The 72,089-nt window shown below is 39.9% G+C and overlaps 1 protein-coding gene and 1 non-coding gene across 2 annotated transcripts; both read right to left on the reverse strand.

Moving 5' to 3' along the window:
* Nucleotides 1-26,641: 26,641 nt before the first annotated feature.
* Nucleotides 26,642-26,749, reverse strand: LOC148544875 (small nucleolar RNA R71). Its single transcript, XR_015900566.1, has one exon. It is a non-coding gene; the product is annotated as a small nucleolar RNA R71 (small nucleolar RNA).
* Nucleotides 26,750-44,699: 17,950 nt separating this feature from the next.
* Nucleotides 44,700-51,146, reverse strand: LOC148544876 (uncharacterized). The gene is made up of 3 exons (XM_088499004.1): nt 50,761-51,146; nt 50,374-50,585; nt 44,700-44,878 (listed from the first exon to the last, which is right to left on the reverse strand). The coding sequence occupies exons 1-3, from the start codon at nt 51,144-51,146 to the stop codon at nt 44,700-44,702; spliced, it is 777 nt and encodes a 258-aa protein (XP_088355130.1).
* Between the last annotated feature and the right edge of the window lie 20,943 nt (nt 51,147-72,089).

Consider the following 72,089-nt stretch of genomic DNA (forward strand, 5'->3'; position numbering starts at 1 on the left):
TGCTACCTCCAATGGCTCCGGATGATCAAGTGCCAAGCCATGGGTTGAAAATGGAGTTGAAGCCTGGTGCACGAAAATTACTTCACACTATGTAATTCCGCATAACTAACCAGCAAGTGCACTGGGTCGTCCAAGTAATACCTTACGTGAGTAAGGGTCGATCCCACGGAGATTGTTGGCTTGAAGCAAGCTATGGTTATTTTGTTATTCTTAGTCAGGATATCAATTATAATTATCAGTTTGAATTACAAAAAAATAAAAGAGTATGAAATAAATACTTATTATGCAGTAATGGAGAATATGTTGGGGTTTTGGAGATGCTTTGTCTTCTGAATTTCAGCTTTTCTCTTGTATTCCTCTTCCCTCATGCATGCAAAAGTGCAAAGTTCCTTCCATGGCAAGCTGTGTGTTGGTGGATCACCGTTGTCAATGGCTACCATCCGTCCTCTCGGTGAAAAGGGTCCACGTGCGCTGTCACTACACGGCTAATCATCTGTCGGTTCCCACTCATGCTGGAATAGGATCCATTGATCCTTTTGCGTCTATCACTACGCCCAACACTCGCGAGTTTGAAGCTCGTCACAGCCATCCAATCCCAGAATCCTACTCAGAATACCACAGACAAGGTTTAGACTTTTCGGATTCTCATGAATGCCGCCATCAATCTAACTTATACCACAAAGATTCTGATTAAGGAGTCTATGCGATACTCATTCAATCTGATGTAGAACGGAGGTGGTTGTCAGACACACGTTCATGGATTGAGGAAGGTGATGAGTGTCACGGATCATCACCTTCTCTATAATTAAGTGCGAATGAATATCTTAGATAGGAACACGCATATTTGAATGGAAAATAGAAATACTTGCATTAATTCATCGAGACGCTGCAGAGCTCCTCACCCCCAACAATGGGGTTTAGAGACTCATGCTGCCAAAAGGTACAAATTTCAGATCTAAAATGTCATGAGATACAAAATAAATCTCTAAAAGTTGTTTAAATACTAAACTAGTAACCTAGGTTTACAGAAAATGAGTAAACTATGATAGATAGTGCAGAAATCCACTTCTGGGGCCCACTTGGTGTGTGCTGGGGCTGAGACTTAAGCTTCTCATGTGACTGGGCTGTTTTGGGCGTTCAACGCCAGGTTGTAACCTGTTGTTGGCGTTGAACTCCAACTTGTAACCTGTTTCTGGCGCTGGACGCCAGACTACAACATGGAACTGTCGTTGAACGCCTGTTTACGTCATCTATCCTTGAGCAAAGTATGGACTATTATATATTTCTGGAAAGCCCTAGATGTCTACTTTCCAACGCAATTGGAAGCGCGCCAATTGGACTGTTGTAGCTCCAGAAAATCCATTCCGAGTGTTGAGAGGTCAGAATCCAACAACATCAGCAGTCCTTTTTCAGCCCGAATCAGATTTTTGCTCAGCTCCCTCAATTTTAGCCAGAAAATACCTGAAATTACAGAAAAATACAAAAACTCATAGTAAAGTCCAGAAATATGAATTTTGCCTAAAAACTAATGAAAGTATACTAAAAACTAACCAAATCATACTAAAAACTATATGAAATTAACCCCAAAAAGCATATAAAATATCCGCTCATCAAAGCCCCTTCCACCCCACCTCAAGTATGCTTATCTTGAGGATAATCAGAAGCTCCCAGTCATTATTGCAAAGGAACTTACTTCCCAACAAGAGGAGCAATTGCTTAGTGTGCTTAGAAGACACAAGAAAGCTATTGGGTGGAGTTTGGCAGACATAGTAGGCATCAGCCCTCAAGTCTGTGAGCACCGGATACTTCTAGAGGAGGGAGCAAGGCCTATCCATCAACATCAAAGGCGGTTGAACCCTACCATTTTAGAAGTTGTCACGAAGGAAGTGACCAGACTCCTTGAAGCCGACATCATCTATCCAATCTCGGATAGTGAATGGGTTAGCCCAGTACAGGTAGTTCCAAAGAAGTCTGGCGTCACAAAAGTGAAGAATGAGCATGGGGAACTCATGGCTACAAGAGTGCAAAACTCCTGGAGGGTGTGCATTGACTATAGGCGTCTGAACCAGGCTACTCACAAGGATCACTACCCGCTACCTTTCATCGACAAATGCTTGATCGCCTGTCAGGTAAATCACACTACTATTTTTTAGATGGTTATACTGGAAATTTTCAAATTCATATAGCTCCAGAAGATCAGGAGAAAACTACTTTTACATGCCCCTTTGGAATGTATGCATATAAGAGAATGCCTTTTGGCTTATGTAATGCACCGGCTACATTTCAAAGATGCATGATAAGTATTTTCTCAGATCTTCTTGAGAACTATATGGAAGTTTTTATGGATGACTTTAGTGTTTATGGTGATTCATTTGACCTTTGTTTGGATAGTTTAGCTAGAGTATTAGAAAGGTGTGTTAGTTCAAACCTTGTACTTAATTTTGAAAAATGTCATTTTATGGTAAAACAAGGTATTGTTCTAGGACATGTTGTTTCTAATACTGGTATATCTGTTGATCCTGCAAAGGTAGATGTTATTTCTGGTTTACCTTACCCCTCCTCTGTGAGGGAAGTCCGTTCGTTTCTTGGTCATGTAGGTTTCTACCGACGATTCATCAAGGACTTCAGTAAGGTTGCACTGCCTTTGTCCCGACTGCTGCAAAAGGACGTTGAGTTCGAGCCGAGTGAAGGCTTGACTTGAGTCGGCCATTTGAGATAATGTGTGACACATCCAACTATATGGTAGGAGCGGCACTAGCTTAGCGCGAAGGTAAGGACCCTTATATAATTGCTTATGCTTCTAAGACTTTAGACGGTGCTCAGTCTAATTATACTACCACTGAAAAAGAGCTTTTGGCCATTTTTTTTGCTTTGGATAAATTCTGAGCTTATTTACTTGGTACTAAGGTGGTAGTATATTCAGACCATGCAGCTCTAAAATATCTGTTAGCTAAAGAAGAGTCCAAACCAAGGTTAATCTGTTGGATATTGTTGCTGCAAGAATTTGACTTAGAGATCAAAGAAAGGAGTGGCTCCCAAAATTTAGTGGCGGACCACTTGAGTCGCCTAGAGCATATTGAAAGTGGCTCCACTCCTATCAATGATGCTTTTCCACTTGATAGCTTGCAAGCAATATCTGAGGTGGTCTCTTGGTATGCACCTATAGCTAATTATTTGGTTAGTCGTACCTTTCCTCCTAATTTTACTAAGCATCAAAAGGACAAGCATAAAAGCGAGTCCAAATATTATATATGGGATGACCCATATTTATGGAGATATAGTGCTGACCAAATAATTAGAAGGTGTGTGCCACAATCAGAATTTCAGTAAATTTTAGAGGCCTGCCACTTTTCTAAGAGTGGTGGACACTTTGGTCCTCAAAGAACTACTAGAAAAATTTTAGACTGTGGATTCTGGTGGCCCACACTTTTTAAGGATGCAACTACTTTCTGTGAATCTTGCCCCCATGCCAACGGTTTGGGAATATATCCAAGAGGGATGAGATGCCCCAACAACTTATGTTGTTCTATGAAATTTTTTATGTTTGGGATATTGACTTCATGGGTCCATTTCCAAACTCTAATGGTTTCTTATACATATTGTTAGCTGTTGATTATGTTTCTAAATGGGTGGAAGCAATTCCTACCCGTATTGATGATGCTAACGATGTTGTCTCTTTTGTTCAAAATAATATTATCTGTCGCTTTGGATCACCACGAGCAATCGTGAGTGTTCAAGGCACTCATTTTTGTAACAGGAGAATGACAAGTATGCTGAAGAAACATGGAATTATTCACAAGGTAGCGACGGCTTACCATCCCCAAACTAATGGGCAAGCCGAGGTGTCTAACAGAGAGATAAAGCACATATTGAAGAAGATTGTCAAGCCTCATAGAAGAGACTAGAGTACCAGGCTTGCAGATGCACTTTGGGCTTATCGGACAGCTTACAAGACGCCCATCGAAATGAGTCCATTCTGCCTAGTTTATGGAAAGGCTTGTCACCTCCCAGTGGAGGTGGAGCACAAAGCTTTATGGGCGGTGAGGGAATGCAACTTAGGACTGGGGGGAGCCGGGGCTGAACGGAAGTTGCAACTACAGGAACTAGAGTGCCTTCGACTAGAAGTGTACGAGAACTCGAGGCTCTAAAAGGAGAGGGTGAAGGCTGTGCATGACAAGAACATCAAGAGAAGAGAGTTTAGACCTGGGGAGTTAGTCTTCCTCTACAACTCAAGGTTGAGACTCATGCCAGGCAAGTTAAGATCAAGGTGGGAAGGACCCTATAGAGTGGAAAAGGTGGAGGCATATGGAGTCTTCCACCTGAGTCACCCTTCAAGCCACACTTTCTTCAAGGTCAACGGCCGCCGCTTGAAGCTATATCATGGTAAGAAGATGAAGAACAACAAGGAGCTGGAGATATTCCTCTTAGTGGATCCAGCAACAGAAGAAGACTGAGCTAGTGGACCGTCCAAATTAAGGACGTTAAAGAAAAGTGCTAGGTGAGAGAAAACCCACCATGGTATGATCTTTCCATTTTATTATTAGTTCTATTTTATTTTATCAGTGTTAAATTCTGTATAAGTACTTCAATTTTTACAGAAAAAAAGGCCTACCATGCATGCGCGAGCCTGACGCGCACGCATGAGATCGCGGACATGCATCATACTGAAAGGATGCCTGAATGACGCGTCCGCACGGCCAACCAGAAAGTTGTGCTAAGGCTGTGCGGAAAGGAGGCCAAGGGCGCGAGCGTAAGTCATGCGTACGCGTAACCCACGCGTACGCGTAACCACACATACGCATAACCCACGCGTACGCGTCGACGCCCAAACTCAAATCATGCTGAACTTGTGCTGGAACCATGCCACAACATGACCTAGACAGAAAGTTGTGCCAGGTTTGTGCTGGAGGGGTGCTGGGCGCATACTACTGCCCACGCGTACACGTCACGTAACGCGTACGTGTCGCCCCACCCCCAAAGATAATGCTAAAGTGGTGCTGGACCTGTGCTTCCTGCATGGCTTGAATAGAGAGTCACGCCGAGTCCATGTGGGTACCGTGCAAAATGCGCGGATCAAACCCACCCGTACGCATGCCTGCGCGTGCGCGTCGCCTTCAATTTTTGCAACCCATGCGTGCGTGTAGGTGACGTTTACGCATCGATATGCATTTTTGAATACTAATCACGCAGACTGATGAACGGATATTTTATACGATTTTTGGGGTTAATTTCATATAGTTTTTAGTATGTTTTAGTTAGTTTTTAGTTTATTTTCATTAGTTTCTAGGCAAAATTCATATTTCTGGACTTTACTATGAGTTTGTGTATTTTTCTGTAATTTCAGGTATTTTTTGGCTGAAATATAGGGAGCTGAGCAAAAATCTGATTCAGGCTAAAAAAGGACTGCTGATGCTGTTGGATTCTAACCTCTCTACACTCGGAATGGAATTTCTGGAGCTACAGAAGTCCAAATGGCGCGCTTCTAATTGCGTTGGAAAGTAGACATCCAGGGATTTTCAGCAATATATAATAGTCCATGCTTTGCTCAAGGATAGACGACGTAAACTGGCATTCAACGCCAGTTCCATGTTGCTGTCTGGCGTCCAGCGCCAGAAACAAGTTACAAGTTGGAGTTCAACGCCAGAAAAGGATCCAAAGCTGGTGTTGAACGCCCAAAACAGCCCTATGCACGTGATTAGCTTAAGTCTCAGCCCCAGCACACACCAAGTGGGCCCCAGAAGTGGATTTCTGCACCATCTATCATAGTTTGTTCATTTTCTGTAAACCTAGGTTACTGGTTTAGTATTTAAACAACTTTTAGAGGTTTATTTCGCATCTCAGGACATTTTAGATCTGAACTTTGTACCTTTTGACAGCATGAGTCTCTAAACTCGATTGTTGGGGGTGAGGAGCTCTGCTGTGTCTCGATGAATTAATGCAAGTATTTTTGTTTTCCATTCAAACATGCGTGTTCCTATCTAAGATATCCATTCGTACTTCAATATGAATATGATGAACGTGACAATCATCATCATTCCTCCACGAACGCGTGCCTGACAACTACTTACGTTCCACCGTAGAATAAATGAATATCTCTTAGATCTCTTAATCAGAATTTTCGTGGTATAAGCTAGATGATGGCAGCATTCAAGAGAATCCGGAAAGTCTAAACCTTGTCTGTGGTATTCCGAGTAGGATTCAGGGATTGAATGACTGTGACGAGCTTCAAACTCGCGAGTGCTGGGCGTAGTGACAGACGCAAAAGGATAGTAAATCCTATTCCGGTACGATTGAGAACCTGCAGATGATTAGCCATACTGTGACAGCGAAAGGTTCTGTTGTTTAACTCTAGGCTCAGGCTATTCCCCGGGAAACTGAAGTCCCGGTGGAGGGGACCATATGTGATTACAAGTGTATCACCATATGGTTATGTGGAGCTTCAAGATATTGATTCTGACAAGAAGTTCATTGTTAATGGACAGAGAATCAAGCACTATCTTGAAGGTAATGTTGAGCAAGAGTGCTCAAGGCTGAAGCTAGATTAAAAGCTCAGCAAGGTCCAGCTAAAGACAATAAAGAAGCGCTTGCTGGGAGGCAACCCAGCCATGGGGCATCACTTCCTCTAAGCATTTTGCCCTATTCTTGATTTTATTTGTTTATATAAAATTCACTGATACTAAGGTAAAGAGTCAATTGTATAAGTTCACAGGGTTACAGAAGGATTCTGCACACAAAACAGAGAAAAAGAGCTCACTGGCAAGAAAACGCCAGTAAGGATAGCCATCTGGACGTTAAACGCCAGACAGAAGCATCTTCTGGGCGTTGAACGCCAGAAAGAAGCTCCTTCTGGGCGTTTAACGCCAGATTTACAGCATCCTGGGCATTCGGAAGAACGCCCAGTGACAAAGGAGTTCCTGGCGTTTAATGCCAGAAAGAAGCAACAGCTGGGCGTTGAACGCCCAGGAGAGGCAGCATTTGGGCGTTGAACGCCCAAAACATGCAGCGTTTGGGCGTTCAGACGCCAGGATGGTGAGGAGGAGGTGAATTCGTTTTTACTTCATATTTTTCATTCTAAATTTAATTTTCATGTTTCAATTCATGATTTCTTGCATAAACATGTTAAGAACCCTGATTTCTAAAATCCCTAATTTCTAAAAACCCTATTTTAAAAAATATCAAATATATCTTAATCCATAAGCACAAATCCTTTTTTTTTATCCAATTCAACCCTTTTTCAAAATTTTTAAAACAAATCTATCTCTTTTCATTCAAAAATCTTTTCAACTAATCAATATCTTTTTCAAATTTCCATACTATCTTTTTCAAAAATCTAAATCTATCTTTTTCAAATATCTTTCATATCTTTTCAATCTTAAATCATATCTTCTATCTTATCTTTCTTTGTATTTTCGAAATAACCCACCCCCTCTCCCTTTAAATATGGGTTCGGCCTCCCTTCCCTCTCATCCACCATCCTACACTAGCTCTCCTTCTATCCCTCTCCTTTCTTTTCTTTTGCTTGAGGACAAGCAAACCTTTAAGTTTGGTGTGTTTATCCGTGATCACTAAACCATACCCACTAAGATCATGGCTCCTAAAGGAAAACAACCCACTCCAAGAGGCAAGAAAGAGAGTGTTCCAAAACCACTTTGGAATCAAGGAAAGTTCTTAACTAAAGAACATTTAGACCATTATTACAAAATAATGGGTCTAAGATCAGTGATCCCGGAAGTTAGATTCGATCTGAAAGATGACGAATATCCGGAGATCCAGGAGTAAATCCGAATCAGGAACTGGGAGATCCTAGCCAATCCTGAAACAAAAGTGGGAAGGAATATGGTCCAGGAGTTCTATGCTAATATGTGGCATACAGACAGGCAAAGACTATCTGGATCTGCTATCTATGACTATCGGACCTTGGTCAGAGGAAAGATTGTTCATACCCACCCTGACAAGATCAGGGAGATCTTAAAGCTACCTCAGCTGAAAGATGATCCAGACTCCTTCAATAGGAGAATGATGAGAACAGACAAGGGCCTGGATAAGATTCTAGAGGATATATGTATCCCTGGAGCCAGGTGGACCACCAGCACGAAGGGTGTCCCAAATCAACTCAAAAGAGAAGATCTCAAACCAGTCGCCAGAGGATGGCTGGACTTCATTGGGCATTCTCTGCTGCCCACTAGCAACCATTCTGAAGTCACTATTAGAAGAGCAGTGATGATCCATTGCATCATGATGGGAAAAGAAGTGGAAGTTCATCAACTGATTTCAACTGAATTCTACAAAATTACAAACAAAAATTCCAAAGATGCCAGGTTGGCTTATCCAAGCTTGATTTCTATGCTCTGCAAGGACGCTGGAGTAAGGATGGGAATAACTGAGTATATCTCAGTTGAGCGGCCAATCACCAAAGCATCAATGGAAAAACAACAATCATAGGATGACCCCATCAAGAAGAGAACACAGGAAATTCTCCCAGAAATCCCTCAATCTGAATACTGGGAGTATCTTGAAACATCTATTACCAAGATGCAAGAAGCTATGGAACAAATACAGAAACAACAGAAGGAACAAAGTAGTATTCTTTGCTATTTGCTTAAAGAACAGGAGGAGCAAGGGCGTGATTTAAGGGAATTGAAGCGCCAGAAATTATCTCTTGAAGGACCAAGCACCCCGCAGATTAGAGGAACATCCACTTCCCAGAACAAAGGTTGTTAAATTCCAATCTTAGCCTTAACTCTGTGATAACTGTTTTTATTTTAGTTTTACCTTAGGAGTCATATAGTAGTAATTAGTATCTATATTTTTTATTTTATCCCCAATTAAGCTATAATTTAATTTTATCATCATCATTAAACATGAATAAAATAGAAGAATTTCTTTAGAATAAGAGGCAATATTTTTTTCGAGTTTTTAATAAGATAAATTCTAATTGTTTACATGTGGTGGCAATGCTTTCTGTCTTCTGAATGAATGCTTGAATAGTGCATATGTCTTTTGAATTTGATGTTTAAGACTGTTAAATATGTTGGCTCTTGAAAGAATGATGAACATGAGACATGTTATTGATAATCTGAAAAATCATAAAAATGATTCTTGAAGCAAGAAAAAGCAGCAAAGAACAAAGCTTGCAGAAAAAAAATATAGAGAAAGAAAAAGAGAAAGCAAGCAGAAAAAGCCAAAGCTCTTAAAACCAAAAGGCAAGAGCAAAAAGCCAATAACCCTTAAAACTAAAAGGCAAGGGTAAATAAAAAGGATCCCAAGGCTTTGAGAATCAGTGGATAGGAGGGCCTACAGGAATAAAATCCTGGCCTAAGCGGCTAAACCAAGCTGTCCCTAACCATGTGCTTATGGCGTGAAGGTGTCAAGTGAAAACTTGAGACTGAGCAGTTAAAGTCAAGGTCCAAAGCAAAAGAAGAGTGTGCTTAAGAACCCTGGACACCTCTAATTGGGGACTTTAGCAAAGCTGAGTCACAATCTAAAAAGGTTCACCCAATTATGTGTCTGTGGCATTTATGTATCCGGTGGCAATATTGGAAAACAAAGTACTTAGGGCCACGGCCAAGACTCATAAAGTAGCTGTGTTCAAGAATCATCATACTGAAATAGGAGAATCAATAACACTATCTGAATTCTAAGTTCCTATAGATGCCAATCACTCTGAGCTTCAATGGATAAAGTGAGGTGCCAAAACTGTTCGGAAGCAAAAAGCTACTAGTCCCGCTCATCTAATTAGAATCTGAGCTTCACTCAAAAACTTTGAGACATTATTGCTTCTTGACTTATTAATATTCTATTTTATTTATCTAGTTGCTTGGGGACAAGCAACAGTTTAAGTTTGGTGTTGTGATGAGCGGATATTTTATACGCTTTTTGGGGTTAATTTCATATAGTTTTTAGTATGTTTTAGTTAGTTTTTAGTTTATTTTCATTAGTTTCTAGGCAAAATTTATATTTCTGGACTTTACTATGAGTTTGTGTTTTTTTCTGTAATTTCAGGTATTTTCTGGCTGAAATTGAGGGAGTTGAGCAAAAATTTGATTCAGGCTGAAAAAGGACTGCTGATGCTGTTGGATTGTGACCTCTCTGCACTCGGAATGGAGTTTCTAGAGCTATAGAAGTCCAAATGGCGCGCTTCCAATTGCGTTGGAAAGTAAACATCCAGGGCTTTCCAGAAATATATAATAGTCCATACTTTGCTCAAGGATAGAGAACGTAAACTGGCGTTCAACGCCAGTTCTATGTTGCTGTCTGGCGTCCAGCGCCAGAAACAAGTTACAAGTTGGAGTTCAACGCCAGAAAAGGATCCAAAGCTGGCGTTGAACGCCCAAAACAGCCCTATGCACGTGATTAGCTTAAGTCTCAGCCCCAGCACACACCAAGTGGGCCCCATAAGTGGATTTCTGCACCATCTATCATAGTTTGTTCATTTCTGTAAACCTAGGTTACTGGTTTAGTATTTAAACAACTTTTAGAGGTTTATTTCGCATCTCAAGACATTTTAGATCTGAACTTTGTACCTTTTGACGGCATGAGTCTCTAAACTCCATTGTTGGGGGTGAGGAGCTCTGCTGTGTCTCGATGAATTAATGCAAGTATTTCTGTTTTCCATTCAAACATGCGTGTTCCTATCTAAGATATCCATTCGCACTTCAATATGAATGTGATGAACGTGACAATCATCATCATTCCTCCACGAACGTGTGCCTGAAAACCACTTACGTTCCACCGTAGAATGAATGAATATCTCTTAGATCTCTTAATCAGAATCTTCGTGGTATAAGCTAGATGATGGCAGCATTCAAGAGAATCCGGAAAGTCTAAACCTTTGATGAGATATTTTGGAGGAAAAATAATTTTCTCCCAAAACACACAAATCTAATCGGCAAGTGCACCGGGTCGCATCAAGTAATAAAAACTCACGGGAGTGAGGTCGATCCCACAGGGATTGAAGGATTGAGCAATTTTAGCTTAGTGGTTAATTTAGTCAAGCGAATCAAGGTTTGGTTGAGTGTTTTGTGATTTTGCAGAAATTAAAGTGCATGGAATTAAAGAGAACATGAAATAAATTGCTGAATCTTAAAGAACAAGAAATTAAATAACAGAAACTTAGAATGCAGGAAATGTAAATTGCGGAATCTTAAAGTGCAAGAAATGTAAACAGCTGGAATTGTAAAGGGAATTGGGGAATGGATTTGCAGAATTTAAACAAGGAAAAGTTGAATTGCATTAAACAGAAGAGGGAAAGGGAATCGGGATTGAAACGGATCTTGAAGCAGTAAAGTAAATGAACATTAAAAGGAAGAAACAGAATGTAAATTGGAGATTTGGATCTCAGGACCCAGAGACTAGAAAACTAAGTCTAGATCTCAATGCCTTCCTAGATCCAACAAGAAAAATTGCAAGGAAATTGTAAATTGCAAGGAAATGAGATGAAGAGCAATTAACAGAAAATTAAATTCAATTAACAGTAAAGAAACAGAGAGATCCAAGATTGAGATTGAAACAGAATTTCTTCAATTCTCCAATCCAAGATCCAAGACAAGTGTAATTGAAATTGAAAGCAATAAAACTAAGAGGAAGAGAAGTGAATTCTCCTTCCCCAAGACAAAGAAATTAAAGTTCACTCAATAACAAAAGCTCTCCGAAAACTATTATGAAAATTCCAAAAGAAAAGCTCTCCGAAAAACTTGAATTCTATCCTATTTATACACTTTCTTCCAATGATCTTCAAGCCTTGAGTTGGGCCTTTGCTCTTGGTGGAATTGGGTTGAAAGAGGCCTTGGTTGATTGCTCTTGAAGTTTGAAAAAGAACCAAAGTGAACTAATTGAACCGGGTTTGAGTTTTGCAAAAGTTGGACCAAAAGTTTGAGCCAAAGTTAGGGGTCTAACTTTGGCTCCAACTTTTCATATCAGCTAGCACATTTTGCTGATATCAACGTTGGTGCCAACGTTAGGGGTCTAACTTTGACCCTAACGTTGGCCTTGCCTAGTGTGCTTGTGGCGCCAACGTTAGCCACCAAGTTAGGGGGCTAACGTTGGCGCAAACTTTTGCTCCTTCCCTATTGAATTTTCATGTGCCAACGTTAGCCTCCAAGTTAGGGGGCTAACGTTGGCGCAAACGTTGGATGGCCAGGGAGGAATTCATGTGCCAACGTTAGCCTCAAAGTTAGGGGGCTAACGTTGGCACAAACTTTTGGTGCCCAGGGGAGAAATTCATGTGCCAACGTTAGCCTCAAAGTTAGGGGGCTAACGTTGGCGCAAACTTTTGGAGCCCAGGGGAGAATTTTCAAGTTCCAACGTTAGCCTCCAAGTTAGGGGGCTAACGTTGGGGCTAACTTTTCAACCAAAAGTTTGTGCAAAAGTTTGATGCTAACTTTAGGTCCAGCTTCTTGCTTCATGGTTCAATTTCACTTATTCCATTGTCCTCTCTTCACTCCTAGCCATTCCTTCTTGCTTCAACCTTTCTCCAAGCTTTCTTCACCTATCATTAATCAACCAAACTCATCAAAGCTATGCTCAAAATCATGAGATATTCATTCTTTCATAATATGCAACAAATATAGCATAAAAACTCATGAAATGGCATGAATTCATATATGGTTGGTTCAATCAAGGGAAACATGAAAATCTACTCAATTAGCTTGCTTGTAGCTCAAGAAAGTGCATAATTCTAATGAAAACAAAAGAAAAAGACTAGTTAAAATAGGCTAGGATGATTTGTCATCACAACACCAAACTTAAAGCTTGCTTGTCCCCAAGCAAGAAAAGATTTATTGAGAAGAAAGAATGAAATGGAAGAGGATGTTCATGCTAGCAGAGTATTATTGATAGTTCATGGGGTTTTGTGTGGATATGCAAATACTCACTTCTTATTGACTCCTAGGCCTAGAAAGTCTCCTTCAAGCTTCAAGTGACATACTGCTATGACCTCTCATTATTCCTTTATCCTTGGCTATTACTTTGTTCATAAGCTTTATTTGAGTGTCATGTGTAGCAAGTTCATTTTCTTTTCTTTATACTTGACACATTATTCACCATAGACACTTGGCTCACATTCCTTCTTAAAACATTGATGCCCAGCACCTCTTTGGGTTACTAAATGCCTTGTAGTTAGGTTGCTCTTGATAGTGGACTTTCAGCTGATGATCCCGGATTAGTTAACCCAAGTCACCGAGTGTTGAGGCACTCCTAAGAGCTTACTAATCCAAGCAGATCCTAGTACAAAGACATCACAGGCATATATTTCAAAGTTCAAGCTATTGGTGTCCAGCTTTGTTTCTTTTTGTTTTTCTTTTGTTCTGCCACTTTTTGGCTATCTTTTTTCTTTCCTTCTTTTTGTTTTTCTTTCTAACCAAGGAATTTAATTCAATTGAGATTCATAGACAGTAGGCCACTCTTTACTTAGAAGGAGATATCCTGGCTCTTTATTCATTAAAAGTGAGCTATTATACAATCACACACATACCACCACTTACTTTTATTCCACTTCTATCTAACAGAAACCATTTTACTTCACATTCAAACTGTTCTTTTATTGAATTAAAAGATGCAGGGGACAACACATGCTTCTTGTCAAGTGAAAGTAAACACACAAGCAAACACAAAAACTAGCCTACTTATTTTGAAAGAAACAAACATAATGCAAAGACTTTTAATTAAAAAGGACTACTTAGAAATGCAAAGACAACTTAGAACAGATAGAATGCATGCTTTTTTCTTTGAACAAGGAGCAAGTCCACCTTTCATTTGTCATGCCTTTTCTTTCTCCTTTCATATACTTGGCTGCTAGTGTTCCCACCATCCTTGTTTGGTGCCTGTTGATCTTGCCAAAAGCCAGCCTTATTCATAGCCTCCTCCACTCTATCTTCAAGTCTCATAGCCCTGCTTACTTCTACCTCACTTCTCATTTTGAAGAATTCATCAAAAGTTGGGAACGCCGGATCCATGTTGTGCAAATGTTCTCCAATATAGTTCAGTTTGATTTGGCTATTGACGTTGTAATCGGCTTGTACTTCATACCTTGCATCTTGGAGTGTTGTGAACTCCTTGAAAGCCTTCAAACTTTCAGCTTGCATTTGTTCCAACTTCCCAAAAGATTCATGAGATTGAAAGGCATGTTCTTCTTGCATCACAAGGAATCTTGACTCGAATTCACTTTGTTTGCTCATTATTCTTAGCTCTCTTTCTTCTTGTGCTTGTTGGTTCTTCATGTACAGAGAATGGTATTCCTCTTGCCTTTCTTGGATTCTCGTGTACTGTTGAGACAATCTTCCTATTGCTTCTTGCATTTGAGTCATATCCATATTACCATGTGGGAAAAAGTGTGGCTGTTCCTCCTCCTCTTGTGGCTCTTCTTCTATGTGTGGCTCATCTTCTTCCATTGGCTCTTCTCTTTCCCTTCCTCCATGTGGTCTTCGGCCTTGATGTGCTTTGTCAAGATGCTCCAAACATGCAAAATGGGATTATTTGTAACATTGGTTTAGTGTGCTTGAAGGCACACCAAACTTAAAATAGTGCATGCAGTCAATGGACATGTTCATGAAAAGAGAAAAGAATTCATGCTCAATTGATCATAACTTATTGAATTTAAAATGACATGAATCTTAAAGCATGGGTTGCCTCCCATGGAGCGCTCTTTTATTGTCATTAGCTTGACATTGAGGCTTTCTTTTATGGTGGTTGGTGCTTGTAGGGCCTCAATTTGTCTCCTCTGACCGTGATCCTCTTCTTTGTTTTCTGGTGTTCAATTTCAGCATGCTCTAATGATAGTATGTTGCTGACAGTGTAGTAATCCTCGGTTTGTTGATTTGCCCCCAGCTGTTGATATATCAGTTGCACTTTGTCACCTTTGGAAAGCCCCTCTGTTGGAATCTTTCTGTTCTTCCAACCCCTTTTTGCTTTGTTTCTGCGTTTCATCTTTCCTTTTGTTGTTCTTTCTTTTCTGGCCGTAGGTTTTCCTTGGGGACCTCTCTTTTCAGTGGCTAATACTCTAACATCCTCTTGGGCTTTTTCATCAGTCTGCACACTCCTTAGCATTGGGATGTTGCTGTGACTTTCCTGGTCATTTTTCATATAGTCTTTCTTTTCCATGCTAAATTGTGCCTCTGGCAACACCTTCAGAGTGATGCTCTGGTCATGCATCCTGAGAGTTAATTCCCCTTCCTCTACGTCTATGATAGCTCTAGCAGTGGCCAAGAATGGCCTTCCCAGTATAACAGAGTCACCATCATCATTGTTTGATTCTAGAACCACAAAATCAGCAGGGTATATAAAACTGCCCACCTTGACCAAAATATTTTCAATTACACCCCTGGGGTATACCATTGACTTGTCTACCAGCTCCAGAGACATTTGTACTGGTTTGACCTCCTCTATATGCAGCTTTTTCACCAAGGAGGATGATATTAAGTTAATACTTGCTCCGAGATTGCACATTGCTTTAGTGATTGTCAATTCCCCAATGGTGCAAGGCAACAGGAAGCTTCCTGGGTCCTCAAGCTTGGGAGGAAGCCCCTTTTGAATCAAGGCCCTGCATTCCTCAGCAATCATTATGGTTTCTTTCTCATCCCAGCTTCTTTTCTTGTTGATAAGATCCTTCAGAAACTTGGAATATAGAGGCATTTGCTTAAGTGCTTCAGCCAAGGGAATATTGATTTCCAGCTTCTTAAAAATCTCAAGGAATTTGTGAAAATGCTGGTCTTTAACCTCTTTGTTAAACCTCTGGGGATATGGCAGTGGAGGTGTGATGCTTTTTCCTATTTGCTGCTGCCCCTGAGCTACTTCCTTTGAGCTATGTGGCTGGTTGTCCTTCTCTTTGAGTTTCTCAGTGCCTTTGTTTGGCATCACAACTTGCTTCTTAGCCTCATCTGCCTTTGTTTGCTTCTCATCCTCCGTTGGTTCTTTGATGTTCTCTGCTTGCTTCCTTGTAGTGTCATTGTTGCTTATCAATGTTCTCCCACTCCTTAATTGTATTGCCTTGCATTCCTCCTTGGGATTTGGAATTATGTCACTGGGCAGTGAGTTTGAAGGTCTCTCAACAGATACTTGCTTGGAGAGTTGCCCCATCTGTCTCTCTAGGCTCTTCAGGGAAGCTTCCTGATTCTTGGTTACCATTTCTTGGTGTTTCAACATTTTGTCTATCATGGCCTCCAAGTGAGTGATTCTTTGGGCTTCAGGTGATACTTGAGGTGGGTTATGAGATGTGGGTGGTGGATGGTAGGCATTTTGGTTGGTGGGTTGGTTATTAGATTGGTATTGGTTGAGGTTGGGGTAGTTGTTTTGAGGTTTTCTGTAGGGGTTTTGGTTAGTTTGCTGCTGGTTGTGGTTTTGGTTGCTTCTTGGGTTGTGTTGGTTTGAGTTCCTCTGCCATGGTTGTTGGTTTTGGGTATGGTTATCTCCCCATCTGAGGTTTGGGTGGTTTTTCCAGGATGGATTGTATGTATCACCATACACTTCATTTGGTCCTTGGTTGTGCATATAATGTACTTGCTCTTGTTGTTGTTCTTCTTGAGTTTCTTCACTCTGTCCCCATGTGGTTGATGGTTGGCTGGTGTTAACTGCTGCAACTTGGAGGCTATTAATCCTCTTGGCCATTTGCTCAAATTGTTGTTGAATTTGCTGCTGCATCATCTTGTTTTGAGCCAGGATTGAATCCACTCCTTCTAGCTCCATTACTCCTCTCCTTTGTGATGGTTGGCGGCCTCTTTGATGAGCAAAGAAATATTGGTTGTTGGACACCATATCAATGAGTTCTTGAGCTTCTTCTACAGTTTTCATGAGTTGCAAGGAACCTCCAGCTGAATGATCCAAAGCTTCCTGGGATTTCAGTGTTAAGCCTTCATAGAAGTTTTGAAGCTTCTCCCACTCATTAAACATGGCAGGGGGACATTTCCTGATCAGAGCCTTGTACCTCTCCCATGCCTCATAGATGGGTTCGGCCTCCATTTGTGTAAATGTTTGTACCTCAGCCTTTAACCTTATAATCCTCTGAGGTGGATAAAATTTGGCAAGAAACTTAGTTACCAAATCATCCCAGTTGTTAATGCTGTCCCTTGGAAACGATTCCAACCATTGAGTGGCCTTGTCCCTAAGAGAAAATGGGAATAGCATCAGTTTGTAACTGTCAGGGGGCACTCCATTAGTTTTGACAGTGTTGCATATCCTCAAGAAAGTGGATAAATGTTGATGTGGGTCCTCAAGTGGTCCTCCACCAAAAGAGCAATTGTTCTGAACCAAAGTGATGAGTTGTGGCTTGAGTTCAAAATTGTTGGCATTGACATTTGGAGCCAAGATGCTGCTCCCACAATGTCTAGAATTTGCAAAGGTGTAGGAAGCCAAAACTCTCCTCTGGGGTGGGTTGCCATTGTTGTTGTCTTCTCCACCTGGTGGATTGGTTAAATGTTCCTCCATCTCTTGGAATTCTTCATCTGATTCCTCTTCTCCAACAATATTTTTTTCTCTTTCAGCTCTTCTTAACCTCCTGAGAGTTCTTTCGTCTTGTTCATGAAAATTGGGTATGGTTCTTCTTGTACCTGACATACAAGCAGAGCATGAGAAATGCACAAAATCAGTGACACTTCAATTTACTGCCAGATTGAAGTGTTAGTTAGTTTAAGCAAAAAATCAAACAGTTAGTGGGTTAATCAAAATTTAAGAAAAAGTGCTTGATCTAGATTACCACCTCACTTAATCATTGTCAATCTAATCAATCCCCGGCAACGGCGCCAAAAACTTGATGAGATATTTTGGAGGAAAAATAATTTTCTCCCAAAACACACAAATCTAACCGGCAAGTGCACCGGGTCGCATCAAGTAATAAAAACTCACGGGAGTGAGGTCGATCCCACAGGGATTGAAGGATTGAGCAATTTTAGCTTAGTGGTTAATTTAGTCAAGCGAATCAAGGTTTGGTTGAGTGTTTTGTGATTTTGCAGAAATTAAAGTGCATGGAATTAAAGAGAACATGAAATAAATTGCTGAATCTTAAAGAACAAGAAATTAAATAACAGAAACTTAGAATGCAGGAAATGTAAATTGCGGAATCTTAAAGTGCAAGAAATGTAAACAGCTGGAATTGTAAAGGGAATTGGGGAATGGATTTGCAGAATTTAAACAAGGAAAAGTTGAATTGCATTAAACAGAAGAGGGAAAGGGAATCGGGATTGAAACGGATCTTGAAGCAGTAAAGTAAATGAACATTAAAAGGAAGAAACATAATGTAAATTGGAGATTTGGATCTCAGGACCCAGAGACTAGAAAACTAAGTCTAGATCTCAATGCCTTCCTAGATCCAACAAGAAAAATTGCAAGGAAATTGTAAATTGCAAGGAAATGAGATGAAGAGCAATTAACAGAAAATTAAATTCAATTAACAGTAAAGAAACAGAGAGATCCAAGATTGAGATTGAAACAGAATTTCTTCAATTCTCCAATCCAAGATCCAAGACAAGTGTAATTGAAATTGAAAGCAATAAAACTAAGAGGAAGAGAAGTGAATTCTCCTTCCCCAAGACAAAGAAATTAAAGTTCACTCAATAACAAAAGCTCTCCGAAAACTATTATGAAAATTCCAAAAGAAAAGCTCTCCGAAGAACTTGAATTCTATCCTATTTATACACTTTCTTCCAATGATCTTCAAGCCTTGAGTTGGGCCTTTGCTCTTGGTGGAATTGGGTTAAAAGAGGCCTTGGTTGATTGCTCTTGAAGTTTGAAGAAGAACCAAAGTGAACCAATTGAACCGGGTTTGTGTTTTGCAAAAGTTGGACCAAAAGTTTGAGCCAAAGTTAGGGGTCTAACTTTGGCTCCAACTTTTCATATCAGCTAGCACATTTTGCTGATATCAACGTTGGCCTTGCCTAGTGTGCTTGTGGCGCCAACGTTAGCCACCAAGTTAGGGGGCTAACGTTGGCGCAAACTTTTGCTCCTTCCCTATTGAATTTTCATGTGCCAACGTTAGCCTCCAAGTTAGGGGGCTAACGTTGGCGCAAACGTTGGATGGCCAGGGAGGAATTCATGTGCCAACGTTAGCCTCAAAGTTAGGGGGCTAACGTTGGCGCAAACTTTTGGTGCTCAGGGGAGAAATTCATGTGCCAACGTTAGCCTCAAAGTTAGGGGGCTAACGTTGGCGCAAACTTTCGGAGCCCAGGGGAGAATTTTCAAGTTCCAACGTTAGCCTCCAAGTTAGGGGGCTAACGTTGGGGCTAACTTTTCAACCAAAAGTTTGTGCAAAAGTTTGATGCTAACTTTAGGTCCAGCTTCTTGCTTCCTGGTTCAATTTCACTTATTCCATTGTCCTCTCTTCACTCCTAGCCATTCCTTCTTGCTTCAACCTTTCTCCAAGCTTTCTTCACCTATCATTAATCAACCAAACTCATCAAAGCTATGCTCAAAATCATGAGATATTCATTCTTTCATAATATGCAACAAATATAGCATAAAAACTCATGAAATGGCATGAATTCATATATGGTTGGTTCAATCAAGGGAAACATGAAAATCTACTCAATTAGCTTGCTTGTAGCTCAAGAAAGTGCATAATTCTAATGAAAACAAAAGAAAAAGACTAGTTAAAATAGGCTAGGATGACTTGTCATCAACCTTGTCTGTGGTATTCCGAGAAGGATTCAGGGATTGAATGACTGTGACGAGCTTCAAACTCGCGAGTGCTGGGCATAGTGACAGACACAAAAGGATAGTAAATCCTATTCCGGTACGATTGAGAACCTGCAGATGATTAGCCGTGCGGTGACAGCGCATCTGGACCCTTTTCACTGGAAGGATGGATAGTAGCCATTGACAACGGTGATCCACCAACACACAGCTTGCCATAGGAGGACGTGCGTGCGTGAATCAGAAAACAGTGGAAAGCAGAATTTCAGAAGACAAAGCATCTCCAAAACTCTAACATATTCTCCATCATTGCATACAAGTATAATTTGTGTTCTGCCCTTTTATTCCTTGCAATCAAATTTGATAAGTGAATTATTTTATTGTCTTCCTGACTAAGAGTTACAAGATAACCATAGATTGCTTCAAGCCAACAATCTCCGTGGGATCGACCCTTACTCACGTAAGGTATTACTTGGACGACCCAGTGCACTTGCTGGTTAGTGGTACGAGTTGTAAAAAGTGTGATTTACAATTCGTGCACCACAGACCTAGTCTGTGCCGTTTCTCCCTCCCCTCGTTTGTTTCCTTCTTTTAATCCTTTCTCTCTTCTTTCTTCTTTCTTCTTCCCTCTTCACTATTCCTCATCCCCCATCCTCCAGCGGACCTCCACTGGCGACCACCGTTCTCCGGCGCTAACTTTCTCCTCTCACTTTTATTCCTCTTCTTCATCTACTATTTCTCCTTCTATTCTTCCCCCATCACTCCCACTTACCATTACTCTTTCTTGCATTTAAGGTTTCATTCTTCTATCATTACCTTCTCTATTTTTATTTAATTTAGTTCTATCTCATTAAGTTATTTTTCTTTTTTGTTGTACTTTATGCTCTTATTTCTTGCTCAATGTTAGTTATTTTCTTTTCAATTTACTCTATGTATGACATTGGTGTTGGATTACTATTCTCTTTATATACTCATTGGATTAATTGGTTCTACTTGATTTATTAGATATCATATTGTTTTCTCATGGGGATTATATGTTGATTTTGGTCTATTTGCTTATTGAATAATACAATGCACACTACATATTTGTGAAAAGGTTTTAATGAACCCTTACTTTAATTTTGCCCTTATTTTTGAATTCCTTGCTACTTTTTCACTACACTTATTTTCTTAGTGCATTCTTCATCATAATTACTTGTATCTTTACCACTCTCCTTTTTCCTACTTTTCAGCATGACGACCGCGAAAGGAAAGGAGAAATCTTCTAAGAAGACGGTTTCAGAAAGGCAAGCACCAAAGTCACCCACCACTCAGAAACCTTCTAAGAAATCAAAGGTGGATATCTGCATTGATGAGTCAGACAAGAAAATCCCTGCTAAGGATACAGCGCGTTTCGCCAACCGCTATTATGAAAGGATGCATGCAAGTGTTATGGAGCAGAATCTCCATCGTGAACGACTTCTCTGGGTACCATACCATTTACACCATTATGTGGAGGATCGAATGAAGAAGAGACGTTGGGGCTTCTTGAACCGAGATCCAATTGAAGTCAACTTGTCTTGGGTCGACAAATTCTATGCCAATTATTACTCACCGACCCTTGACTCAATCTACATGCATCAGAAGCAAGTCCCTATTTCAGAAGATGCCCTTCACCGAGTGCTTGGCATTCCACCCAATCCAGAAGGGTTGGATGCCTTCCAAGAAGAGAAAATTGCTCGCAAAGGTTACATTTTTGATTGGGACCCCGTCGTCAAGACCATTGCTAAGCTCGGAACTACTTGGATTTATGGGAGAAACAGGACTACTCCAAAAGGGGCTTTCGGCTAATGATTTGACCGATGAGGCTCATCTATGGCAACAAATCATGTCTCATTATGTCTGGCCGAGTACTCATGAGTCCTCTATCACCGGGGACATGGCCGTGCTTGTATGGTGCATCCTGACTAAACAACCAATTAGCATCCCTAGACTCCTTCGTCGGGCCATGGGCCAAGTTCACACGGCTGGCAACATCCCCTTTCCAGCCTTAGTCACAATACTAGCATTTTCAGCTGGTATTTCGGATGAAGCAGATGACATAAAGAGCACAATTCCCTTGGTGGGTGAACTGGTTCCCCATGGGAAGTGGATTATACCACAATTTCCACCCAAGAGTCCGAATGACAACCCATCTGTGGATGTCCCATCCTCTTCTGCCCCACCATCATCAAGTACCTATGCAACACCACCATCCAACACCCAACTGCTGCTTGAGATCCTAGAGAGGCTAAACTGGCACGGCCGGCAGATGGAACAAATTGAGCGCCGCAACAAGCGCCGTTACACTTACTTGAAGGAGCTCATTAGTTCTCCTAACCTACCTCCGGAGGAGCCCGACACTTCGGACTTTACTTCCCTTAATGGTGACACAAGTGATCCAGCTATGGACCCGGAGGTTCCCCTGTCCACCCATCATTTGGCCATTGGAAATGGAGATCCCGGGCACACCTTGCCGATCACTGATGGCACGGAGGACCGTGCTAAGCCTTAAGTGTGGGGAGGTCAGTACCTGACTTTCGGAGGTAATCTCTTTCTCTCTCAACACCAAAATTTTAATTTTTTCTTTTGTTAGATAGGATAGATTGCATGGTAGTAGTTGCTTGCATGTATGTACTGCTTGGTTGAAGTAATGAGATTCTTTTCAAGACCCTATTTTATTGCACTTCCATAATTCAAATAAAAAAATTTGTTACAGTTGTTTGAAGATTTTAATTTGGAACATGGTTTCAAGAGCTAAGAACACACAACCTGTGAGATTTTGAGCTTAATAATATGGTTACATTATTTAACCATGATTTTTTATTCTTGTGTATTTTCTTCTCTATGATTGCAATCTTTGGTTTGTTCCATTCTATATGTCCATTATTTGGTGTATATTCATGCATACATGTAATTGAGGCCATCATTTGATATTAGCTCACTTATCCCAAATAACCTACCATTTCATTTGCCTTTATTTGCCACTTTGAGCCTTTTTAATCCCATTTGTTCTTTATATTACAACATCACTAGCCTTAAGCGAAAAATAAAATTAATTATCCTATTTGAATCTTTGGTTAGCTTAAGATAATGAGTGTGTATCAAATAAGTGTGGGAAAATGTGAAAACTTTGGTTGATGAGAATGGGTTTTATTTTTATTGACAAATATTGAGAATTTGGGTGCTTACTCATGTGAAATTATAAAAGCCATATGCATTGATTTACTATGGTTCATATTTAAATATATATATATATATATAGAAAAGAAAAAAAAGAGAATATATATATATATATATATATATATATATATATATATATAGAAAAGAAAAAAAAGAGAAGAAATAAATGAATAGGGGATAAAACTACCCTAATGTTAAATTCAATAAAAAGATCAATGCATATGTGGTGAAATTAAAAATTGATACATGAGTATGTGAAAATTTGCAAAAGTGAGAATTTGGGTAGCTAAGCATGATTTTAGAATTATATAGAGTGTGTTTGTGTTAGGTGAGAACTTAGGTTAGTCAAAGATTCAAATTATAGCTCACTTGGCCATACATATATCCTCACGCTTACCTTAGCCCCATTACAACCTTGAAAAGCTCTCATGATGTTTGCGTTTGTACACTAAATATTTGTTGATTGGTTAGATAAAGAACAAAGTTTTAGAAAGCATGACTAGAGGAGAGTAGAGTAGATTAACCCTAGACACTTGAGCGATTAGAGCACATATACACATCTAGTGAGGGTTCAATGCTTAATTCTGTGTTCCCGGCTTTCATGAGCGCTCTTCTTACAAGTTTACTTGTTCCTTATTGTGTGATTTGAATTAGTGGAATCTGATTTATGTTTGTCTTGGAGAACTTTTTTACTTTTAACCAAGTAGGTAGAAACATCTTAGCATATAGTTGCATTCATATACATAGGTAGCATTGCATGAGTCTTATTTTCCCCCATTCATTCTTTTGGTCTCCTTGAGCTTAGCATGAGGACATGATAATGTTTAAGTGTGGGAAGATTGATAAACCACTATTTTATGGTTTATCTTGTGCTAAATTGAGTGATTTTTATCAGTTCTTTGCACACTTATTCATACAAATTGCATGGTTTTATAAATCCTTCCTAATTTTGTTCCATGATTGAAAACTTGCTTCCTAAGCCTTTAAATTATCAATTTTTAATTTCCCTTTATATCATTCAATGCCATGATCTGTGTGTTAAGTGTTTTCAGGCTTTATAGGACAGGAATGGTTTAAAGGATGGAGAGAAAGCTTGCAAAAGTGGAAGGAACACAAGGAACAAAGGAGCTGACCAGCGAGGATCGACGCGCATGCATGGCTCACGCGTTCGCGTGACTTAGAGCATTTCACAGCGACGCGTACGCATGACCAGTGAAGTCGCACAGCGACGCGTACGCGTGAGCCAAGTGATGAGCGGATAATTTATACCCTTTTTGGCATTGTTTTTACATAGTTTTTAGTTTGTTTTAGTTACTTTTTATTATATTTTTTATTAGTTTTTATGCAAAAATCACATTTCTGGAATTTACTATGAGTTTGTGTGTTTTTCTGTGATTTCAGGTATTTTTTAGCTGAAATTGAGGGATCTTAGCAAAAATCTGATTCAGCGGCTGAGAAAGGACTGCATATGCTGTTGGATTCTGACCCTCCTGCACGCGAAGTGGCTTTTTTGGAGCTGCAAAAGCCCAATTTGCACGCTCTCAATTGCGTTGGAAAGTAAACATCTTGGGCTTTCCAAAAATATATAATTTTTTATACTTTGCTTGAGGTTTGATGGCCCAAACTGGCGTCTAAACGCCAGCCAGAGACCATTTTCTAGCATAAAACGCCAGAACTAGCACCAAAACTGGAGTTAAACACCCAAATTGGCATCCAAGCTGGCGTTTAACTCTAGAAAAGGCCTATGCATGTGTAAAGCTCAATGCTCAGCCCAAGCACACACCAAGTGGGCCCCGAAAGTGGATTTCTGCACTATCTGCACTTAGTTACTTATTTTCTGTAATTCTTAGTAACCAGTTTTAGTATAAATAGCACTTTTACTATTGTATTCGTAGTTTTGGAACACATCTTATGCCATATTTCACTTTTGGGAGGCTGGCCATTCGGCCATGTCTAGACCTTTTTCTCTTATGTATTTTCTACGGTGGAGTTTCTACACCTCATAGATTAAGGTGCGGAGCTCTGTTGTTCTTCATGAATTAATGCAAGTACTATTGTTTCTCTTTCAATTCATGCTTACTTCTTCTCCAAGATATACTCTCGTACTTAATTCAGTTAAGTCAGAATGAAGGGGTGACCCGTGACAATCACCCACTATCTTCGTTACTTGCTTAGCCAAGATCCGTGTGCCTGACAACCACAAGCAGTCTACATGATGTTCAACGTAGTCATTGGACGAAAGCTGAAGTATAGTCTCTTGGGTCTCTGATTCTTGGACCGAGTTCATGAGATTAGAACATTCGTGGTAGAGGCTAGAACCAATTGGCAACATTCCTGAGATCCAGAAAGTCTAAACCTTCTTTGTGGTATTCCGAGTAGGATCTGGGAAGGGATGACTATGACGAGCTTCAAACTCGCGAATGTTGGGCGCAGTGACAGTGTGCAAAAGGATAGAGAGATCCTATTCCGACACAAGTGAGAACCGATAGATGATTAGCCGTGCGGTAGCTGTACCTGGTATTTTTCATCCGAGACAAGAAATCCGACAGTTGATTAGCTGTGCAGAAACTGTACTTGGACCATTTTCACTGAGAGGATCATACAGCTTGCCATGGAAGGGAGCACGCATGATTAAATGAAGACAATAGGAAAGCAGAGGTTCAGAAGCAACAAAGTATCTCCAAACGCTTATCTGAAATTCCCACCAACGAATTACATAAGTATCTTTATTTTAATTTACGTTTTATTTATCTTTCAATTATCAAAACTCATAACCAATTGAATCCGACTGACTAAGATTTACAGGATGACCATAGCTTGCTTCAAGCCTACAATCTCCGTAAAATCGACCCTTACTCGCGTAAGGTATTACCTGAACGACCTAGTGCACTTGCTGGTTAGTTGTGCGGAGTTTTGAAAAGTGTGATTGCAATTCCGTGCCCCAAGCTTTTGGCATCGTTGCCGGGGATTGTTTGAGTTTGGATAACTGACGGTTCATCTTGTTGCTTAGATTGGGTAATTTTAACTTATAATTAAAATAAAAACAAAAATATTTTTCTTTTCTTTTAATTAATTTTTGAATATTCTCTCTCTCTCATCTCTTTCTATTTATTTTATTTATTTACTAAAACTTCTCTTGTACTCATAATTCGAACCCTCTCTCTCTATGTGTTCGAATATTTTCTTCCTTCTTCATTCTATTCTTCTTTTTCTCTAACACATAAAGGAATCTCTATACTGTGACATAGAGGATTCCTCTTCTTTTCTATTCTCTTCTTTTTCATATGAGCAGGAACAGGGATAAAGACATTCTTGTTGAAGCTGATCCTGAACCTGAAAGGACTCTGAAGAGGAAGCTAAGAGAAGCTAAAGTACAACACTCTGGAAAGGACCTAACAATAAATTTCGAAAAAGAAGCAGATATGGAAGCCAAACCCAACAACAATGCTAGAGATGCAAGGAAGATGCTTGGTGACTTTACTACACCAACTTCCAACTTCTATGGAAGAAGCATCTCAATTCCTGCAATTGGAGCAAAAAATTTTGAGCTTAAGCCTCAATTAGTTTCTCTAATGCAGTAGAATTGCAAGTTTCATGGACTTCTATTGGAAGATCCTCATAGTTCTTAGCTGAATTCTCGTAAATCTGTGACACTGTTAAGACCAATGGGGTTGATCCTGAGGTCTACAGACTTATGATTTTCCCCTTTGTTGTAAAAGACAGAGCTAGGATATGGTTGGACTCACAACCTAAAGAAAGCCTGAACTCTTGGGAAAAGTTGGTCAATGCTTTCTTGGCCAAATTATTTCCACCTCAAAAGATGAGCAAGCTTAGAGTGGAAGTCCAAACCTTCAGACAGAAGGAAGGTGAATCCTTCTATGAAGCTTGGGAAAGATACAAGCAATTAATCAGAAGGTGTCCTTCTGACATGCTTTCAGAATGGAGCATCTTATGTATATTCTATGATGGTCTGTCTGAATTGTCAAAGATGTCATTGGACCACTCTGCTGGTGGATCTCTTCATCTAAAGAAAACACCTGCAGAAGCCCAAGAACTCATTGAAATGGTTGCAAATAACCAGTTCATTTATACTTCTAAAAGAAATCCTGTGAATAATGGGATGACTCAGAAGAAATGAGTTCTTGAGATTAATACTCTGAATGCCATATTGGCTCAGAATAAAATATTGACTCAGCAAGTCAATATGATTTCTCAGAATCTGACTGGAATGCAAGCTGCATCCGGTAGTACTAAAGAAGCTTCCTCTGAAGGAGAAGCTTATCACCCTGAGAATCCTAGAATGGAAGAAGTGAATTATATGGGAGAATCCTATGGAAACACTTACAATCCTTCCTGGAGGAATCATCCTAATTTCTCATGGAAGGATTAGCAGAAGCCTAATCAAGGCTTCAATAATAATAATGGTGGGAGAAATAGGTTTGGCAGTAGCAAGCCTTTTCCATTATCTTCTCAGCAACAGACAGAGAATTCTAAGTAGAGCCTCTCTGACTTAGCAACCATAGTCTCTGATCTATGTAAGATCACTCTCAGTTTCATGACTGAAACAAGGTCCTCCATCAGAAATTTGGAGGCACAAGTGGGTCAGCTGAGTACAAGAGTTACTGAAACTCCTCCTAGTACTCTCCCAAGCAATACCGAAGAGAATCCCAAAAGAGATTGCAAGGCCATAACTATATCCAAAGTGGCCGAACCTAGAGAGAGTAAAAAGGTAGTGATTTTCAGTGAGGAAGACGTTGCTGGACGTCTACTGACTAATAAGAAGTTCCCTATTGAGGAACCAAAGGAATCTGAGGCTCATATAGAGACCATAGAGATTCTATGGAACTTAGTGCTGCAGTTCATGAGCTCTGATAAAGATTCTTCCTCTGATGAGGATGAAGATCTTGTTGAAAAGCAAGTAGCTCAGTATCTAGGAGCAATCATGAAACTGAATGCCTTAGTTCAACAGAAATTACCTCAGAAGAAACTGGATCCCGAAAAGTTCTTAATACCTTGTACCATAGGCACCATGACCTTTGAGAAGACTCTGTGTGACCTGGGGTCAGGAATAAACCTCATGCCACTCTCTGTAATGGAAAAACTAGGGATCTTTGAGGTACAAGCTGCAAGAATCTCACTAGAGATGGCAGACAAATCAATGACATAGGTTTATGGACATGTAGAGGATGTCTTAGTGAAGGTTGAAGGCCTGTACATCCTGATACGCCACAAAGACTATGTTGGTATAGAATTTCTAAATAAAATCCCGTTGCAAGTATAGCTCTTCCCAACAACAATCCTCGAGTATCAAATTTAGAAGAAATTTGGTTGTCACAAGTTCAACCCCAATAAAAGTAACCGAAGTATTCAAACCTCGGGTCGTCTCACAAGGAATGGGCAAACATGTGCTTCAACATTGGTTAGAAATCCGGGGTTGCAAGTCATGAGCAAGAAATTAAACTAGGAATCTTAACAAGCAAGTAATCTTAGAATACAACAAAATAATGCAAACAATTAGAGCAAAATGTAAATAATTCCAAACTCATAAAATAACATCCAAAGTAATTCTATTCTAAACTAAACAAGTAACTACAACTCAGATAAAGCAATCAAGATTTTTGGGTTTTCAAATATGTATGATAAAAGCAACTTTTGGCTAGGCATGGGAATTGAGATCAGTATCCTTGTCTAATAGCCATATCTTGACAATTATGAGGAACCGAACTCATTAAGTCTACTTCTATACTTGAAGTATGTTAAATGGTTTGGTCAACATCAACCCATAAGGTCCAACCTAACTACCAATTAACTTGGTAGTAGGCTAGTGTCAATGGCTATTAAATTGACCACTAAGGGTTCCTAAATCATCAAATCCATTAGACCCAATGACTTAAGCTTACCCAATTCCGTTAGCTTAGGCCAAGAGTAAAGAGAACTACTTCATAATCAAAGGAAACATTTCATCAAACACATGGTAAGCATTAATAAAAGATCTAATTAAATTGCAATTAAATTGGAACTAAGAAGTACCCACTAACAATTATCAAGATACAATCACTCAAACAACACAATTAATCATGGAAATCATCAATGCAACAATAACAAATCAAGATCTACAAAATTCATAAAATGGGTATAAAATGACAAAAACAAAGAAACATAAAACTAACATAAGATCTAAACAAAATTATACTAGAGAATTCAAATTTAACAATTACAACTAGTAATTAACAAGATCCAATTCAGAATTCAACAAGGAAAGAAGGGTTTCTCTCTCTAGAAGAACAAAGAACCAAAAAATAGCTAAAATTATGTCTATGTGCAAAATGATTGATCCCCCCCTTTCCCCTAGCATCCTTGGGTCTTTTCCATGCAAAAACAACTTGAATTTGGGCCTGATGAGCCTCAGAAATTGCCAGGCACGATTTCCTTTAATGAGGTCACGTGGAGCTTTCCACGAGCTCGCGCCATGCATGCGTGCGTGCCGATTGCTTTTGTGATCCACGCGAGCGCGCCATGTGCGCGTGCGCGCCGATGGAATTTCTCTGATCCGCGCGGATGCGTCCATCCTTGTGCGCTGCTTCCAACTATCCTCATCCACGCGTGCGCGTGAAGTGTGCGTGCGCGTCGGTGCTGAAGTTCCCAAAATCTAAATCTTCATGTTCCTTCCTTTTGTGCATGCTTTCTTTCTCTCTTCTAGGCCATTCTTGTTCTATAAATCCTGAAATCACTCAACAAATATATCATGGCATCGAATGGCAATAAAAGAGAATCAAAATATAGCAATTTTAAGGCAAAATAAGCATGTTTTCCATCATGAAGCAATATTAAGAAGAGAACACAAAACCATGCATTTCTTGTGAATAAGTGTGAGAAATATTGACAAAAACCCCCAAATTCTACACAATATAAACCACAAAATTGGGGTTTATCAAATCTCCCCACACTTAAACCAAGCATGTCCTCATGCTTAAAATAAAAAGACCAAAGATCATGGTAAGAAAGGGTTTATGCAATGCAATTTTTCCTAAATGAATGCATGCAACTAAAGTAAAATCATCTATCTACTTGGTCAAGGGTAAATCTATCCTCCAAGAACACATATGAGCATACGGGGTGAAAATGATATGTAGTTCATGAATCCTACCAATTTGAACATTAACATGAAGTGCATATAACTTGCTAGATGAACGCTTGTAAAAGCCGGGGACAAGGAGTTGAGCATCGAACCCTCACCGGAAGTGTATCTGCTCTATTCGCTTGAGTGTATAGGGTTTGTCACTCAATCCTTTCCTAATCATGCTTTCCAAGATTTGTCTTTCATCTAACAATCAACAATTACTTAATGCATGCTTACAAGTATCATGAGGTCTTGTTCATGGGTTGTAATGGGGTTAGGGTGAAGGTAAGGATGTATATGGTCAAGTGAGCTTAAAATTTGAGTTCTTGATTAACCTAAGATCCCACTAGACACATAGAATAACCTATACAACTATAATACATTACCTAGCTACCCATGGGTTTCACTTTTCGCATACTCATGCATTCTCTTTAATTCACATCTCATATGCATTGTTATTATTACCTTGTCTTGGGGCATTTTTTTCCCCTTTCATGGCTTTCTCTTTTTCTATTTTTGTTTCTTACATTGTCATATATACACATAAAAAAAATTTTTTTTTGGTCCCCTTTTTCTTGGGTCATGTACAAAAGTTCTAATGCACATGGCTCAATCATTCAATACATGAGTATGTTCCCACTTTCCAAAATTTCCAATTACAATTACAAATACACACCTTTATATCTACCCAAGTTCCCAAGTACACCCTCCCATTTGAATGACACACACCCTAACTTACCTAAGCTAATCAAGGATCAAAATCTAGGGACATTCAATGTTTTTCACTTAGGGTTGTTGATGTGCTCTATTTAGAACAAAAAGGGTTTATCATGGGCTCAAAATTGGTTAGCAATGGTAGATAAAAAGGGTTAAGGTCATTTGGGAAAAGTGACTATTAAAATGATGGCCTCAGTCATGTAAATGCATTTATACACAAAGTAATGGACATGTAGAATCAGACAAAGTAAGGATTATAATCATAGAGATAGAACAATGTACACAAGAATGGGAATTAATGGTTAGAAGATATAACCATACAATAGGCTCAAAACTTACATGCTTGTGTTCTTAGCTCAATCACTATGTTCCAAAATACATTCTCGAAGCAAGTTTTCCGCAAAATTTTTTTTTTTTAGAATTGGTAGGGTACCCCAAAACACTGTTTCCTGGGGAAGAAGTCATTATTTTGACCAAGCACTCTATAGGAACTAACTATCATGCAAGGAGTATTTACAAGCAAAACTAACTACACATGCAATGTACTAACTACTAAGCAAAAGATAAATCCATGGGTGTTGAAAGGAAGAGATTGTTACCCATGGAGATCCGTCGAACGACCTCCCCACACTTAGAATTTAGCACGGTCCTCCGTGCTACCAACAATGCGCAAAGGAAGGTCGGGACCGGAACCTTCACTATCCCCTCCATCAGAGCTCCTGTCACTTGGGTTTGAGGTGGATGTGAATATTCCGGGTTCCTCCATGCTAGGGGTAACACAACGCAGAAGCTTCTTGATGTGAGTGTATCGGCGTTGGTTACGCCGCTCATATCTATCAATCTTCCGGTGTAGATCTTCTATCTTTTGATGTGTGGATCTTTGCCGTGGTGGTGACGATGAGGTAGAAGGAATAGTAGATGGAAGAGTTATGTCAAGGCTTGGGTTGTTCATGGGAAGATGTAAGTATTTTTCGCTTGGGACCACATCGCCCTTAGCTGGAATTATAGCCTTCGTGTCCATATCATCCCAAGGAACACCCGCAGCAGAAACTAAATCAGATACCAATGCTGGAAATGGAAAATTTCCCCAGGCGTGGACTTGTCCCATCTCTTGCTTGACAAGAAGTTGAATGTTCACCGGTCTCTCCGTGAGAATACACCAAACAAGCAAAGTGAGATCCGCCATGAAGGACGACTTGTGGGTGCTAGGTAGCTGATAAACCACTATTTTATGGTTTATATTGTGTTTATTTATGTGGTTTTATCATGATCTTTACCCACTTATTCATTAAATAACATGCATTTATAATTCCTTCCTAAAGTTATTACATGATTGAAAACTTGCTTCCTAGAGACTTTTAATTATGTATTTTATTTCTCCTTTATTCCATTCGATGCCGTGATCTGTGTGTTAAGTGTTTTAGGCTTTATAGGGCATGAATGAGTTGGAGATTAGAGAGGAAGCTTGCAAAAATGGAAGGAACACAAGGAATTGAGGAGATGACCAGCGAGAAGTGACGCGGCCGCATGGATCACGCGACCGCGCGAAAGAAAGGAAATCACAGTGACGTGGCCGCATGGATGACGCGACCGCGCGGCATGGAAAAGCACGAGTGACGCGGCCGCATGGATGACGCGACCGCATGGCAAAGCAGAAAGCCGAATGACGCGGCCGCATGGATGACGCGACCGCGTGACATGCGCGATCTGCATAATCTGCAGAATCGCTGGGGGCGATTTTGGGCCTTATTTTGACCCAGTTTTCGGCCCAGAAAAGCAGACTAGAGCCAGAGAACATGCAGAAACCAACAACAACATTCATTCCGCATAGATTTAGTTTTTAGATCTAGTTTTCCTCTCCTCTAGGTTTTTCTCTCTACACATTCATAGTTTTTAGGATTTGTTATGTTTATTGTTTTTGTATTGGTATATTGAGAAGAGTTATTGCCTCATCAAGACTTCGACATTCTAGTTCGTTCTACTTACTCTTCCATGTTCGTTAATTTACTTAATTTTACCATTGGATTATTTTAGCATTTATCAATACAAGATTTACTTTTATTTTTAATTAATCTTTTGATCATTATTTATCATGTCTTTCTTTAATCCCTTTTCTTATGTTATGAATTTTACATTTACAATGAGCGAGTAGTTCCCTAACTTGATGGGGAGTTGATTGAAAGGAACCCTTGGGTTAGGATGCTCAAGAGAGAGAGTGTAATTGGGTTTATTGTTGGATTGCTCTCTAGTCACTAACACCAATCCTCCCAAGAGTGGATTGGAACTTGTGGATAGAACAGCATTCCAACTCGTTTGACTTACCCTTACTTAGTAAGGGACAACTAAACAGAATAATCCCTAATTATCAACTAATCTTGAGACTACTGCAACAAGAATAAGGCTTCCAGCTAATCAACTCCCAGTCAAGGCTTTTATTTAAATTTATATAAATTCTCTAATTTAATTTTCTGCCATTCAACTCAAACCTTTTTGAAAACATCTGATTAATAAAATAGCACACTTTTCCGCAACTCATTGGGAGATGACCTGGGACTCATACTCCCAGTTTTTTTATTTTAATTTTTGTGACACCCTTCTAAATTGATGAGCGGATTTCTGGTTGGTTGAGAACTATACTTGCAACGCATATTTTATAATCATTCTTAACTCGCCAATTTCCGCCCGCATCAATTTTTGACGCCGTTGCCGGGAAGTTGCAATAGAGTGCTAAAGTTATTAATTAGAATTTATTTATTTACATTTTATTTTATTTTGCTACTATGAGCTACTTGTTTCTTTCGTTAGGTGACACGTTCGCTTCTTGATCCAAGCTTGCTAATATTCGATCCTGAGATTGAAAGAACTATTTCACGAATAAGGCAAGCTCGATATCGGTTAGTCCTCTCTGAGGGCGGATCTGAAACGTCATTTGAGAAAGAAATCAGCCCCCGTTCTACTGATTTGGTTGTTTCACGCGCAGGTAACATGGTAGCAGCCAGGAGAGTTACTATCCAGGAGGTTGGAGCCCCTGATTTTACAATGCAACCATTTCAAGCGCATCACCCAGTGGTAGCTATAGATTTTGAAATAAAGACCGCATTGCTCAATTTAATGCCCAAGTTTCATGGCTTACCTGCTCAAGAGCCTATTAAACACTTGAGAGATTTTCAGGCAGCCTGTTCTACTGTCAAGTGTGAGGGTGCAGATGAAACTTCAATTTTGCTGAAAGCTTTCCCGTTTTCTCTTGAGGGAAAGGCAAGAGAGTGGTACTACACTCAACCAGCAGTAATTGTATCTAACTGGGATACACTGGGAAGAGAATTCTTGGAAAAGTTCTTTCTAGCTGAAGTTACTGATAAACTGAGGAAAGATATTTCCATGATTGTTCAGGATGACTCCGAGACACTTTATGAATATTGAGAACGCTTCAATAATCTTCTGGAAGCTTGCCCCCACCATATGATTGACAAGATAGTGTTACTCAGTTATGTCACACAGGGAACGAGGCCCCAAGATAAGACCACATTGGAAAGTGCTAGCAATGGGTCTATGAAAAAGTACAAGACCATTGATGAGGCATGACAATTGATCAGCGACTTAGCTGAATCTACTAGTAATCACAGGCAGAAACAAGGCCGTGTAAAAGCTGTTGCAGAAGTATCCTCTAGCAGAGAGACTGCTGCTTTAACTCAGAGTATCTGTGAAATGACCAACTTGCTGAAGCAAATGTAATTGAATCAACAACAAGTTCAGCAAGCTCAACCTTCTCCAGCACAGCAAAACCAACAGTTAGTCCCACAGAGACTTTGTGGAATCTACACTGATTACAGCCATTATACTGATGAATATCCGCAGCTCCAGCAGGAAGACAACACCGTGGCAGCCACACATAATTTCTATGACCGCCCCAACCAAGGTACAATCAAGGTGGCAATTACAACCACGGATGGCAAGACAATTCTAACCAGAATTGGAGGGACAACAACAACAGAGGAGGCAGAGATAATCAGGAAAATCAGAGGTGGAATAACAACAACAACAGGCAGCAGAATCAGAATCAGCCTTACAGAGCACCTCACCTAAGGTAATCCCAAAGACCACAGAATACCCAACAGCAGACCTCTCAATTTACCCATCCTTCTTCATCTACCAATGATGACTTACTACAATCTATTGATCGGAGACAACAGACCATGGAAAATAACATTAATGCCACTCTAAATGGTCTGAATGCTACTTTACAAGCTCTTGTCTCACAGATTGGTTCAATGAATAACTCCAATAATCAACCTTTGAGCTCCAGTGGTATTCTCTCTCAACCATTACCCAATCCCAAGGGTGGTATTAATGCCATCACCCTGAGGTCCGGAACCACACTGCAGGAGAGGAATCAAGAGGAGACAAACCCACCAGAACACGCCTCAGCTGAAGAGGTAGTAGAGATAGAAGATGTTGAAGAAGAAGAGGACATACAGGACATGGCTGAAGAAGAAGAAGTGCAGCCACAGAAGGAAGCACTAAAAGGCGCAGACACTGCAGAAAACACCACTCCCATCCCATTTTCACAACTTGCAAGGAAGCCCAGGAAGCAGCTGGAACCTGATCCAAAAATGGTAGAGATATTCAAAAAGGTTGAGGTAACTGTTCCTCTATTTGATGTTATTCAATAGGTACCTAAGTATGCTAAGTTTCTAAAAGATTTATGTATACATAAAGATAAAATTAATGAATTAGAAACTATTCCTTTAGGAAGTTCCATATCTGCTTTAATGGGAGGTTTACCTGAAAAGTGTAGTGACCCAGGTCCTTGTATAGTTAATTGTACTATTGGTGGTGTGATAATTTCTGATTGCATGTGTGATTTAGGAGCATGTGTGAGTATAATGCCTTTGTCTATATATGATGTTTTGAGGCTCCCTCCCTTAAAAAGGTCGGCAGCTCGTTTTGTGTTAGCAGATAAAAGCATTATTACAGTGGTTGGAGTTGCTGAAGATGTACTAGTAGGCATTAAGGTACTCACGTTCCCCACTGATTTTTATATCCTGGAAATGCCCCAAAATGACTCAGACAAGCCATCATCAATCCTACTCGGAAGACCATTTCTGAAGACCTCAAAGTTTAAATTAGATGCTTTTTCAGGAACATACTCTTTTGAAATAGATGGCAGAGTAGTAATCTTCAATCTGAATGGAGTTATGAAGCATCCTCCAGAGGATCATTCTATCCTCAAGTGTGACATTATAGATGAAACCGTGGCTGAAGTCCATCAGGAGGAATATGAAGAGAAGCACACAAGACAAGGTCCAAGTGTGGGGACATTCTCAGAGGACAATGACAGTGCCTTACCACTGTTACCAGCTCCAGACAACCCAGAGCCTGAACATGATCAGAAGTTAGAATTAAAAACCCTTCCTCCACACCTCAAATATGCTTACCTTGAAGACGGGCAGAAGTTTCCGGTTATCATTGCAAGGGAACTCACTTCTCAACAGGAAGAGCAGCTACTTGGTGTGCTAAGGAGGCACAAGAAGGCAATTGGTTGGAGTTTGGCAGACATAGTAGGCATCAACCCTCAAGTATGTGAGCATAGAATATTTTTAGAAGAGGGAGCAAGACCTGTCCGTCAACCCCAGAGAAGACTGAACCCCACTATCCTAGAGGTTGTCAAAAAGGAAGTGACCAGACTACTAGAGGCAGATATCATCTATCCCATCTCAGACAGTGAATGGGTAAGCCCAGTACAAGTGGTGCCAAAGAAGTCTGGAGTCACTGCAGTGAAGAATGAGCATGGAGAGCTCTTGACAACCAGAGTTCAGAACGACTGGAGGGTCTGCATTGATTACAGACGCCTCAACCAAGCAACCCGTAAGGATCACTATCCTCTTCCATTCATTGATCAAATGCTGGATTGCCTGTTAGGTAAATAACATTATTGTTTTCTAGATGGTTACACAGGTTATTTCCAGATTCATATAGCTCCTGAGGATCAGGAAAAGATCACTTTTACATGTTCTTTTGGGACTTATGCTTACAAGAGAATTCCCTTTGGCTTGTGCAATGCACCAGCTACTTTCCAAAGGTGCATGATGAGTCTTTTCTCTAATCTTATTGAAGACTGTATGGAAGTTTTTATGGATGATTTTAGTGTTTATGGCGATTCCTTTAGCCTTTGCTTAGATGGATTATCTAGAGTGTTAGACAGATGTGTCAGTACTAACCTGGTATTAAATTTTGAAAAATGTCACTTTATGGTAAAACAAGGGATTGTACTAGGACATGTTGTGTCTAATACTGACATTTCTGTAGATCCAGCAAAGGTGGATGTTATTTCTAGTTTACCTTACCCCTCTTCTGTGAGGGAGGTCCGTTCTTTCCTTGGCCATGCAGGTTTTTACAGGAGATTCATTAAGGACTTCAGTAAGGTAGCACTTCTCTTATCCAGATTACTGCAGAAAGATATTGAGTTTGAGTTCCGTGAAAATTGCAAACAAGCGTTTGATAAGTTGAAAACCGCCCTGACTCAAGCTCCAATTGTGAGAGGACCAAACTGGAGTCAACCATTTGAAATAATGTGCGATGCTTCCAACCATGCAGTAGGAGCAGCACTGTCTCAGCGTGAAGGTAAGGATCCTTTTGTTATTGCTTACGCGTCTAAAACTTTAGATGCCGCTCAGTCGAATTACACTACTACTGAGAAAGAGCTTCTTGCTATTGTGTTTGCTCTAGATAAATTCTGAGCCTATTTACTTGGTACTAAAGTAGTAGTGTATTCAGACCATGCAGCTCTAAAGTATTTATTATCTAAAAAGGAGTCCAAACCAAGGCTTATACGTTGGATACTGCTATTACAAGAATTTGATTTAGAAATTAAGGATATGAGTGGTAACCAGAATTTAGTGGCAGACCACTTGAGTCGCCTTGAGCACATTACAGATGATTCCACTCCTATAGCTGATAATTTCCCATTTGATAACCTGCAAGCAGTATCTGAGATAGTCCCTTGGTATGCACCTGTAGCTAATGATCTAGTTAGCCGCACCTTCCCTCCAAACTTTTCTAAGCATCAAAGAGACAAGCTGAAAAGCGAGTCTAAATATTATATATGGGATGACCCATATTTATGGAGATGTGGCGCTGACCAGGTAATTAGACGGTGTGTGCCTCAATCAGAATTCCAGTCCATCTTAGAGGCCTGTCACTCATCTGAGAGTGGAGGACATTTTGGCCCTCAAAGAACTGCTAGAAAAATCTTAGACTGTGGATTCTGGTGGCCTACTCTTTTTAAGGACGCTGCTGAATTTTGTAAATCTTGTTTCCCATGCCAGAAATTTGGTAATATATCCAGGAGGGATGAGATGCCTCAACAGATTATGCTTTTCTGTGAAATTTTTGATGTTTGGGGCATTGACTTCATGGGTCCATTTACAAATTCTAATGGTTATTTCTATATATTGTTAGCTGTGGATTATGTTTCCAAATGGGTAGAAGCAATTCCTACCCGCAATGATGATGCTAACATTGTTGTTTCCTTTGTGAGAAACTATATTATCTGTCGCTTTGGATCACCACAAGCAATCGTGAGCGATCAAGGCACCCATTTTTGTAATAGGAGACTAACAGGACTAATGAAGAAGAATGGGATAATTTATAAAGTTGCAACAGCCTACCATCCTCAGACTAATGGGCAAGCCGAGGTGTCAAATAGAGAGATAAAGCGTATCTTGCAGAAGATAGTCAAACCTCATAGAAGAGACTGGAGCACCAGGCTACAAGATGCACTCTGGGCATACAGAACAGCATACAAAACACCCATTGGGATGAGTCCTTTCCGCTTAGTTTATGGAAAAGCTTGTCATCTTCCTGTTGAAATAGAGCATAAAGCCTTTTAGGCAGTAAAGGAATGCAACATGGGAATTGGAAAAGCCGGAGCCGAAAGGAAGTTGCAACTACAAGAATTGGAAAGCCTTCGCCTAGAAGCTTATGAGAACTCAAGATTATACAAGGAGAAGATGAAGGCTGTACATGATCAGCACATCAAGAGGAAAGAGTTCCAACCTGGGGACTTAGTCCTCCTCTATAAATCTCGACTAAGGCTCATGCCAGGCAAGTTGAGATCAAGATGGGAAGGTCTATACAGAGTAGAGAAGGCCGAACAGTACGGAGTTTATCACCTAAGCCATCCTTCAAGCTCTGAACCTATCAAAGTTAATGGACATCGTTTAAAGCTGTACCATGGCGAGAAGCTGAAGAAGAACAAGGAGCTCGAGATCTTCCTCTTGGAAGATCTCCACATAGCCGAAGACTGAGCTAATGGAGCATCCAACTTACGGACGTTAAAGCAAAGTGCTAGGTGGGAGACAACCCACCATGGTATGATCGTTCTTTTCCCTATTTTTAATTTTCTTATTCAATAACTCTTCTCTTCATTAGTATATTTCGTGCATCTGCATTTACATACCTTCATTTTAAAAAAAAAAATCACGTGACGCGACCGCCTCATTGACGCGTCCGCGTCGCAGGGAGCTGGGAGACAATATTAATATGAACAGAGAGTTACGTAGGAGTAGGGCTGGAGGCGTGCCAATGGCACAATTCGTCCCACGTGACCGCGTCGCTGATGCGACCGCGTCATATGGGAATAATGGCCTCCCACGCGACCGCGTGCCCCACGTGGCCGCGTGACCTGGATTTCGACGTAACAAGGGTGCACAGCCGAAAGTTGTGCTAGAGTGGTGCTGGACGCACAGTCCCTCTTACGCGATCGCGTGCCCCACGCGACCGCGTCGTATCCCACTAATTGACCACTCACGCGATCGCATGGGCGCATGCCCCATGCGATCGCGTCACCCAAAATTTGGCACTAATATGATTTTGAACAGAGAGTTGTGCGAGTGTGAGGCAACCCTCGCGCTATTAGCCTAAAACGGGTCACGCGACCGCGTGACCGACGCGATCGCGTCATTGAGTTTAAGCGCAAGGCGCGCAACCGCGTGCCCCATGCGACCGCGTCGCTTGCGCCGCACAGCCTCCCTAATTTTGCCAATTATCATATCTTTTCCCCCAAATCCTATTTTTCTCTTTTCCCTCCTTATTTCTTCTCCTTCCCTTCTTCCCTTCTTCCTTCTTTCTCACTTTTTACTCTCTCTCACCCCCATTAACAAGGTTTTTCTTTCTCCTTCCCTCCTTACTTTTCTATTATTCTTATTATTTTTCTATGTTATCTTCTTTTCTTTTCTTTTTACCTTCATTGTTCATATTTTCTTTTTCTTTCTTTTCCCTTTTTACTTGGTGTTATCAATTTATTTGAGTCACTATTTATTATTATATGCTTGTGGAGTGTTGTAAATTTGTTTGACAATTATATATTGCTTTTTAAGGGATTACTTGCATGTTCAAATTCTTATTTTCAAAAGCTTTTTCTACATGCATGCTATGTGTTTGTGAAAAAGTCCATATGGCATTATGAACTTCTTTACATTTTTCTACTCTCATATTCAATGCTTGCTTTTCACAAATTCCCTTTACTATTTTATTTATTGCATTTAATTGTCAATACAAACGTGATGGTTTGTTACGAGTGATGCTTGATCTATGCTACTCATGCCCTTTGCCGGCATGCCAATAAACACCTTGCATTCACTTGTCATCATATGCACTAGTTATTTTCCATTAATGAGTTTTCACATGTACTCATGAGAGTGTGTTAATATCATTTACCTTTTTATGTGCATTTATAACCATCCTTTCCATTCTCTTCCTTGCTCTATCCCTTTCAATTTAATCTACTTTCTCTTCCCTTTTTCAGGATGGCCACCAAGAAAGAAAAAGAGAAAGCTACTCCCAAACAACCAACAAGAAGAGGTACAAAGAGAGCATTAGTGGTAGAACCCTCTTCAACTGCGGTAAAGCCCTCAACAAAGAAAATTAAGAGGATCATAAAGGTTGACGATAAAGAAAGAGCCTTCCCAGCAAAGGACACTGCGCGATTCCCCAATCGCTACTGTGAGCAGATGTTCCCCATCCTGGCTGAAAGGAGTTACAACAACGAATACCTTCTTCTCTTCCCAAACCATATTGCTAGATTTGTTGAGCCGCAGATTGCCCGAAGACAATAGGGTTTCCTACAAAGACAGCCAAGGCAGGTCAATCTTTCTTGGGTAGTCGAGTTCTACTCCGACTACCACCTAGCAACCCTGCAGTCTGTCTATGTCCGTCAAAAGCAAGTCCCCATTACAGAAGAGGCCATTCAAAAATTTCTAAGTCTTCCCCCTGTTCCAGAAGGATTAGATGCCTTTCAAGAAGCCGCACTCAAGCGCTATATGTACCAATTTGACTGGGACGCCGTTCTCAGAGTTATCGCATTACCTGGTAGCCGATGGATCTACGGATACCATCGTACCCGCCCTAAGGGAATTTCGGCTTCAGCACTTACCTTGGAGGCTCACGTATGAGCACAGATTATGTCCCATTACGTCTTTCCGAACACTCACGAGTCCTCCTTCACTGCGGACATGGCCGTTCTACTATGGTGCATCCTTACAGACTAACCTCTGAATCTACCAAGACATATCCAGAATGCCATGGGACACGTACAAATCGCTGGCAACTTACTTTTTCCAGCCCTGGTCTCCGCTCTTGTCTCAGCAGCCGGAGTCTCCTACAGAGCTGGGGACACCAAAGCCATGCTTCCAAGGGATGATCAATATGTCCCCAACGGGAAATACCTTAGACTTCCAGCAGCCATTGTCAGCCAGCCTACTGAACCAGTTGAAGATATTCCTTCTTCAACACCACAAGCACCTATAACAGCCCAACTGCTCCAGCAGATACTTGAAAAGTTGGATCGGCAAGAACACAAAGCTAAGATGAGAGAGCGCCGTAACAAGCGCCGATTCACATACCTCAAGGAGCTAATCATGGGAAAATTCAAGGACTCAGATACCCCAGACTCCACTTCTTTTACCAGCACAGGGAGCCATGATGGTCCCGACTGTGGAGATACTGCTACCAGCCCACCTTTGTTCTTGACAGATGGCACCGAGGACGGTGCAAAGCCTTAAGTGTGGGGAGGTCGGTCAGTACCTGACTTCCAGAGGTAATTTCTCTTCCCTAGTACTAACAAATTAGGATATTTAGTTAGATTTTTCTTTTGCAGAATAGGATAAATTGCATAGTAATAGATTAGTTGCATGCATGTTCTGCTTGATTATAAAGACAATAGGTTTCTTCTAAGACCCTATCTTTGGAACAAAAATTTCACTAATTTTAATTAAAACTTTTATGTTAAATTTGCTTGAAGTTGTATTTGGAACATGATTTTTGAGCTAAAGAACACACAACCTGTGAGATTTGAGCCTTTATGAATGGTTACATTATTTAACCATAATTATTTTATTCTTATGTGTTTACTTCTCTATGATTGTAATCTATATTTTGTTTCATCCTATATGTCCAATGTTTATTATATTTATATGTTTGCATATGATTGAGGCTATTATTTGTTTAGCTCACTTATCCAAATAAAGCCTACCCTTTCAATTACCTTTGTTAGCCACTTTGAGCCTTTAAATCCCATTTGTTCTATATTTTACCATATTACTAGCCTTAAGCGGAAAAGCAATTATATATCCCAAATTGAATCTTTGGTTAGCTTAAGATAGAATTGTATGTGTTATTTAAGTATGGGAAATTGTGGGAACAAAGGATAATAAGGGAATGAGTCATGATAATATTATGGATATTTGGATACCTACTCATGTGAAACTATAAGAATTAAAAATCTATGTGCATTGATAAGCTGTGTTATTTTTATGTTTCTATGTTAAAAAAAAATCCAAAAATACTCAATAAATAAATAAGGGGACAAAATTACCCCAATGTTAATTTACGAATTCAAAGATCAATGCATGTATGATAAAATCAAAATAAAAGGTTGATACATGAGTATGGATGTGAAAGAGATTTCTGGGTAGCTAGGTATGAATTCTAAAGTTATATAGAATATATATATAGGTTATGTTAAGGCTTGGGTCAATTAAAGATTCAATTTATAAGCTTACTTAGCCATATATGTATCCTTACCCTTACCTTGGCTCCATTACAACCTTGAAAAGACCTCATGATGTTTGCATTGGTATATTAAATGTTGTTGATTGGCTAGGAGAAGAACAAAAAAAGTTAGATAGCATGATTAGAGAAGGATAGAGTGATGACCTTATACACTAGAGAGACTAGAGTTTACATACATCATCAGTGAGGGTTCCATGCTTGAATTTCTATGTTCCCTGCTTTCATGAGCTATCTTGCATTTTTATCTGTTCTTACTGTATAAGAATTGAGTTAGTGGAATTTGATTTGTAATTATTTTGAAGAGCTTATTTACTTTAGATCAAGTGGAGAAAAAAAAATCATATAGTTGCATTCATATATATAGGTTGCATTGCATTTCATAGGTTTTACATGTTCTTACTCATTCATTTTATCTCCTTCAACTAAGCATGAGGACATGCTAATGTTTAAGTGTGGGGAGGTTGATAAACCACTATTTTATGGTTTATATTATGTTTATTTATGTGGTTTTATCATGATCTTTACCCACTTATTCATTAAATAAGCATGCATTTATAATTCCTTCCTAAAGTTATTACATGATTGAAAACTTGCTTCCTAGAGACTTTTAATTATGTATTTTATTTCTCCTTTATTCCATTCGATGCCGTGATCTGTGTGTTAAGTGTTTCAGGCTTTATAGGGCATGAATGAGTTGGAGATTAGAGAGGAAGCTTGCAAAAATGGAAGGAACACAAGGAATTGAGGAGATGACCAGTGAGAAGCGACGCGGTCGCATGGATCACGCGACCGTGCGAAAGAAAGGAAATCACAGTGACGCGGCCGCATAGATGACGCGACCGCGCGGCATGGAAAAGCACGAGTGACGCGGCCGCATGGATGACGCGACCGTGTGGCAAAGCAGAAAGCCGAATGACGCGGCCGCATGGATGATGCGACCGCGTGACATGCGCGATCTGCACAATCTACAGAATCGCTGGGGGCAATTTCGGGCCTTATTTTGACCCAGTTTTTGGCCCAGAAAAGCAGACTAGAGCCAGAGAACATGCAGAAACCAACAACAACATTCATTCCGCATAGTTTTAGCTTTTAGATCTTGTTTTCCTCTCCTCTAGGTTTTTCTCTCTACACATTCATAGTTTTTAGGATTTGTTATGTTCATTGTTTTTGCATTGGGATATTAAGAAGAGTTATTGCCTCATCAAGACTTCGACATTCTAGTTCGTTCTATTTACTTGTCTCTTACTCTTCCATGTTCCTTAATTTACTTAATTTTACCATTGGATTATTTTAGCATTTATCAATACAAGAATCACTTTTATTTTTAATTAATCTTTTGATCATTATTTATCATGTCTTTCTTTAATCCCTTTTCTTATGTTATGAATTTTACATTTACAATGAGCGAGTAGTTTCCTAACTTGATGGGGAGTTGATTGAAAGGAACCCTTGGGTTAGGATGCTCAAGAGAGAGATTGTAATTGGGTTTATTATTGGATTGCTCTCTAGTCACTAACACTAATCCTCCCAAGAGTGGATTGGAACTTGTGGATAGAACAGCATTCCAACTCGTTTGACTTACCCTTACTTAGTAAGGGACAACCAAACAGAATAATCCCCAATTATCAATTAATCTTGAGAGTACTGCAATAAGAATAGGGCTTCCAGCTAATCAACTCCTAGTCAAGGCTTCTATTTAAATTTATATAAATTCTCTAATTTAATTTTCTGCCATTCAACTCAAATCTTTTTGAAAACATCTGATTAATAAAATACCACACTTTTCTGCAACTCGTTGGGAGACGACCTGGGACTCATACTCCCAGTATTTTGATTTTAATTTCTGTGACACCCTTCTAAATTGATGAGCGGATTTCTGATTGGTTGAGAACAATACTTGCAACGCATATTTTATAATCATTCTTAACTCGCCAATTTCCGCCCACATCAGTAGCACATAGTGGGATAGGATCTGGGCCTAAGCTCTAGCTTCTACAGTGAGGAAACGTGCGTCAGTGCACTTAGGCCTCATCCTGAATCGACCATGGGTCCAAAGTGTCTCTGGTTCAGTAATGACTCGGAGGATCGAGTCCCAATCAAATCCAAATTTTTCTCGCTGACGCAAGACCTCTTCGTAGCCATCCATGTCACTTGGTACTGGTAAAACATTAAGCACATGCTGAATAGCTTCTTCTGAAACTGAGACTTGCTTCCGGTGCACGTATACCGATTGAAGAGAGGAAAGATGGTAGTTAGTGTAGAACTCAACCACCCACGAGAGGTTGACCTCTTGTGGTTTTCTCAGAAGAAACTCCCATCCTCGCCTTTCAATGCGAGGTAGAATACAAGGAGCAACCTTGTCCGGCGGAGCGAGTAGATGCTCAGCATGATAGTTCCTCTCAACCATGGTGGGGAACACAAGTTCACAGAAGCGGTTAGGGAACTTTGAAGAATCCTTTGCCGGTTTGCTCTTCTCGTTCTCATTAATAGGAGTGGGTGTCTTCGCCTTCTTAGATAGGGGTTTGGCTTCTAATGAAGAATGCGCCTTAGAGGTTGACCTTTGGGGTGCCCTTTTTGTGGCCAGTTTCCTTGAATCTTTCTCCTTGCCTTTCTTGGTGGCCTTCCTGAAAAAGGAAAGGAAAAAGGAAAACATGAAACCTAAAAAATCAGCTCAACAAAAATATGCAAGTGAAAGATAGTGCCCAAAAGAAATAGTGCAACAAAGTAATCATAGAGACATGGGTCACAACACTTGGCATGGGATGCAAGAGGTAGTGAAGCATGCAAAATGGCAAGAGAAGAATAATCTCAAGCATCCATAACAAAGAGCAAGTCATGTTCAATGAGTATCTAATTAGCAAGCAAAGCGGACTCAATGCATTCAGAAGACAACAAGTGAGTGAGGAGGAAGCACCAAATTGAAGATACATGATTGAAATAAACCAAAATGGCATATGTGCATTTCCACGAACACTTGGTGTGCAATTATCAAGAAATGAGCAATTATGAGTTACTCAACCAATTAGAAGCTCAAAATGAAACATCAATCATCACACAACATCACTTACATGACAAAGATAATGAAAAACAATCAAGAAGATCTATTGAAGCAATTGAAAACTCAAATTCAACATCCATGGAAAACAAGAAAAAGGAAATCAACAAGAAAATAAGTAAATAAACAAGAAAAATCTAACAAGTAAATCAACAAGGTAGAATAAGTATAATCACGTAGCTAAAAGAGAAAATAAGTAAATCAACAAGAAAAATCTAACTAGAAGAAGGGATTATGCAAAGAAGGTAAAAGATGAGACATGGAAGAAGTAGCACCTTGAAAAATGTAAAAGAACAAGGTAGAATTTCTTTTGTGAAGATGAGATAGAGGTAGAAGAGATGTAGGGCCACCGGAAGTGGTGGTGGTCGCCGGTAAGTAACCGGAGACGGTGGTGGTGGATTGTGGAAGAAAAAGAGAAGAGAGGTGATGGAGTAGGAAGAAGAAGAAAGAAATAAGAAAGAGAGGTGGGAGAGGGACAGAACAGGGGGCGCCAGTTTTAAAACTGGTTCGCGCAATCGGCGGGCACGCGCACGGTGCGCTGGCGCATCGGTGAGGGTTGGGCAAGGGACGCGTACGCGTCAATGGCACTGACGCGCAAGTATAGCTGTGCCCCTAGCATAGGATTGGCACAAATTTGGCCTAAGTCTCAGGTAATTTGTACCAGAGTTGGCATGAAGCACAGGCGCGCAGACGCGCACAGTGCGCAGACACGTGCCTGAGTGAATTGGCGACTGGCGCGGACGTGCGCAGTGCGCGGACGTGTCGGTATGGGCAAAGGCTAGGCACAAGCATGGCATAACTCTCTGATTTTTGTACCAGGGAGTTCTTATAGCGCCATTGGCGCGCGCTGCGCGCAGTGAACATGCGCGTCGGTGGTCAAATTGCAAGGGGCGCGCAGGCGGCACGTACGCTGACGCGTGGGCGCCTAGCACGAAATGGACACAAAGTGGGCATGACTCTCAGATTTTTGGCCCAAGAGTTTGAGATACACCTCCGGCGCGCGCGCGAACGGTGCGCTCGCGTGTGGATGCCCTTTTTCCTTGCTTTGTTTTTCACATAACATAGAGAAAAGCTATTCTAGCACAATTTTGGCAGGTGTTTAAGCTAGTAGTCAAGAGAACACTTCACAAATTCATACACTTTTTCAAAACATAGCATTCTCTTCACTTCAACAATTCATCCATACCAAAATAAGGAAATCTATATGAATATCCTAATCATCCAACAAGATCAACAAAACTAGCAATCCTATGCAATCAACAACATCAAGAAGTCACAAAATTCATAAGAATCTAATGCTAACAACAAGATGGTATACACAAGGAAGATCTTACCACGGTCGGGTGCCTCCCACCAAGCACTTTTCTTTAACGTCCTTAAGTTGGACGCTCAGTCACTTAAGCTTCTCCTCTTCTAGGTGCATCCGTTAGCAGGAACACCTCTAGCTCTTTTGGGAGCTTGTAGCCATGGTACTTCTTCACTCTATGTCCATTCACCTTGAAATTTGCTTCACTTTTAGGATCAAACAATTCCACCACTCCATAGGGCTTTATCTCCTTCACATTGAAGGGTCCTTCCCACCTAGAACAGAGCTTGCCAGGCATGAATCTAAGCCTCGAGTTGTAGAGGAGAACCTCATCACCTTCTTGGAAATTCTTCTTCCTGATGTGATAGTCATGAAATGCCTTAGTATTTTCCTTGTAAATCCGAGCATTCTCATACGCTTCGTTCCTCAAACACTCGAGCTTCTCTAGCTGTAATTCCTTGGCCACTCCCGCCTTGGTTGGATCCATGTTGCACTGCTTTACCGCCCAATAGGCTTTGTGCTCGATTTTCACCGGAAGGTGGCATGCCTTACCATAGACGATCCAGAAGGGACTCATCCCTAACGGAGTCTTGTAGGCCATCCTATACGCCCACAGTGCATCTCCTAGCCAGAAGCTCCAATCCTTCCTTTGTGGATTAACCACTTTCTCCAAGATTCTCTTGATTTCCCGGTTGGTTTGCGGATGATAAGCAGTGGCAACCTTATGCAATACCCCATAGCACTTGAGCATTGTCTCTACTTTTCTATTACAAAAGTGGGATCTTTGGTCGCTCACGATTGCTCGTGGCGACCCATAATGGCATACAATGTGATTTTTAATAAAAGAAACAACAGTATTGGCATCGTCAAGGCGGGTAGGTATTGCTTCTACTCACTTTGACACGTAGTCAACCACTAACAGGATATATAGATACCCACTTGAGTTGGGAAACGGTCCCATAAAGTAAATGCCCATACATCAAATATCTCACAGAACAACATAGGTTGCTGAGGCATCTCATCCCTTTGGGACGTGTTGGGACGTGTTTCCCGACTTCTGACACTGATGGCAAGACACATTGAACCGGTTAGCATCCTTAAATAAGGTTGGCCACCAGAAGTCACAATCTAACACCTTTTTAGCTGTTCTTTGTGGGCCAAAGTGGCCACCACATTTGGACGAATGGCAAGCTTCAAGAATGGGTTGAATTTCAGATTCCGGCACACATATTCGAATTACTTGGTCTACGCCCCTCTTCCACAAGTGAGGGTCATCCCAAATGTAGTATTTGGAATCACTCCCCAACTTGTCCCTTTGCTTTTTAGAAAAGTTGGGAGGGAAGATTTTTGCAACCAAGTAGTTCGCCATTGGGGCAAATCATGAAAAGCTATCCGACACAACATGCAAACTATCCAATGGAAATGAGTAATTGATCGGAGATGGGTCAAATTTTAAATTCTCAAGGTGGCTTAAATGATCTGCAACTAAGTTTTGAGACCCACTCCAGTCCCTAATCTCAATGTCGAATTCTTGCAAAAGCAAGATCCAACGTATGAGTCTAGGCTTTGACTCGTTCTTTGTCAATAAGTACTTTAAAGCTGCATGATCCATGTATACCACTTTCTTGGACCCTAGCAAATAAGATCTGAATTTATCTAAAGCATGAACAATAGCTAGGAGTTCCTTTTCTATAGTGGTATAGTTGGATTGTGCTGCATCCAGTGTTTTAGAAGAGTAAGCAATGACATAAGGGAGTTTGCCATCGTGCTGTGCAAGCGCGGCACCTACAGCATGGTTTGACGTATCGCACATTATCTCGAATGGCAACGTCCAGTTGGGGCCTCGCACAACCGGTGCTATGGTAAGAACTCTCCTTAGCTCTTCAAATGCTTTCACACATGCACTGTCAAACTCAAAATCTACATCTTTTTGGAGTAAGCGCGACAATGGCAAAGCAATTTTGCTGAAATCTTTGATAAAGCGCCTGTAAAATCCTGCATGTCCCAAAAATGAGCAAACCTCCCTCACAGATGAGGGGTGAGGTAAAGTGGTGATAACATTGAACTTGGTCGGGTCTACCGAAATGCCTTCATGAGATACTACATGTCCTAACACTATACCTTGCCTTACCATAAAGTGACATTTCTCAAAATTCAAGACAAGGTTAGTATCAACACATCTAGCTAAGACCTTGGCCAAGTTCTCTAAGAAACAATCAAATGAAGTTCCATAAACACTGAATTTATTCATAAAGACTTCCAGATAATTCGCCATTAGATCGAAAAAGACACTAGTCATACACCGCTGCAAAGTAGCAGGTGCATTTAGTCCAAATGGCATCTTTTTGTAGGCAAAGGTGCCAAAAGGGCAAGTGAATGTGGTCTTTTCCTGATCTTCAGGAGCAATGTGAATTTGGAAGTAACCAGTGAATCCATCAAGAAAGCAATAATGGGATTTACCTGCCAAATGGTCCAACATCTGATCAATAAAGGGCAAAGGGTAGTGGTCCTTTCTTGTAGCAGCGTTCAACCTCCTATAATCGATGCACACTCGCCACGCATTTTGTACTCTCTTGGTGACCACTTCACCATCATCCTTTTTAACCGCAGTGATGCCCAATTTCTTGGGAACAACCTGGACCGGGCTCACCCATTCACTGTCAGAAATTGGGTATATGATACCCGCATCAAGTAGCCTAGTGACCTCCTTCTTTACTACATCAAGGATGGTTGGGTTGAGCCTCTTTTGTGGTTTCCTAACCGGCCTAGCTCCCTCTTGGAGAAATATACGATGCATGCACTTGCGAGGGTCAATCTCCACAATATTGGCTAGGCTCCAACCAATTGCCTTTTTGTACCTTCTTAGAACATCTAGGAGCATTTCTTCTTCTTCACTCGAAAGCTCACTAGCAATAATGACCGAAAACTTTTGGTTGTCCTCTAAGAAAGCATACTTCAAATGAGATGGAAGAGGCTTCAGTTCACTTTTTGCCTCAAGCTGAGGTTCATTTTCATCAAGCTCACAGAGTTCATTCTCAACAACTTTCTCTTGTTCATCCTCTTGGTCATCCGTCTCTTCAACAATATGGTAGCACAACTTGTTGTGGTCTTCTTCTCGCACTTCTGCTACCACTTCATCAATTACATCACATCGGAGAATGAAATGCTCTTCAGGGGGATGCTTCATGGCTTCTTCCAAATTGAACTTGATAGTCTTGTCTCCAACCTCAAAGGAATACGTGCCAGTGAAGTCATCTAACTTGAATTTAGAGGTCTTGAGGAAGGGTCTACCAAGTAGAACGGAGGATGAGCTTCTATTTTCTATTGGAGGCATTTCAAGGATGTAAAAGTCAACCGGAAAGACCAAGTCCTTGATTGCCACAAGGACATCTTCTGTTATTCCCATCACAGTGATCACACTCTTATCGGCTAAGGCAAACTTTGCCGCCGACTTCTTTAATGGAGCTAAATTCAATCGCACAAAGATAGAGAGTGGCATGATGCTTATGCAAGCTCCTAGGTCACACATACAGTCATGAAAAGTACATCCACCAATACAACAGGACACCAAACAAGGTCCAGGGTTACCACATTTCTTTGGAATAGGTTCCATCAAGGAAGAAATTGAACTACCCAAGGATAATGTCTCCAACTCTCCTATTCTATCCTTGTGTGTACACTTGAAGCATGTTTAAATCGAATTCTGGAGTTTTCTTTGATTTCTTTACCAAGGAAGGGAATGGGATAGGAATGGACTCATCCACTATAGCTTTCCTCTTAGGCTCCTTAAGGCTTACACCTTCTTCATCTTGCCTTTTGTTTACCTCATTCTCTTTATGCGGAGCTTCAACAATCACTTCTTCCTCATGAATGTCTTCCATGACCCTAGGAGGTATCTCCTCCAATGTAGTCTCTGACCGTAGAGTGATGGCGTTGAGACCGCCCTTGGGGTTTGGTTGGGGTTGGGAAGGAAGGCTAGAAGAGCTTGAGGGTTGGTTGGTGTTGTTGGAGGACATGGCCATCTTTGAGATCATATCGGTGATATTGGCCAATTGAGCATTCATGGCCTCGAATTGAGCCTTATAGCCCTCGTCCCGTTTATCCACAGTGGCTCTAAATTCATCAACCTGATTGGTGGAAGATGAAGAGGATTGGTTGGATTGTTGTCTATGGTGTGGTGCTTGGTATTTGGTGTAGTTGTTTTAGTTTTGGTTGTGATAATTTTGGTTGGCTTGGTGGTTGTTGTTGTTGTGGTGGTATTGAGATGAAGATTGGTTGTTGTTGTAATGAGAAGAAGAGTTGTTCCACCTTTGGTTTTGATTGCTCCCTTGTGCATTATCCCTCCACCCTTGATTTTGATTACTACCATGAGTAGTTGTTTTGGCCATGAGAAGGGTAGGGCAGACGGTTGTTGTAATTCACATTGGCCACAACAAGAGCATGCTCCTCTTGAATTTGATGGCATTGATCGGTGTAATGTGTGGTGCTAGAGCACGAACCACAAATTCTAGGAGGGCCTTCAAGTTGAGCAACTTGAGGTGGGGCTTGGATGGCTTGGATGGAGTAGTATTCCTTTTGATATTTTTTTATTTGAGTGAGGATAGTAGTCATGTCCCCAAGCGCCTTGGTTAAGCTTGCTTCGGAAGGGGATGGTTCTACCACACCCTTGAGAGGATTAATTTTCACCCTTACATGTTGTGTAGCCTCAGCAACATCATTTATCAATTTCTAAGCTTCTCCCTCCGTCTTGTTCTTTGAAAGGGAACTGCCACTAGAAGCGGTGAGCAATCTTCTATCTTTCGCACAAAGACCTCCAATGAAGTAACTAATGAGCAAATGAGTGTTCAATCTATGGTGTGGATAAGATTCCAATAGCCTCTTGAACCGAGTCCAATACTCATACAAACTCTCTTGATCCTTTTGCATTATACCCGAAATCTCCTTCCGGATGTAGTCAGTTTTCTCCGGTGGGAAGAATTTATCCAGAAACTCTCTTCTCAAGAAATCCCAATTGGTCACAATCTCATCTGGTTGTGAATAAAACCATATCTTTTCTTGCCCTTCAAGAGAGAAAGGGAAGGCAAAAACCATAATAGCCAACTCATCGGCTCCATGCCTTCGAGCCGTAGAACAAGCAACTTGAAAATCTCTTAGATGTCGGATGGGGTCTTGACCCGGCAACCCATGATACTTAGGAAGCAGATTTATCAAGCTACTCTTCAACTCAAAGTTTGGATCAAGGTTGGGATACCTTGCTTGCAAAGGTTGGAGTATGATATCCGGAGCTCCTTGCTCATGCAAAGTGATCCGTCGTGGTTCCACCATGTATGGCTCACCTGTAGGATGTAAAGATGTATTAGTAGTGCCAACAGAAGAATAGGAAGTAGCGGACTCCAAGTCACTCTTGGTACCGTCTAGTGATTCGGTATGTTCCTCAAGAGATTCCGAAGTACTAGCCGTATAATCCAACCGCCGTCTAGCTTGCCGAGTGTGTAACAAGGTTCTTTCAATCTCAGGGTCAAACTCGGCTAAGCTAGAATCCGGTTGAGACTGAGTCATCAAACTTGGGAGTCATAGCACACATACAAAAGAAATCTAAACTATAGCTAAGTATTGAAAGAAAGTAAGCTATCTACAATATTCACATATTCACATAACCAATATCAAGGCATATGTTGCAACCATTCCCCGACAACGGCGCCAAAAATTTGATGCGCCCCAAAGACTATGTTGGTATAGAATTTCTCAATAAAATCCCGTTGCAAGTATAACTCTTCCCAACAACAATCCTCGAGTATCAAATTTAGAAGGAATTTGGTTGTCACAAGAAGTATTCAAACCTCGGGTCCTCTCACAAGGAATGGGCAAACATGTGCTTCAACATTGGTTAGAAATCTGGGGTTGCAAGTCATGAGCAAGAAATTAAACTAGGAATCTTAACAATCAAGTAATCTTGGAATGCAAGAAACTAATGCAAACAATTAGAGCAAAATATAAATAATTCCAAACTCATAAAATAACATCCAAAGTAATTCTATTCTAAACTAAACAAGTAACTACAACTAAGATAAAGCAATCAAGATTTTTGGATTTTCAAATATGTATGATAAAAGCAACTCTTGGCTAGGCATGGGAATTGAGATCACTATCCTTGTCTAATAACCATATCTTGGCAATTATGAGGAACCGAACTCATTAAGTCTACTTCTATACTTGAAGTATGTTAAATGGTTTGGTCAACATCAACCCATAAGTTCCAACCTAACTACCAATTAACTTGGTAGTAGGCTAGTGTCAATGGCTATTAAATTGACCACTAAGGGTTCCCAAATCATCAAATCTATTAGACCCAATGACTCAAGCTTACCCAATTCCCTTAGCCTAGGCCAAGAGTAAAGAGAACTACTCCATAATCAAAGGAAACATTTCATCAAACACATGGTAAGCATTAATAAAAGATCTAATTAAATTGCAATTAAATTGGAACTAACAAATACCCACTAACAATTATCAACATACAATCACTCAAACAACACAATTAATCATGGAAATCATCAATGCAACAATAACAAATCAAGATCTACAAAATTCATGAAATGGGTATAAAATGACAAACAACAAAGAAACATAAAACTAACACAAGATCTAAACAAAATTATACTAGAGAATTCAAATTTAACAATTACAACTAGTAATTAACAAGATCCAATTCAGAACTCAACAAGAGAAGATCAAATAAGAGCTAAATCTAGAGAGGAACAAGGGTTTCTCTCTCTAGAAGAACAAAGAACCAAAAACTAGCTAAAATTATGTCTATGTGTAAAATGATTGATCCCCCTTTCCCCCTAGCATCCTTGGGTCTTTTCCATGCAGAAACAGCTTGAATTTGGGCCTGATGAGCCTCAAAAATCACCAGGCACGATTTCCTTTAATGAGGTCACGTGCAACTTTCCGTGCGTGCGCGCCGATTACTTTTGTGATCCACGCGAGCGCGCCATGTGCGCGTGCGCGTCAATGGAATTTCTCTGATCCGCGCGGATGCATCCATCTTTGTGCGCCGCTTCCAACTATCCTCATCCACGCGTGCGCGTGAAGTGCGCGTGCGCGTCGGTGCTGAAGTTCCCAAAATTCAAATCTTCATGTTCCTTCCTTTTGTGCATGCTTTCTTTCTCTCTTCTAGGCCATTCTTGTCATATAAATCCTGAAATCACTCAACAAATACATCACAGCATCGAATGGCAATAAAAGAGAATCAAAATATAGTAATTCTAAGGCAAAATAAGCATGTTTTTCATCATGAAGCAATATTAGGAAGAGAACACAAAACCATGCATTTCTTGTGAATAAGTGTGAGAAATATTGACAAAAACCCCCAAATTTTACACAATATAAACCACAAAATTGGGGTTTATCACATCCCTACTGATTTCATAATCCTAGACACTAGGAAGGATGAGGATGAATCCATTATCCTTAGAAGACCCTTTCTAGCCACAGCAAGAGCTGTGATTGATGTGGACAGAGGAGAGTTAGTCCTTCAATTGAATGAGGACTACCTTGTGTTTAAGGCTCAAGGATCTTCTTCTGTAACCATGGAGAGGAAGCATGAAAAGCTTCCCTCAATACAGAGTCAAACAGAGCCCCCACACTCAACTTTTAAGTTTGGTGTTGGGAGGCCACAATCATGCTTTGAGTATTTGTGAAGCTCTGTAAGAGCTCACTATCAAGCTATTGACATTAAAGAAGCACTTATTGGGAGGCAACCCAATGTTATTTAATTATATTTATTTTTTATAGACATTTGTTTTCCATTGCCATGTTATGTTTTCTTTAGGTTGATGATCATTTGGAGTCATAAAAACAGCTACAGAATTAAAGCAGAATAAAAAACAGCATCAAAAATAGCACACCCTGGAGGACAAGCTTACTAGCGTTTAAACGCCAGTAAGGATAGCAGAATGGGCGTTTAACGCCCATGCAGGCAGCATTCTGGGCGTTAAATGCCAGAATGGGCAGCATTCTGGGCGTTTAACGCCAGAAACGGCAGCATTCTGTGTGTTCAGAAAAACGCCCAGTAAAGAAGGATTCCTAGCGTTTAACGCCAGCCAGGGTATCTGGCTGGGTGTTAAACGCCCAAATAGGCAGTCAAGTGGGTGTTAAACGCCAGAATGGATAGCATTCTGGGCGTTTAACGCCAGGATGACACAAGGGAGGTAATTTTATTTCCAATTTAATTTTTTTTTCAAATTTTCATGTTTTAATTCATAATTGTTTGCATCAAACATATTTTAAACGTTCATCTTTCAATTTCTATTTTCGAAAATTAATAATCTTTCTAATTCTTTTTAATTCTTTTTCAATTTTTTTTCAATTCCTTCCAAAACGTTTTCAAAACTTACATATCTTTTCAAATTCTTTTCAACTCTTTTAAATTTCTCTTGCATACAGTAATAAGTTTTCAATATTAATTACATCATTCCTCTTCTACTCCCTTCTATCTTATTTTGCTCGAGGACGAGCAAACCTTCTAAGTTTGGTGTGGAAAAAGCTTTGCTTTTTGTTTTTCCATAACCATTAATGACACCTAAGGCCAGAGAAACCTCTAGGAAGAAGAAAGGGAAGGCAGTTGCTTCCAATTCTGAGTCATGGGAGATGAAAATATTCATCTCAAAAGCCCATCACTAGAAAGAGGATGGAGCAATCAAGAGAGCCCACTCATGGACCTCAACAAGAGCCATGAGGGAAGAGCAACAAAGGCAAGGAATAGATATTGAGGAGCTCAAGCACTCCATAGGATCTTTAAGAGGAAGAACTAGCTGCCGTCACTAAGGTGGACCCGTTCTTTAATTTCCTTGTTCTTATTTTTCTATTTTCGGTTTTTATGCTTTATGTTTTGTCTATGTTTTTGTCTTTATTACATGATCATTAGTGTTTAGTGTCTATGTCTTAAAGCTATTAATGTTCCATGAATCTTTCACCTTAAATGAAAAATATTTTTTGAAAAAGAAAAAGAAGTACATGAATTTTGAATTCTATCTTGAAAATAATTTAATTATTGTGATGTAGTGGCAATACTTTTTGTTTTCTGAATGAATGCTTGAACAGTGCATATTTTTTATAGTGAAGTTTATGAATGTTAAAATTGTTGGCTCTTGAAAGAATAATGAAAAAGGAGAAATGTTATTGATAATCTGAAAAATCATAAAATTGATTCTTGAAGCAAGAAAAAGCAGTGAAAAACACAAAGCTTATGGAAAAAAAAAGGGCAAAAAATAAAGAAAAAGAAAAGAGAAAGAAAAAGAAAAAGCAAGTAGAAAAAGCCAATAACCCTTTAAACTAAAAGGAAAGGGTAAAAAAGTTCCAAGGCTTTGAGCATCAATGGATAGGAGGGCCCAAAGAAATAAAATCCTGGCCTAAGCGGCTAAATCAAGCTGTCCCTAACCATGTGCTTGTGGCGTGAAGGTGTTAAGTGAAAAGCTTGAGACTGAGCGGTTAAAGTCGTGGTCCAAAGCAAAAAGAGTGTGCTTAAGAACTCTGGGCACCTCTAACTGGGGACTCTAGCAAAGCTAAGTCACAATCTGAAAAGGTTCACCCAGTTATGTGTTTGTGGCATTTATATATCCGGTGGTAATACTGGAAAACAAAATGCTTAGGGTCACGACCAAGACTCATAAAGTAGCTGTGTTCAAGAATCAACATACTAAACTAGGAGAATCAATAACACTATCTGAATTCTGAGTTCCTATGGATGCCAATCATTCTGAACTTCAAAGGATAAAGTGAGATGCCAAAACTGTTCAGAAGCAAAAAGCTACTAGTCCCGCTCATCTAATTGGAACTAAGCTTCATTGATATTTTGAAATTTATTGTATTTTCTCTTCTTCTTATCCTATTTTGTTTTTAGTTGCTTGGAGATAAGCAACAATTTAAGTTTGGTGTTGTGATGAGCGGATATTTTATACCCTTTTTGGCATTATTATTACATAGTTTTTAGTATGTTTTAGTTACTTTTTATTATATTTTTTATTAATTTTTTATGCAAAAATCATATTTCTGGACTTTACTATGAGTTTGTGTGTTTTTCTGTGATTTTAGGTATTTTCTGGCTGAAATTGAGGGATCTGAGCAAAAATCTGATTCAGAGGCTGAGAAAGGACTGCAGATGTTGTTGGATTCTGACCCTCCTGCACGCGATGTAGAATTTTTGGAGCTACAGAAACCCAATTGGTGCGCTCTAAATTGCGTTGAAAAGTAGACATCTTGGGCTTTCCAGAAATGTATAATTGTCCATACTTTTCCCGATATTTGATGGCCCAAACTGGCGTCTAAACGCCAGCCAGAGACCCTTTTCTGGCGTAAAACGCCAGAACTGGCACCAGAATTGGAGTTAAACGCCCTAATTGGCATCCAAGCTAGCATTTAACTCTAGAAAAGGCCTATGCACGTGTAAAGCTCAATGCTCATCCTAAGCACGCACCAAGTGGGCCCCGGAAGTAGATTTCTACACTATCTGCACTTAGTTACTTATTTTCTATAATCCTTAGTAACTAGTTTTAGTATAAATAGCACTTTTACTATTGTATTCATAGTTTTAGAACACATCTTATGCCATATTTCACTTTTGGGAGGCTGGCCATTCGGCCATGCCTAGACCTTTTTCTCTTATGTATTTTCTACGGTGGAGTTTCTACACCTCATAGATTAAGGTGCGGAGCTCTGCTGTTCTTCATGAATTAATGCAAGTACTATTATTTCTCTTTCAATCACCCACGATCTTCGTTACTCGCTTAGCCAAGATCCGCGTGCCTGACAACCACAAGCGGTCTACATGATGTTCAACGTAGTCATTGGACGACAGCCAGTGTATAGTCTCTTGGGTCTCTGATTCACGGACCGAGTCCATTAGATTAGAACCTTCGTGGTAGAGGCTAGAACCAATTGGCAGCATTCCTGAGATCCGAAAAGTCTAAACCTTATCTGTGGTATTCCGAGTAGGATCTGGTAAGGGATGACTGTGACGAGCTTCAAACTCGCGAATGTTGGGCGCAGTGACAGTGTGCAAAAGGATAGAGAGATCCTATTCCGACACAAGTGAAAACCGATAGATGATTAGCCGTACGGTAGCTATACCTGGTATTTTTCATCCGAGATGAGAAATCTGACAGTTGATTAGCCGTGCAGAAATCGTACTTGGACCATTTTTACTGAGAGGATCATACAGCTTAACATGGAAGGGAGCACACATGATTGGATGAAGATAATAGGAAAGAAGAGGTTCAGAAGTAACAAAGCATCTCGAAACGCTTATCTGAAATTCCCACCAACGAATTACATAAGTATCTTTATTTTAGTTTACGTTTTATTTATCTTTCAATTATCAAAACTCATAACCAATTGAATCCGCCTGACTAAGATTTACATGATGACCATAGCTTGCTTCAAGCCGACAATCTCCGTGGGATAGACCCTTACTCGCGTAAGGTATTACTTGAACGACCCAGTGCACTTGCTGGTTAGTTGTGCGGAGTTGTGAAAAGTGTGATTGCAATTCCGTGCGCCACCAAGCGTGTGCGCCGAGAGCGCAGAAGACCAGCGACGCGTACACGTGACCTACGTGTACGCGTGACAAAGCAACGTGCTGCATTACTCAGAACTCGCAGGGGACGATTTTGGGCTGGTTTTAGACCCCGTTTTCGGCCCAGAAACACAGACTAGAGCCAGGGAGCAAGCAGAGACTCAAGACACATTCACATTAACTTAGTTTAGTTTTTAGTTTTGGAATTCTAGAGAGAAAAAACATTACTTCTTCTAGGGTTTTACACATTCTTAGATTTTGAGTTTTATGCTTTTGGGTTGGATCTTGAGAAAGTTACTACCTTCAATTGAAGTCTTCATTACTATAGTTTGCTTTTCTATCACCTTACTCTTTCCTTTTCCATTTAGTTGTTCCAATTAATGTTCGAATTTTGTTAATAACTTAATATAGGGAACTATTTTTATATTAACTTCCATTGTCTGCTAATTTCTTTGAATTAATTATCAGTTTCAATTTTTCTTTTGTTAATTTAAATTCAATTACCATGTTTTCCATCTACTCCCTTTACATGTCTGTGAAAATGGCATTCTTGTTAACGGAGTAGAGCTCCCAACTTGGTTTTGGAGTTGATTAATAGGAAACTCTTGAGTTGGAATCCTCAAGTGTTGACATGTAATTGGAAGTTGCTGCTGATGAGCGGATAATTTATACGCTTTTTGGCATTGTTTTTAGTATGTTTTTAGTATATTTTAATTAGTTTTTATTATATTTTTATTAGTTTTTAAATAAAAATCACTCTTCTAGACTTTACTATGAGTTTGTATATTTTTCTGTGATTTCATGTATTTTCTGGCTGAAATTGAGGGACCTGAGCAAAAATCTGATTTAGAGGCTGAAAAAGGACTGCAGATGCTGTTAGATTCTGACCTCCCTGCACTCAAAGTGAATTTTCTGGAGCTACAGAAGCCCAATTGGTGTGCTCTCATTTGCGTTGGAAAGTAGACCTCTTGGGCTTTCCAGAAATATATAATAGTCCATACTTTGCTCAAGATTTGATGGCCCAAATAGGCAGTCCAAGTCAGCTCAAGAATTCTGGCGTTTAACTCCAAAACTGGCACAAAAGCTGGAGTTAGACGCCCAAACTGGCACAAAAGCTGGCGTTTAACTCCAAGAAAAGTCTCTACACGAAAATTCTTTAATGCTCAGCCCAAGCACACACCAAGTGGGCACGGAAGAAGATTTCTGCATTAATTACTGATTTCTGTAACCCTAGGCTACTAGTTCTCTATAAATAGGACCTTTTGCTATTGTATTTGGATATATACTTTGAATCTTTGAGAAGTCTTATGCTATCTTAGACACGTTTGGGGGCTGGCCTCACGGCCATGCCTGGACCTTGTTCTTATGTATTCTCAACGGTGGAGTTTCTACACACCATAGATTAAGGTGTGGAGCTCTGCTGTTCTTCATGAATTAATACAAGTACTATTGTTTTTCTATTCAACTCAAGTCTATTTCTTCTCCAAGATATTCATTCGTTCTTCAACTTGATGAATGTGATGATCTGTGACATTCATCATCATTCTCACCTATGAACATGTGCCTGACAACCACCTTTGTTCTACTAGCAATGGCTTGAATACATATCTCTTGGGTTTCTAATCTAAGATTGGAACCTTCGTGGTATAGGCTAGAATTATTGGCAGCCATTCCTGAGATCCGGAAAGTCTAAACCTTGTCTGTGGTATTCTGAGTAGGATCTGCGAAGGGATGACTGTGACGAGCTTCAAACTCGCAATTGTGGGGTGTGTGACAGATGCAAAATGATCAATGGATCCTATTCCGACATGATCGAGAACCGACAGCTGATTAGCCGATGTTGTGACAGAGCATCAGAACCATTTTCACTGAGAGGACAGGATGTAGCCATTGACAATGATGATGCCCAACATAAAGCTTTCCATGGAAAGGAGTATGAATGATTGGAAGAAGGCAATAGGAAAGCAGAGGTTCAAGGGGAACAAAGCATCTTCATACGCTTATCTGAAATCCACCAATGAATTACATAAGTATCTCTATCTTTATTTTATGTTTATTTTCATCACCTTAAACTCCATAACCATTTGAATCCGCCTGACTGAGATTTACAAGATGACCATAGCTTGCTTCAAGCCGACAATCTCCGTGGGATCGACCCTTACTCACGTAAGGTTTATTACTTGGACGACCCAGTGCAGTTGCTGGTTAGTTGTGCGGAATTGTGACAAAGTGTGATTCACGTTTGAGAGCTCCAAATCCTTTGGCGCCATTGTTGATGATCACAATTTCGTGCACCAGCTGCCAACTGGATTTTTACTAACTCTAATCCTTCCTTGGGAGGTGATTAGGACTTGTGAATTAGAGTTGGTATTACCTACTTGACTTTCCTCTATTAGTTAAAGGATAACTAAGCAGAAGCAACAACCTTTTACTATTATACTTGAGGAAGTCAACAAGGATAGAAATTCCAATTGATCTTCTCCTAGGCAAGGCTTTTCATTTTAAATACACAACATCTCTTGTTAATTGCTCCTTGCTTAATTCCTATTTATTTATTTTTCCATTTTCAACTTCTAAAATTTCTCAGACGATTCCTGACCAATGAATTGCACTCTTTTGTCAACTATTTGGGAGATGACCTGGGAAAACCACTCCCAGTTAATTGATTCTAAATTGTGACAACTCTTTTTAAATTGATAAGTGGAATTTTTGTTGGTTAAGAACTGTACTTGCAACGTAATTTTTATTATAAATTCTTAACCGATATTTTTCCACCCATCGAATCCTCTCTGGCGCCTTAGCTCATCTAAGTCACACCTCTGCTGCTCCTTGACTAGCTAATGGAGGAGGGCTGAGTGATCCTAATGCTCAATCCTCAGCTGATCAATAGAGAATGTCAGCTCCCCAATAGATGTAGTTAACTGATCTCAGTAGTCACAGGAAGGGAAATAGAATCCCTGAGGCATCTCAGGGTGCTCCTACTGATGAGGGGGAACTAGCTCCTGAGGCGGTACATGTCCAAGCTCCTGAGCATACTCCATATCCCTCCTAGTGATAGGTCTATCACTATCAATAGGGGTATCTCCATCAATATGGACTCGGGCCTCCTCACACAAGCTGAAGATGAGGTAAGAAATGGCCAATCTAGCAGAGGTAGAGGCCTTTGCAGCAATACTGTATGGCTCTTGAGGGATCACATGGTGTACCTCCACCTCATTACCGAGCATGATGTAGTGAATCATCATTGCTCGGTCCACTGTAACTTCAGACCGGTTACTCATAGGAATGATAGAACACTGAATGAACTCTAACCACTCTCGAGCCACCGACTTAAGATCATGCCTTCCCAGCTGGTATGAATGACATCTAGCATCCCTCCTTCATTGTACTCCAGGGAGGCAAATATTAGTAATGACTTGATCCAGTCACTAGTCAGTGTTGACCCTCTATGTGTAAGAATGAGGGTCATCTCTGGACGGTGGTAGCCGCATCACCTCCATCACCTTCTCTGGGCTGATTTCTAGAATTGCCCCTTGGACCGCTTTGCGCTAGTTCTTTGGGTCCAGGTTCACGCCTGTGACATGCTTGTAAGTCACCCAAGCATTAGTGTAGAACTCCCTGATCATAAGTACACCCAGCTCGATCACAGGATTGGTTAGAAATTCTCAACCCCATCTCAGAATCTGCTCCCGAATTTTTGAGTACTCTGATTGAAGATCAAATTGGACCTTGGGAATCACTTTTTTTTTGTTCACAACTTCATAAAAGTGATCCTCGCGGGTCTTGGTGAGGAACCAGGTGAAGTCATATAGATTGGAATCGGACGCCTTCTCTTTTCTCTTCCTTGGAGAGGATTTTCCAGTTTTTGGTGCCATAGTGATAATGATAATGAAGAAAAAGCGAAGTGCCCCAACACCAAACTTAAAATTTTTGCTGATCCCCGAGAAAAATAAAAGAGAAGAAGGAGAAAAAATGTAAGAAGGTAAGGAGATAGTGGATGGAGTTCGGTAAGTATGGGGAGAGACAAGGGGGCACAGTTAAGAAGGAAAAAGAATGGAAGTATGTAGAGAAGATTAATAGTAAGAAGTAAGATAGTGAAAGGTGGTGTGGTGAAAGTGAAAAGTGAGTGGGGTATTTATAGGTGGGGAAGGGGGAGGGTTCGGTTATAGGGGGAGAGGGTAGGGGAAATGAATTTGAATTTGGGTAAATTTGATAGGGGGTAGGTGAATATGGGGAAGGTGAATGTGGAGAAATTGATGGGATTTAATTGAGTGATGGAAAGGTTGATAGGTGTGTGGGAAAGTGGGGGATGTATGCGGATGGAATAATGGGTAGGGGTGAGAAGTGGGTAGTGGAATTGTTAAAGGGAAAGGGGTGGGGATTAAACGTTGGAAATGGTTAAAAGCTTTCTTCAAAAATCAAAACTGGCGTTCCTGGCACAAAACGCCAGGCTCGGCGTTTAGCGCCAGAATTGACACTTTTTTTGGGTGTGGTTACGATGAAAAACATATCTCAACTTCCCATTCCTCGATCCTCCATCAACCCTCGAAAAAATATTATATCCCAAAACTCCTCTTTTACATTATAACAGCGCTAAAGCCATCAATACCGCCACGTTTCCACAGCGCCACTCTGATTGTTTGCTGTCAAGAACTTATTTATTCACCCACTTTATGCAAGGCAAGTATCAAAGACTACAAATGAACGTTTTCATTCCAGATCATGTAAGGCAAGTAGAATCTTATTACCAATATCGCATTTACCTTGGTTCAGAGTCTCTGACCTAGCAGCTTCACCTGCCGTCATGGTGAAGACACGACCTTGCTGTTGAGTTCCTCCAGCATTTTGATTCTTCCTCTTTGGACGATTCCTCGATATGTGACTAGCACCACCACAAGAGTAATATAAGCCCAAACCAGCTCTACACTGAGTAGCAGGATAATAGCTTCTACACCTCTTACAAGTCAAATCATCATGAGAAACTTGATCCTACTTCCCTCTTTCTCCCCTTGGTAATTGTTGTTATTGTTCCTTCGGAAGTTGTTCTGGACATGGTGGGGTTGTGGGGTGTAGCCGCTCCTCTTAAAGTTTGGACCTTCACGTCCTCTTTTGTTGAAACCTCCATGGTTATCCCTTGCCACCAGGTTCTTTTTGGAGTACTCCTCAACCACTCGACTATTGTTGACCAATTCATCAAAGTTCTTGATCTTCAGAGGTACCACACCTCTCATTATATCATCTTGATGACCATCCTGATATTTAAGACACTTCTACTCCTTGTAAGCTTCAGGTGCTCCTTGGCAAATCCTCAAGAAATGACACAGATCTTCAAATTTGTTGGTATACTCTGCCATAGATATAAACCCCTTGCTTTAATTGTAGAAACTCCAACTCCTTAGCTCCCCTTATAGAATTTGGGAAGTACTTCTTATATAATTCACCTGTGAACATCTCCTAAGTGATAACTCCATCCCCATCACCTTGTTGCAACAGACAATGAACTCCTTACCACCAAAATTGAGCTTCTCCAGCCAGTTGGTAAGTAGCAAACTCTACAAATTGGCTCTCAGGTACATGTTGAGCTTGTAACACCCTCTCCATAACTTAAAACCAATTGTCAGCTTTGGTGGGACTGTTCGAACCCTTGAACATTGGAGGATTCAACTTTTAGAAATGTAGCCAGTGTCATCGGGCCACCGTCAGCTTAATGGTTCCCCAGTCCATTACCATTTTCGTTTCCTACATGTTGCACTATCCTCTTCATTGCCTAATTAGTAGCCACAGCATTTGCTTGCATGGTGAAGGTTGTAGAAGGCTTAGAGAAAGGGGGTTGAATCTATGGCCTTCTTTTACTTTAATGAAATAACCCTTTAAATACAAACTTTCAATCTGAATCTGTTTGAACTTAGCAGCGAAAAATTTACGAGACAATTTCTTTTTGTCTCATGAATATCATAAAATAGAACAGAGAATGGAAGAGAAAAGCTAACACCATCATGTATCCTGGTTCAGTTGCCTTGTGCAATGCAACCTACATTCAGTCTCTACCACAATAGTGGTGGAGTTTTCACTAAAGTTAAAGTATTACATACACCAATTCCACAGGATTGACACAATCCTTTCCCTTTGAAGTTCTAACCTAACTTGACTTGGCTAGGCTAATACCTAGCTCTTCACGCTTAGTGCTAACTCAACAAAGAAAGGGGTACCTCATTGGTACAAGATACAAGACCCAAAACCAACCTAAAGAAATCTAAAATCACTCTAGACTTTTCTCTCAAGTGTATCACTCAACCTTTTTATCACTCATAGGCTTTTCTTGATTTCTTACTTTCAGCCTTTTACCACTCAAGAAATTATAGAAAGATATACATTAAAATGAAATTATAATCTGTAAAACATGAGGAGATTGATGCTTCAATAGCCTTAGTTGCTATAGGTTGAACCGGATTCACTTCACTCTAATTGAGTTCCTCATTCTGGCAGAGTACTTCTTTGTCTAGAGAGCACTGTCCAAGTTGATGAACTTTGTAGAGAAAACTTCACAGAACAAAAACTTCAAACCCTGGTTCTCTCTCATTGCCTTCAGAAGCATGAAAAATTTTCTTTTGTATCTTCTTGCATGTTGCTGAGATGCTCTCTTCCAGGTCAACTCCTCGAGCTGTGTACTTCACCAACTTACCCTTTCACATTTTTCCATTAATCCCAAATTGGAAATTTGAAACAGTTCCCTTTTTCTTGACTGAATGCCTCAGAACAGCAAAGAAAAATATTTTCAATGGTAAATTCAGATCTAAACCCTTGAGCATCTACTTTGTTCCCAAGAAATAATCTTGGCCTTTGATTTACATTTTCCATGTTTTCCAAATCGGATTGGCAGAGAGTTGGGGAAGGAGAGAAGAAAGTAACATGCATGCAAAAGGAAATGAATCACCTTTAGCTACTGACTTAGCTTGATATGGTTTGATATGGGTGATTAGACCTCAAGCCTTTTGTTTAGCCCTCTCTTTCTTTCTTCTTTGGTGAATGACTTAGGAACGAAGCTCTCTCTCTCTTCTTTGAGTCTGACCGAAATGAAAAAATGAACGTTGCTTTGGAGGCAACAACTTGGAGAGATCAGCATGAGGGAAATGACTTGGGCTTCGATTTTATTCACTTATCATTCAGCCCATGTGATTTATTTGTCATAATTTAATTGGGCTTTGTTTGTAAGTGTTGCACACTCTGAAGGCTTCTGATGTTTATTTCATTTATTTGGGCTACTGCAACAATGAATTTTTGGCCTGCATCACTTTAAACAAAATCATTAAAGCTAATTGGGTAGTTAGCCCAATAAAATTAATGTTTGTCATCATCAATTATGTTAGTTAATTTCTTAACTCAACATATGGCATTTGTGAGAATAGTCATAGCAGCCAAGAGCTCAGCCTAGTTATCTGTGCCTTCCTCATCTCCTCTCTGTTCTCGCCCTTGGCCTCATTCACAAATTGCCATTCGGCTCCTGTCCACACCAAAACAAGAGATATCAAGGTGATCATTCTCAATATCTCAAGTTAAGTACTTTAAGTTCCCAAAAGTATGCTCACGAACTTTATGCTATGTTTATCAATCAGATATCCTAAATAGCATTTAAACACATCAACCAACTCAATACTCATACTAACCATTATTCAAGAATATCAACAATCAATTCTATTCAACTTATCCTAGGGGCAAGTAACCTAGATTTTCACATAATCTTACTCAATACCTACTCGAAACTATCACCCGTACCTTAATGTCATAATTCCAAGCTTCCAAGCTCTTCTTTCCAAAATTTCACCAAGCCAAGCTTCCAATTACTCAATCTAATACTATATTATACAATTTGGCACAATATTAAAAATTAGAGTTTTCTTAAATTTATGAACTAAGAGGAAAAAAGGGTACCTTACCTTTACCCACTAAAATTAGTGATGGATACCACCAAGAACATAAGTTAGAGAACCCCTATAATATCAAAATCCCCAAAAATCCTCAATACCCAAACCAAAAACATGATTTCAGCCTTGAATAAGAAACTGGGGCTGGAATTTCAAGTTAATCACCAAACTATTCAAATAGAATTGAAGAGGAGGAGACAAGCTTTACGTGGTTGTAAACGGTATAGCGATTAGAACTCCGTAGCAAAAGTTATGGAGGTTTGAAGGTGAATGAGGTTAGGATTTTCTCTCCTCCATTTCTTCTCTTCTCATTTTCGAATTTCTCTCTCAAATGAAGGTAATGATGCTGAATTTGTTGAGGGGTAAGGCTTATAAGCCTTGGGCTTGGGCCCGATGTAGCCCAATTTCATTTTCTTAGCCCGTTGGCCCAATTTTGGGCCAAAACCTTTAAGATAAGCATTTTAATTTGCACCCTGAATATTTTATTTTTTCAAATTATAAATATTAAATCTCTAATCCTTTTTTGCTCTCGTTTAATTTATTTATTAGTTGTCAATTAATTATTTAGTATTTTACAGAATTTTACAGTGACTTAGTAAAAGAGATTGCCAACAAGGATGTGCCAAAGTAATTTCCACTCCCTTTTACTCTTGTTTGTCAACTTCTACCTCTTTCTCAATAATTTCCATCATTTGCTCATGATCTCCATTCGAAGCTTCCTCTTTTTCTTGTATGGTGCCTAATAGACGATATTATAGTTTCTATAGTTCTTTGTTCCATATTCTTTAATCCTTGCTCACAAATTAATTTGGAGGCTGTACACATTCTTTCTCAACATCATCTTCGAACCACATGAAAGAAAGGTGGATGATGAGCTGATATTTTATACGCTTGTTGGGGGTATTTTCATATAGTTTTTAGTAGAATTTAGCTACTTTTTAGTATAGTTTTATTAGTTTTCATGAAAAAATCACATTTTTGGACTTTACTATGAGTTTCTGTATTTTTCTATGATTTCAGGTATTTTCTGGCTGGAATTGAGGGACCTGAGCAAAAATCTGATTCAGAGGCTGAAAAAGGACTGCAGATGCTGTTGTATTCTGACCTCCCTGCACTCGAAATGGATTTTCTAGAGATATAGAAATCTAATTGGAGCGCTCTTAATTGCGTTAGAAAGTAGACATCCAGGGCTTTCCAGCAATATATAATAGTCTATACGTTGCCCGAGTTTTGATGATGCAAACTAATGTTTAAACACCAACTTCCTGCCCTATTCTGAAGTTAATCGCCAGAAACAGGTTACAAACCAGAGTTAAACGCCACAAACAGGCTACAACCTGGCGTTTAACTCCAAGAGAAGCCTCTACACGTGTAGAGCTCAATGCTCATCCCAAGCACACACCAAGTGGGCCCCGAAAGTTGATTTATGCATTATCAATCTTAGTTTACTCATTTTTTGTAAACCTAGGTCACTAGTTTAGTATAAAAACTACTTTTAGAGAGTAATGTACCTCATGACATTTTACATTTGAATTTGTATCTTCTACGGCATGAGTCTCTAAACTCCATGGTTAGGGGTGAGGAGCTCTGCCGTGTCTCGATGAATTAATGCAATTACTACTGTTTTCCATTCAATCATGCTTGTTTCTATTATAAGATATTCACTCGAACTTCAACCTAATGAATGTGATGATCCGTGACACTTATCATCATTCTCACCTATGAACGTGTGCCTGACAACCACCTCCGTTCTATCTGCAATAGCTTGAGTGCATATCTCTTGGGTTTCTAATCTAAGATTAGAACCTTCGTGGTATAGGCTAGAATTATTGGCCGCTATTCTTGAGATCCGGAAAGTCTAAACCTTGTCTGTGGTATTTCGAGTAGGATCTGGAAAGGGATGACTATGACGAACTTCAAACTCGCGAGTGTTGGGCATAGTGACAGACGCAAAAGGATCAATGGATCCTATTCCAACATGAGTAAGAACCGACAGATGATTAGCCATGCGGTGACAGCGCATTTGGACCATTTTCACGGAGAGGATGGATGGTAGCCATTGACAACGGTGATCCACCAACATACAGCTTGCCATGGAAGGAGCTTTGCATGCGTGAAGAAGAAGACAGTAGAAAAGCAGAGATTCAAAAGACAGAGCATCTCCAAAACCTCAACCTGTTCTCCATTACTGCATAACAAGTATTATTTATTTTATGTTATTTACTCTTCATAAACCCAACCATTTTTATTACTAATTTCCTGACTAACAGTTACAAAATAACCATAGCTTGCTTCAAGCCGACAATCTCCGTGGGATCGACCTTTACTCACGTAAGGTATTACTTGGACGACCCAGTGCACTTGCTGGTTAGTGGTACGAGTTGTGAAAAGTATGGTTTACAATTTCGTGCACCAAGTTTTTGGCGCCGTTGCCGGGGATTGTTCGAGTTTGGACAACTGACGGTTTATTTTGTTGCTTAGATTAGGAAAAAATTTATCTTTTTAGTTTAGAGTCACTAAAATTGCCTCTTCTATTATTATTTTTGGTTGAAACTTTTTTTTAAAATCCTTATTTTCTTTTTCAATTTTTTCAAATTTTTTTATAAACTAATAGTTAAGTTTTTCTGTTTGAGTTTAGTTTCATATTTTAAGTTTTTCTGTTTGAGTTTAGTTTCATATTTTAAAATCCTTATTTTCCTTTCAATTTTTTTTTTCGAATTATTAGTGCTCAGAATATAAGAATTTTTTATGTTTGGTGTCCTTTGTGTTTCTGTTTTCCTAAAAATTTTTCGAAAGTTGTTCTTAGCGTTAACCGTGATATTCAAAGTTTTCCTATTTGTTTCCTTTGTTTTGATCTAAAAATTTAAGTTTGGTGTCATTTTTACTGTTTTTCTCTTTCTTCATTAAACTCAAAAATATCTTTTCTCTTTATTTTAATTAATTTTCGAATTTTCCTTTAAAAATTCAGATTTCTATTTTAAAACTTTTTATTCTATCTTATCTTAGTTTTGAAATTTCAAAATTCAAAATATTTTTCAAAAATCATATCCAAAATTTTTCAAATTTTCTTAATTAAGTAATTATTTTAGTTTTCAATTTTATTTTTCTCTTATTTTTCAAAATTTATAATTATTATATTTTATCTTATTATTTTTATTTATTTTTAATTTTTCGGTCTGTTTCTACTTAAATAAAATAAAAATAAAAATATATCTTATTTGCAATTCATATCAATTCCCTTTTATCCATCATGGACCTAAATGGAAATGAACAGTCCAGAAGGACTCTGGGGTCATATGCTAACTCTATTACTGCTGCATATGGGAGCAATATCTGTATACCTCCCATCAAAGCAAGCAGTTTTGAGCTTAATCCTCAGCTCATTGTCATGGTGCAGCAAAATTACCAGTATTCCGGTCTTCTACAGAAGAACCTACTGAGTTTCTAGCACAGTTCTTGCAAATTGCTGACACAGTAGTACGTGACAAGAAAGTAGATCAGGATGTCTACAGATTATTACTGTTTCCATTTGTTGTAAAAGATCAAGCTAAGAGGTGGTTAAATAACCAACCTACAGCAAGCATAAGAACATGAAAATAGTTATCAGACAAATTCCTGAATCAATATTTCCCTCCAAAAAGGATGACACAGCTAAGGCTAGACATCTAAGGCTTTAAACAAGAGGATGATGAATCCCTTTATAATGCCTGGGAGAGGTACAGAGGGATGCTAAGGAAATGTCCCTCTGAAATGTTTTCAGAGTGGGTGCAATTAGACATCTTCTATTACGGGCTTACAGAAAAGGCTCAGATATCTCTAGACCACTCTGCTGGTGGATCTATACACATGAGAAAGACTATTGAAGAGGCTCAGGAGCTTATCAATATAGTTGCTAGAAATCAGCATCTGTACATAAGTAATGAGTCCTCCATGAAAGAAAAAGCTAAGGCAGTATCAACTGACTTTAATCCTCAGGAACAAGTTGCTGAACTCAATCAGCAACTATCTTCTATAACAAGGTAGTTAGCAGAATTTAAAGAGATGCTACAAGAAACCAAAAATGCTAACAAGGATATGGAATCACTATTGAATCAGACAAAACAGCAGTTATCAAAACAGATAATAGAAGAGTGCCAAGCAGTTCAATTAAGAGATGGAAAAACATTAAATATCTCAACTCAAAGCTGCAAAAAGCCAAGAAAGGAACAGCTGACAGAGGATGAGCAGCTTGCTACTCAAAATCCCTCTGAGGACAGTAAGAGCCTAGAGAGGAATAAGTCTGGCATTCAAATGCCAGAAAAGGGTGAAAAATTGGCGTTAAACGCCCAATCCATGTCCAGTTCTGGAGTTCAAACGCCAGAAAAGGATAGGAGTCTGGCGTTAAAAGCCCAATCCATGTCCAATCCTGGCGTTCAAACGCCAATGAGGGATCAAACACCTGCAAGTGCTGATAATAACTCCCTCAAGAAGGCTTCTCAACCTGCCTCTGTAGGAAATAAACCTGCAGCAACTAAGGTTGAAGAATATAAAGCCAAAATGCCTTATCCTCAGAAACTCTGCCAAGCAGAACAGGATAAACAATTTGCCCGCTTTGCAGACTATCTCAAGAATCTTGAAATAAAGATTTCGTTTCCAGAGGCACTTGAGCAAATACCCTCTTATGCTAAGTTCATGAAAGAGATCTTAAGTCATAAGAGGGATTGGAGAGAAACAAAAAAGTTTTTCTCACTGAAGAATGCAGTGCAGTCATCCTAACAAGCTTACCAGAAAAGCTTAAGGATCCCGGAAGCTTTATGAAACCATGCACATTAGAGGGTACTTGTACCAAGACAACTCTATGTGACCTTGGAGCAAGTATCAATCTAATCCCTACATCCACTATCAGAAATCTTGGCTTGACTGAAGAGGTCAAACCAACCCGGATATGTCTTCAACTTGCTGATGGCTCCATTAAATATCCATCAGGCATAATTGAGGACATGATTGTCAAGGTTGGGCCATTTGCCTTTCTCACTGACTTTGTAATGCTGGAAATAGAGGAGCACAAGAGTGCAACTCTCATTCTAGGAAGACCTTTCCTAGAAACCGGACGAACCCTCATTGATGTCCAAAAAGGGGAAGTGACCTTGAGAGTCAATGAGGATGAGTTCAGACTGAATGCTGTTGAGGCAATGAAGCATCCAGACAGATCAAAAGACTGCATGAGTGTTGATATTATTGACTCCCTTGTGGAGGAGATCAACATGGCTGAGAGTCTCGAATCAGAGCTAGAAGACATCTTTAAAGATGTTCAGCCTGATCTGGAAGAATCAGAGAAAATAAAAGAGCATTTGAAAATTCCTCAGGAAGAGGAGAAACCTCCTAAACCCGAGCTCAAACCACTACCACCATCCTTGAAATATGCATTTCTGGGAGAAGGTGACACTTTTCCGGTGATCATAAGCTCTGCTTTAAATCCACAAGAAGAGAAAGCACTACTTCAAGTGCTAATGACACACAAGACAGCTCTT

This window comes from Arachis ipaensis, chromosome B9 (assembly GCF_059453495.1).
Source record: "Arachis ipaensis isolate K30076 ecotype BB chromosome B9, ASM5945349v1, whole genome shotgun sequence".
Taxonomy (NCBI): Eukaryota; Viridiplantae; Streptophyta; class Magnoliopsida; order Fabales; family Fabaceae; genus Arachis; species Arachis ipaensis.

Excerpts from the sequence above, each read along its gene's own strand:
- LOC148544876 (XM_088499004.1), bottom strand. The coding sequence starts at position 51,146 with ATGAATGCTCAATTGGCCAATATCACCGATATGATCTCAAAGATGGCC. Across the intron at positions 50,586-50,760 it reads GATTTAAACATGCTTCAAGT|CATCATGCCACTCTCTATCT; the intron begins GTACACACAAGG and ends AGCTTGCATAAG. Across the intron at positions 44,879-50,373 it reads CTCATCCTCCGTTCTACTTG|TACCAAGTGACATGGATGGC; the intron begins GTAGACCCTTCC and ends ATGTTTTACCAG.